Below are 72089 nucleotides of genomic sequence, written 5' to 3'. Positions count from 1 at the left end.
AATTCTTTGCAATCCTATGGACCATAGCTCCCAAGCTCCTCTCTCCATGGGATTTTCCCAGCAAGAATACTGGCGTAGGTTGTCACTTCCTCCTCCAGGGGATCTTTCTGACTGAGGAATTGAACTCCTGTCTTCTTCAACTCCTTCATTGCAGGCAGATTCTTTATTGCTGAGCCACCAGGGAAGCCACATATATGTACACATAAAGAAACTGAAAGAAAGAAAGGAAAGTCGCTCAGTCATGTCCTACTCTTTGTGACCCCATGTACTGTAGCCTGCCAGGCTTCTCTGTCCATGGGAATTTCCAGGCAAGAATACTGGAGTGGGCTGCCATTTCCTTCTCCAGGAGATTTTCCTGACCCAGGGATCGAACCCAGGTCTCTCTGCATTGTGCATATAAATATTTATATGCATATATATGTATGTACAAAATTATATATATAGGTTTGCTTGGGGCCATTATGAATAATGTTGCTATAATCATTGATGCCCACTTTAAATATTATGAGTATTATGTACATGTCTTTTCATTTATATATATGCATGCATGCATAGTTATATAAGTATATATATAATACTGTGTGTGTGAATATTTTTCTTGCCTGTACACCTGTGAATAGTTATTGTACAATAAGGTTAGTATATATTGAAGTTTAGCAAGCAGCCCAACAGAAAATAGCCTGACTATTTTCTGAAGCGCTGTAGCAGTTTGAGAATTCATAGTTCACATTAAAAAAAAAATCTTATTTACTTAAAAACTATTCACCATTTTTAAAAGAGTATTTAATATGCATTTCTCTGGCAACTTTTGAAGTTGAGCACTGTTTATGTTCATATGGTTATATGCTATTTGTATATCTTATTTAGCAAAAGGACAATTCTTTTTTTTTGCCTACTTATCTGGTGATATGTCTGCCTTTTAAACATGTGTGTATGAGAATTATATATATTCTGGATACCACTATTTTGTTTTATAAATATACATGCTGCTGCTGCTGCTGCTAAGTCACTTTAGTCGTGTCCGACTCTGTGTGACCCCATAGACCGAAGCCCACCAGGCTCCCCCGTCCCTGGGATTCTCCAGGCAAGAATACTGGAGTGGGTTGCCATTTCCTTCTCCAATGCATGAAAGTGAAAAGTGAAAGTGAAGTCGCTCAGTCGTGTCTGACTCTTCGCGGCCCCACCGACTGCAGCCTACCAGGCTCCTCCATCCATGGGATTTTCTAGGCAAGAGTACTGGAGTGGCTTGCCATTGCCTTCTCCGATATATGTACATATAATATATCAAAAAGTGATTAAGAAAATACCAGAATGTAGGCATGTGACTTGCTTTAGCCAATGGGACATTAGAAAACACGATGAAAAAACAGATATGAAAGCTGCTTGAACATTGTCTTCTCTTATTGCTGTGAAACTTTCTGCCTTCATGTGGACAAACCTTGCTTAGCCTTTAGATGAGGAAACACCACAAGGGATGAAGCCTCATTTGTTATAGTTTTCCCAGCACCTACACTGAGGTTCCAGACATGTGTAAGAGACATCATTTAATCATTCAGCTTCATTGAATCAGTCAAGTTTGGAGGAACTGTTCAGACAATTTACAGAATTAAAAGAGATAATAAATGTTTGTTATTCTAAATCATTAAATTTGGGGTGGTTTATTCCACACTTAAGGCAAATATATTGGTGACCAACCAGTCAGTGTCCCAAAGCACGTTATCAGAAAAACTGGTGAAACTCCAAAGATCATGAGCATCAAATTCAGCCCACTGGAACAATTGTGAATAAGCTGTTTGTTGTCCAGAAGGTAATTATATACAATTTTATATTGATTAGCAGAAAGTTCATTCTCCACTATGATCTTGGAGAGACTTTGGAAATTATCCTTTTCAAAATAATTTTATATAGAAAAACTAAAACAAATTAACCCCTCCCAACCTACAAAAACATAGAGTGGACGTTCTAAAACTGAAATGCATTAAAAGTGTTTTTATTTTCAAGATGCTGTCACAATCCTGCTTCAATTTCCCTTTGTCATTGTAGTTTCTGAAAAAGGGACTGATTTCATATGCAAATAATGTCTGCCTCCTCAGTTCAGTTCAGTTCAGTTCAGTCGCTCAGTCCTGTCCGACTCTTTGCAACCCCATGAATCACAGCACACCAGGCCTCCCTGTCCATCACCAACTCCTGGAGTTCACTCAAACTCATGTCCACAGAGTCGGTGATGCCATCCAGCCATCTCATTCTCTGTCATCCCCTTCTCCTCCCGCCCCCAATCCCTCCCAGCATCAGAGTCTTTTCCAGTGAGTCAACTCATTGCATGAGGTGGCCAAAGTATTGGAGTTTCAGCTTTAGCATCAGTCCTTCCAATGAACACCCAGGATTGATCTCCTTTAGAATGGACTGGTTGGATCTCCTTGCAGTCCAAGGGACTCTCAAGAGTCTTCTCCAGCACCACAGTTCAAAAGCATCGATTCTTCGGCGATCAGCTTTCTTCACAGTCCAACTCTCGCATCCATACATGACCACGGGTAAAACCATAGCCTTGACTAGATGGATCTTTGTTGGCAAAGTAATGTCTCTGCTTTTTAATATGCTATCTAGGTTGGGCATAACTTTCCTTCCAAGGACTAAGCGTCTTTTAATTTCATGGCTGCAGTCAGCATCCACAGTGATTTTGGAGCCCCAAAAAATAAAGTCTGACACTGTTTCCACTGTTTCCCCATCTATTTCCCATGAAGTGATGGGACCAGATGCCATGATCTTCGTTTTCTGAATGTTGAGCTTCAAGCCAACCTTTTCACTCTCCTCTTTCACTTTCATCTTGATTCCAGCTTGTGCTTCTTCCAGCCCAGCATTCCTCATGATGTACTCTGCATAGAAGTTAACTAAGCAGGGTGACAATATACAACCTCGACATACTCCTTTTCCTATTTGGAACCAGTCTGTTGTTCCATGTCCAGTTCTGACTGTTGCTTCCTGACCTGAATACAGGTTTCTCAAGAGGCAGGTCAGGTGGTCTGGGATTCCCATCTCTTTCAGAATGTTCCACAGTTTATTGTGATCCACACAGTCAAAGGCTTTGGCATAGTCAATGAAGCAGAAATAGATGTTTTTCCAGAACTCTCTTGCTTTCTCGTTTGCCTCCTAGGTTATTTTTATATTTGTACACATGATCTTTAATCCAACTGACTATTGTTATAAATACAGAATTACTATAGTTGAGTGATAAACTAGATTAATTAACTCAGAAGGCCAATACTTAGGCCAGGATTATAGAACTGTGCTTAAAAAAAGAAGATAGAAGACAGAGTGAGTATAAGGAAATTTATTAGAAGTGAGAAATAATAGCATAATCTGACTTTGAGGCTCAGAGAACTAGCCTTGTGTGACTGCTTTCAGTATAGGTTGGTACCAAGAGCCCCAGAGAGGGAACCTGCTGATTCTGCCTTCAGGAGCTTAAGGCTAAACTCTACAGTCTTGAGTTTAGTGAAGAGGAAGTGATAAGAAGAATCTATCTTCCTGAAAAATTCAAGCTAAAATTAACCTTGGGTAAGAAGGCCATGGCCTTAACCCTAGTTTTGAGCTTTCAAGTTAGCCCACTATACACAAATATATATTCACTGAGCCCAACAAATTAAGCCTAAAATAAAATCAATCTCCTAGGCAACTGAACAATTAACTAAAAATGTAAAAATTCCAATTGTTCCTCACTTGAGGAATGGGTAGGCAAACTTTGATGGGTCCACACATTGAATTCTACACAACAATAAAAAAGGATAAAGTGATACACACAACTGTATGAATCCTAAACACACTATACTGACAGAAGTCAGACAAAATGTCATACACACTTAAATTTCCACTGTAGAAAATGCTGGAAAAGTGAAAAGTTTAAGAAACTACACCAATGACTTCCAGAAGTTTGGAGTGGAAGAAGCATTGACAATGAAGGAGCATGGAAGAAATTCCCATTATGATCAAAGTGAAAGTGAAAATGTGAGTTGCTCAGTCGTGTCTGACTCTTTGCAACCCCTCGGACTGTAGCCCATTAGGCTCCTCTCTCCATCGAATTATCCAGGCAAGAATACTGGTGTGGTCAGCCTTTTCCTTTTTCAGGGGATCTTCCCAACCCAGGGATTGAATCCAGGTCTCCTGCATTGCAGGCAGATTCTTTATCATCTGATTCACCAGGAAAGTCCATAGTATAAGATTAACTGACACAGAATAAATGAGAACACCAAGTACCAATTATGTGATCAAGAAATACACTGTAGGGCAACTATATTCAGTATTCTATAATAAACCAAAATGGAAAAGAATATGAGAAAGTACATTTTTTTTTTGTATAGCTGAAACGCTTTTCTGTACAGCAGAAACAGTACATTATGATGTTACAAGATTGTATGTTAACCATACTTGAATAAAAACTACATTGTAAATTTCAGCATTAGCTATCTACTTTCTGCCATTACGATCTAAAGTAAATTAATTATTCTTCAGTGTTATTCTTTAGAGTTTGCCTAGTGCAAGTCTTTGCCTGGAGCAATTTCTTCATAAGACCACACATGTGAGGACCAGAAGTTTAGCCAGAGAACTACTAAACTGTCGGTATCTGAATAAATCAGTGGAACCAGTTATTTCACATCAGACATGGCTAGAATTAACATATACTAGCGACTTCATGAAAATCGCCAGAAGCTGCCTTCAGTTCAGTTCAATCGCTCAGTCGTGTCCGACTCTCCGCGACCCCATGAATCACAGCACGCCAGGCCTCCCTGTCCATCACCAACTCCCGGAGTACACTCAAACTCATGTCCACAGAGTTGGTGATGCCATCCAGCCATCTCATTCTCCGTCGTCCCCTTCTCCTCCCGCCCCCAACCTTTCCCAGCATCAGAGTCTTTTCCAGTGAGTCAACTCGTCGCATGAGGTGGCCAAAGTATTGCAGTTTCAGCTTTAGCATCAGTCCCTCCAATGAACATCCAGGATTGATCTCCCTTAGAATGGACTGGTTGGATCTCCTTGCAGTATAAGGGACTCTCAAGAGTCTTCTCCAACACCACAGTTCAAAAGCATCGATTCTTCGGCGATCAGCTTTCTTCACAGTCCAACTCTCACATCCATACATGACCATGGGAAAAACCATTGTCTTGACTAGACGGACCTTGGTCGGCAAAGTAATGTCTCTGCTTTTTAATATACTATCAAGGTTGGTCATAACTTTCCTTCCAAGGAGCAAGCGTCTTTTAATTTCATGGCTGCAATCAGCATCTGCAGTGATTTTGGAGCCCAAAAAAACAAAGTCTGACACTGTTTCCACTGTTTTTCCATCTATTTCCCATGAAGTGATGGGACCAGATGCCATGATCTTTGTTTTCTGAATGTTGAGCTTCAAGCCAACCTTTTCACTCTCCTCTTTCACTTTCATCAAGAGGCTTTTGAGTTCCTCTTCACTTTCTGCCATAAGGGTAGTGTCATCTGCATATCTGCCTTAGTTGGTACGCAAATAATGTCCCTCCAGGAAACCAATTCTGAAAAGACAGCATTGTTTTGGACTAAAGCAGCTCCACCATAGAACAAGGGTTGGCAACTGAAGCACAAACTGGATTTCAGCTGGTCTGCTGCCCTCCTCGGAGAAGGCACTGGCAACCCACTCCAGTACTCTTGCCTAGAAAATCCCATGGACGGAGGAGCCTGATAGGCTGCAGTCCATGGGGTCACTAAGAGTCGGACACGACTGAGCGACTTCACTTTCAATTTTCACTTTCATACCTTGGAAAAGGAAATAGCAACCCACACCAGTGTTCTTGCCTGGAGAATCCCAGGGACGGGGAAGCCTGGTGGGCTGCCGTCTATGGGGTCACACAAAGCCAGACATGACTGAAGTGACTTAGCAGCAGCAGCAGCTGCCCTCCTGGGTTTCTTTGAGTGGAGCACAGCTTGTTTAACCTATTCATTGTTTTTCTCCCTTTTTTTTTTTTTTTTATAAAAGACAATTTTATCTTCTTTAAACAACTCCACAGAAAAGGTGAGCACCATGGTCTAAATATGACTCATTTGATATCAATAGCATACATTATAAAAAACTTGGAATTTCAAAGGAATTAAACATTCCACTGACATTTTGCTTACATAAGTTCACCCAGCAAATGCTCTTCCTTCACCATGAAGTTAGACAGTGACTCAGTCCCAATGTTTGGTTTATTTTGACTCAGTCAAAATAGATGGAAATCTGGAAATGGGCTCCAGACTCTGTCCTGTTCCATCATGAGATAAACTGGAAGTGAGTATGAACACTGCCATCTACATCTACTTTGGAAATCTTCAACTTGTGTTAGCTTTATAAAGCACCAATTCTGTTGAAGCATTAATCTGTTCATTCTTGACCACAGTTATATCCTGGAAAGTTCATACCCAAAGTATAAATCTAAATATTGCTTGGGGCTTAGGTGTTCCTATATGATTTGAAAACCACAGGCTATTTATTTTTAGGCAACAAACCTATGAATTAGACTCCTAGGGAGGCACACATTTAAGGGAAAGCAAATGATGCTTAATTTTTCCAAATTATAAAAGTTACAGATTTAAAATATGGCAGTGAGATAATACAGAAAAGTATATTAAAAAAGAAAGTGAAAAGCATATTTCAAACATATGTATGTATATATATTTTCTGTACTTAAATTTATCACAATAAATACCAATATTAATGACATCCAGGTCTTATCCAAACATGGACATGAAAATAGAAGAACTTCTATATAGAAGACTTCTTTTTTTTTTTTTTTAAAGTTAAAGAACATTTTATTTATTTATTTTTTTTCCCAATTTTATTTATTTATTTTTTTCAAGTTGAACAGACTAGATTTCTTTAAACAAACTTACTTATACTCCAGAGTCCTTTAAAAACTTAATAGCATTTATACATTGAAGGTATTTGATTTTCTTGTAACTAGCACTTCAAATGCAACAAGCATTTGAAGCAACAAGCATTTGACCCAACAAGTAAAACTTTCTACAGTTCATAACTTTTATAAATAAATTAAATGTACAGTGAATAAGTTCTCTGAAATATTTCAATATTTCTGCAGGTTTAGTAACATCATAAAATACATTTCAACTAAAATTCACAAATCTAAAACCTGTTAGGCATTTTTAGGCGTTTTAAGTTGGAAATGAAGACCAATGTTACATCGTAATATGCCAATTACAAATAGTACTTCAAATAGCAAATACTACAGTTTGTCCCAAACTTTAAAAACTATTCATGAACTCAACACTGAACTATTGATGGCTATGAGAATTGTTTCCTAGCCTTTTTGAAAATTTCAACCCATTTACGTTTAAGGTAATTATTGATAAGTACAATCCCGTAGCCATTTTCTTTATTGTTTGGGTTCAAATTTATACACTCTTTCTGTGTTTCCTGTCTATAGAAGATCCTTTAGCATTTGTTGGAGAGCTGGTTTGGTGATGCTGAATTCCCTCAGCTTTTGCTTGTCTGTAAAGCTTTTGATTTCTCCTTCATATTTGAATGAGATCCTTGCTGGGTATAGTAATCTGGGCTGTAGGGTATTTTCTTTCATCACTTTAAGTATGTCTTGCCACTCCCTTCTGGCCTGAAGAGTTTCTGTTGAAAGATCAGCTGTTATCCTTATGGGAATCCCCTTATGTGTTATTTGCTGCTTTTCCCTTGCTGCTTTTAATATTTGTTCTTTGTGTTTGATCTTTGTTAATTTGATTAATATGTGTCTTGGAGTATTTCACCTTGGGTTTATCCTGTTGGGGACTCTCTGGGTTTCTTGGACTTGGGTGATTATTTCTTTCCCCATTTTAGGGAAGTTTTCAACTATTATCTCCTCAAGTATTCTCTCATGGTCTTTCTTTTTGTCTTCTTCTTCTGGGACTCCTATGATTCGAATGTTGGAGCGTTTAACATTGTCCCATAGGTCTCTAATATTGTCCTCATTTCTTTTAATTTGTTTTTCTTTTTTCCTCTCTGTTTCATTTATTTCTACAATTCTATCTTCTAGTTCGCTTATCCTGTCTTCTGCCTCTGTTATTCTACTGTTTGTTCCCTCCAGAGTGTTTCTGATCTCATCTATTGCATTATTCATTGTATATTGACTCTTTTTTATTTCTTCTAAGTCCTTATTAAATCTTTCTTCCATCTTCTCAATCCTTTTCTCCAGGTTATTTATCTGTAACTCCATTTTGCTTTCAAGATTTTGAATCATTTTCACCATCAAAATTTGAAATTCTTTATCAGGTAAATTCCCTATATCTTCTTCTTTTGTTTGTGTTGGTGGGCAATTATCTTGTTCCTTTACTTGCTGGGTATTTCTCTGACTCTTCATCTTGCTTATATTGCTTTGCTTGGGGTGGCCTTTCCCTCTTCTTGCAGTTTGTGGAGTTCTCTTTATTACGTAGTTTCTTCGCTGTGTGTGGGGTTGGACGGGTGACTTGTCCGGGTTCCCTGGTTAAGGAAGCATGTGTCGGTGTTCTGGTGGGTGGAGCTGGATTTCTTCTCTCCTTTAGAAGACAATGGGCTGCTTTTCTGGGAGCCTGATGTCCTCTGCCAGTATTCAGAAGTTGTTTTGTGGACTTTACTCCACGTTCAAATGTTCTTTTGATGAATTTGTGGGGGAGAAAGTGGTCTTGCCATCTTATCCCTCCGCCATCTTGTTCCTTCCTCCCCAGAACACTGGATTCTTATATTCCACTTGGTCGTGGAGTATCTCTTCCCAACTGCTCCAGCAAGGTGCAGCCGCTGTACCTTACCTTGGACGAGGGGTATCTCCTCAAGGCCGCGCCTCCTGCTTTGAATGTAGATCAGCTCCTCTCGGCCCTCCGGTGCCCAAGCAGCCACCGCCTCTTGGATGTGGTACAGCTCCTCTCGGCCACCGCCCTAACCCTGGGCGCGGGGTAGCTCATCTCAGCCACGATTCTGGACGTGGTCGGTTGCGCCGGACCCGGGCGTCTCCCGCGTCTGCGCCGCCGGAGCTGGGCATCTCCCGGGTCTGCGCCTGCGCCGCCAGAGCCGGGCGTCTCCCGCGTCTGCGCCTGCGCCGCCGGAGCCGGGCGTCTCCCGCGTCTGTGCCTGCGCCACCGGAGCCGGGCATCTATATATCAGTTCAGTTCAGTTCAGTTCAGTCGCTCAGTCGTGTCTGACTCTCCGCGACCCCATGAATCACAGCACGCCAGGCCTCCCTGTCCATCACCAACTCCCGGAGTTCACTCAAACTCATGTCCACAGAGTCGGTGATGCCATCCAGCCATCTCATTCTCCGTCGTCCCCTTCTCCTCCCGCCCCCAACCTTTCCCAGCATCAGAGACTTTTCCAGTGAGTCAACTCGTCGCATGAGGTGGCCAAAGTATTGCAGTTTCAGCTTTAGCATCAGTCCCTCCAATGAACACCCAGGATTTATCTCCTTTAGAATGGACTGGTTGGATCTTCTTGCAGTATAAGGGACTCTCAAGAGTCTTCTCCAACACCACAGTTCAAAAGCATCGATTCTTCGGCGATCAGCTTTCTTCACAGTCCAACTCTCACATCCATACATGACCACGGGAAAAACCATTGCCTTGACTAGACGGACCTTGGTTGGCAAAGTAATGTCTCTGCTTTTTAATATACTATCAAGGTTGGTCATAACTTTCCTTCCAAGGGGCAAGCGTCTTTTAATTTCATGGCTGCAATCAGCATCCGCAGTGATTTTGGAGCCCAAAAAAATAAAGTCTGACACTGTTTCCACTGTTTTTCCATCTATTTCCCATGAAGGGATGGGACCAGATGCCATGATCTTTGTTTTCTGAATGTTGAGCTTCAAGCCAACCTTTTCACTCTCCTCTTTCACTTTCATCAAGAGGCTTTTGAGTTCCTCTTCACTTTCTGCCATAAGGGTAGTGTCATCTGCATATCTGAGGTTATTGATATTTCTCCCAGCAATCTTGATTCCAGCTTGTGCTTCTTCCAGCCCAGCGTTCCTCATGATGTACTCTGCATATAAGTTAAATAAGCAGGGTGACAATATACAACCTTGACGTACACCTTTTCCTACTTGGAACCAGTCTGTTGTTCCATGTCCAGTTCTAACTGTTGCTTCCTGACCTGCATACAGGTTTCTCAAGAGGCAGGTCAGGTGGTCTGGGATTCCCATCTCTTTCAGAATGTTCCACAGTTTATTGTGATCCACACAGTCAAAGGCTTTGGCATAGTCAATGAAGCAGAAATAGATGTTTTTCTGAAACTCTCTTGCTGTCTCCATGATCCAGCGGATGTTGGCAATTTGATCTCTGGTGCCTCTGCCTTTTCTAAAACCTGCTTGAACATCTGGGAGTTCACGGTTTACATACTGCTGAAGCCTGGCTTGGAGAATTTTGAGCATGACTTTACTAGCGTGTGAGATGAGTGCAATTGTGCGGTAGTTTGAGCATTCTTTGGCATTGCCTTTCTTTGGGATTGGAATGAAGACTTCTAATCAAGTTTCCATATATGAATCAAGATTGAATGGTTGTTTCTTCCTTTCCTTTTACTTGGTGACCTTGAAGAAGAAAAAGATAAACAATGAGATGAATCTGATTATACATTTCTCCTTTCATTCACACTGTCACATCCCTTTTCCTCTTTCCACCTAAGAGGCTCTTCTCCGACTCTCACCTAGCTTATTTAGTGAATTCCTATCTTTTGAGCCACCACCCCCAATTGTTTGTTGGGACCCTCAAATGAGATCGGCACTCACATCCAGCATGAGTGTACAGGCAGGAGTTGTTGAACAAGAGAGAGAAAGAAGCAATTATATTCAAGGCAAAGAGTTGAAGGGAAAGTTCTTACTGGGAGGAAATGTGGAAGGAAGGGGCAAAAGGTATTCCTGGTGCCATGCTGTGAAGGAAGGATTGGGATATCTTATTGAGAGCCTGAGAACTGGCAAGATTAAAGAGCATGTGCATTTCTGAGTGCCTGGATATGTCAACCTTTGAGTCTGAACTGTTTGCATTCCAGTACAGGCATACCTCAGAGATATTATGGGCTCAGTTCCAGATCACTGTGATAAAACAAAAATTGCAAAAAAGTGACACCTAATTTTTTGCCTTCTCAGTGCATGAAAAAATTATGTTTTCACTATCCTGTAGCCTATTGTGTGCAAGAGTATTAATGTACATACTTTAATCAAAAAATACATTATTGCTAAAAACTGCTAACCCTCATCTGTCTTTCAGCCTTCATAGAATTGAAGAGTGTTAGGGCCTTACCCTGGTTTAATCTTCTATCCAGACCACTAAAGCTTTTTCTGTATCAACAATAAGACTGTTTTTCTTTCTTACCATTCATGTTTCACTGAGATAAATTTTTAATTTCCTTTAAAAATTTATTCTGAGCATTCACAACTTGTCTATTTGGTACAAGAGGCCTAGTTTTGGATCTCTTTTCTTCCTTCCTCACTAAGCTTAACCATTTCTAGTATTTGATATAATGTGTGCTGGAGAACACTCTTGAGAGTCCCTTGGACTGAGAGGAGATCCAACCAGTCCATTCTAAAGGAGATTAATCCTGGGTGTTCATTGGAAGGACTGATGCTGAAGCTGAAACTCCAATACTTTGGCCACCTAATGTGAAGAGTTGACTCACTGGAAAAGAGTCTGATGCTGGAAAGGATTGGGGGAGGGAGGAGACGGGGACGACAGAGAATGAGATGGCTGGATGGCATCACCGACTGGATGGACATGAGTTTGCGTGAATTCCAGGAGTTGGTGATGGACAGGGAGGCCTGGCGTGCTGTGATTCATGGGTTCACAAAGAGTCGGACACGACTGAGCGACTGAACTGAACTGACTGAACTGAAGAGACATGTAAGACATATTTTTCTGGGCTCCAAAATTACTGCAGATGGTGATTGCAGCCATGAAATTAAAAGACGCTTCCTCCTTGGAAGGAAAGTTATGAACAACCTAGATAGCATATTAAAAAGCAGAGACATTACTTTGCCAACCAAGGTCCGTCTAGTCAAGGCTATTGTTTTTCCAGTAGTCATGTGTGAATGTGAGTGTTGGACTATAAAGAAAGCTGAGCACAGAAGAACTGATGCTTTTGAACTGTGGTGCTGGAGAAGACTCTTGAGAGTTCCTTGGACTGCAAGGAGATCCAACCAGTTCATCCTAAAGGAGATCAGTCCTGGGAGTTCATTGGAGGGGCTGATATTGCAGCTGAAACTCCAACACTTTGGCCACGTGATGCGAAAAGCTGACTCATTTGAAAAGACCCTGATGCTGGAAAAGATTGAGGGCAGGAGGAGAAGGGGACAACAGAGGATGAGATGGTTGGATGGCATCACTGACACAATGGACAAAGGTTTGGGTGGACTCTTGGAATTGGCGATGGACAGGGAGGCCTGGTGTGCTGTGGTTCATGGGGTTGCAAAGAGATGGACACGACTGAGCGGCTGAACTGAACTGAACTAAAGAGATTTGTAACTCTTCCTTTCACTTGAACATTTAGAGGCCAATTTAACTCAGATGACCATTATATCTACTACTGTGGGCAGGAATCCCTTAGAAGAAATAGAGTAGCCATCATGGTCAACAAAAGAGCCCGAAATGCAGAACTTGGATGCAATCTCAAAAATGACAGAATGATCTCTGTTCATTTCCAAGGCAAACAATTCAATATTACAGTAATTCAAGCCTATGCCCCAACCAGTAACACTGAAGAAGCCGAAGTTGAACGGTTCTATGAAGATCTACAAGACCTTTTAGAACAAACACCCAAAAAAGATGTCCTTTTCCCTGGAGTAACTATCGGGGACCTGCCTTGATATGGACCCAGGGTATCCTCGGGATGAACGGCGTCAGCGTCAGCTGGGGGGAGGGGGTGGCTGATGATTCCTTGGTTTATGCAGGAAACCAATAAAGCCCCAACATGGGGTTTGCTCTGTTTACGTAGTCCACAGGCGCCCTCTTGAATCACTGGAGGCACCCCACCAGGGCACCCCCTCGAGTGAGTCTTAGAAGCCCAGGCAGATAAGTAAACACAGAGGGCCCTGCGCTCCAAGGATCTCAACCAGAAAAAGGAGAATAGAGAAAAGGACGGAAAAAGAGAAAGAACGACAAGGGGAGACCAAGCTTCAGTGAGCAAGGCCCAAAACTTTATTTTCCAGTGCTACTTTTATACCCTAAGTTGTGCACATAAAAAATAGAGAAAGGGAGGTACAGAGTCACGCCAGAATCACGCGGGGTCAACAATCTTGACCCTTATCAGGACCAGGGCTTATTTTTGTATGTCTCATGATACACAAAAGTTTTAGGTGGTTTACATCATCTTCTGGCCAGGAGGCCTGCTAACAGTTTATGGCCCTCTCTCCTAACAAAGGTTAGTTACCTAGAAAAAGGCTGATTCAAGGTGATTTTCCTAAAGTCAGGCGCTATTCTCCAAAGACACATGACAAAGTTACATTCCTATAAGGCAAGGGTGTAGTGAGCTACAAGAAAGGAATTTATTAAGTTAAGATCTGATGTGGTTAAATCAAAGGCTACTACTTATTTTCTCTATATGTGATTAATATATTTCCAAGGATATAATAGAAAATATGGAAACTTTGCAGCAAGCATTGATTCAACAAAGAAATCTTTTTTAGTACTATTCTAAAGATTTTAACTTCTTCAACAGATTCCTGTATTTTAGAATATTAGGCTTTCTGTCCTTGCATGGCTGGGAGGCTGTAAACAGTCACATTCATAGTTGTAAGAGCCCAGACAAACTTGTCAGGCAAGTTAGAAAGCTATCAGAGGGGCTTGGATTGGAACACTCCTATTAAGCCAAGGAGAACTTTTTAACTACAGCTCTGAATTAATGTTTTCAGAGAAAGGTGCTTGGGGGAAGCCCCCGTAAGTATTAGAGGACTTGGTAAGAGACGTAAGATGGTTTTCTTTGGGGTAGATGCTCGGGTAAGTCCAGGGGGTTCCTTGAGTCTTGATTAACCTTTGCCTGTCAGGCCTCTTCCCCAATTGACCTTTGCCATGGGTAGGATTTCCCTCGCTGGCTCCCGGCAAGTAACAGGCAAATTTGGCCTTGGAGCACAGAAAGAAGCAGGGCAAAGGCTAATAGAGTTTTGCCAAGACAATGGTCATAGCAAATACCCTCTTTCCACAACACAAGAGAAGACTCTACACATGGACATCACCAGAGGGTCAACACCGAAATCAGATTGATTATATTCTTTGCAGCCAAAGATGGAGAAGCTTTATACAGTTAGCAAAAACAAGACCAGGAGCTGACTGTGGCTCAGATCATGAACTCCTTATTGCCAAATTCAGACTGAAATTGAAGAAAGTAGGGAAAACCACTAGACCATTCATATATGACCTAAATCAGATCCCTTATAATGATATAGTGGAAGTGAGAAATAGATTTAAGGGACTAGATCTGATAGATAGAGTGTCTGATGAACTCTGGATGGAGGTTCGTGACATTGTACAGGAGACAGGGACCAAGACCATTACCATGGAAAAGAAATGCAAAAAAGCAAAATGGCTGTCTGAGGAGGCCTTACAAACAGCTGTGAAAAGAAGAGAAGCAAAAAGCAAAGGAGAAAAGGAAAGATATAAGCATCTGAATGCAGAGTTCCAAAGAATAGCAAGGAGAGATAAGAAAGCCTTCCTCAGCAATCACTGCAAAGAAAGAAAGGAAAACAACAGAATAGGAAAGACAGGAGATCTCTTCAAGAAAATCAGAGATACTAAGGGAAAATTTCATGCAATGATGGGCTCGATAAAGGACAGAAATGGTATGGACCTAACAGAAGCAGAAGATATTAAGAAGAGGTGGCAAGAATACACAGAAGAACTATACAAAAAAGATCTTCATGACCAAGATAATCACGATGGTGTTATCACTCACCTAGAGCCAGACATCTTGGAAGTGGGCCTTAGAAAACATCACTACGAACAAAGCTAGTGGAGGTGATGGAATTCCAGTTGAGCTATTTCAAATCCTGAACAATGATGCTGTGAAAGTGCTGCACTCAATATGTCAGCAAATTTGGAAAACTCAGCAGTGGCCACAGGACTGGAAAAGGTCAGTTCTCATTCCAATCCCCAAAATAGGCAATGCTAAATAATGCTCAAACTAACGCACAATTGCACTCATCTCACAGGTTAGCAAAGTAATGCTCAAAATTCTCCAAGCCAGGCTTCAGCAATATGTGAACTGTGAACTAACAGATGTTCAAGCTGGTTTTAGAAAAGGCAAAGCCACCAGAGATCAAATTGCCAACATCTCCTGGATCATGGAGAAAGCAAGATAGTTCCAGAAAAACATCTATTTCTGCTTTATTGACTACGCCAAAGCCCTTGACTGTGTGGATCACAACAAACTGTGGAAAATTCTTCGAGATGGGAATACCAGACCTCCTGACCTGCCTCTTGAGAAACCTGTATGCAGGTCAGGAAGCAACAGTTAGAACTGGACATAAAACAACGGACTGGTTCCTAATAGGAAAAGGAGTACGTCAAGGCTGTATATTGTCACCCTGCTTATTTAACTTATATGCAGAGTACATCATGAGGAACGACTGGCTGGAAGAAGCACAGGCTGGAATCAAGATTGAGGGAGAAATATCAATAACCTCAGATATGCAGATGACACCACCCTTATGGCAGAAATTGAAGAGGAACCAAAAAGCCTCTTGATGAAAGTGAAAGAGGAGAGTGAAAAAGTTGGCCTGAAGCTCAACATTCAGAAAACTAAGATCATGGCATCTGGTCCCACCACTTCATGGGAAATAGATGGGGAAACAGTGGAAACAGTGGCAGACTTTAGTTTTTTTTGGGCTCCAAAATCACTGCAGATGCTGATTGCACCCGTGAAAGTAAAAGACGCTTACTCCTTGGAAGGAAAGTTATGACCAACCTAGACAGCATATTAAAAAGCAGAGACGTTAATTTGCCAACCAAGGTACGTCTAGTCAAGGCTATATTTTTTACAGTGGTCATGTATGGATGTGAGAGATGGATTGTGAAGAAAGTTGATTGCCGAAGTATTGATGCTTTTGAACTGTGGTGTTGGAGAAGACTCTTGAGAGTCCCTTGGACTGCAAGGAGATCCAACCAGTCCATTCTAAAGGAGATCAGTCCTAGGTGTTCATTGAAAGCACTGATGCTAAAGCTGAAGCTCCAATAGTCTGGCCACCTCATGTGAAGAGTTGACTCACTGGAAAAGACTCTGATGCTGGGAGGGATTGGGGGCAGGTGGAGAAGGGTACGACAGAGAATGAGATGGCTTGATGGCATCACCGACTGGATGGACATGAGTTTGAGTGAACTCCGGGAGTTGGTGATGGACAGGGAGGCCTGGCGTGCTGTGATTCATGGGGTCGCAAAGAGTCGGATATGACTGAGTGACTGAACTGAATTGAACTGATCTGTCGGGTTGTTAATTGGCCTAAATTCAATATTCCTTTGTTTCAGGGAATAGGGAGTCCCAAGGAGAGAAAGGGAGATAGGGGAATGATCCATCAGTGGAGGAGTCAGAGCACCCACAACATTTATCAAAGAAATTATCCAACTTAGGAGGGTGTGATAGTTCACGGCACTGCAAAATGATTTCAGTAGTAACATCAAACTCACTGATCACAGATCACCATGACAAATATAACAGTAACGAAAAAGCTTGAAATATTATGAGAATTACCAAATATGAAAAGAAGACTCAAAGTGACAAATGTTTTGGAAAAATTGTGCCAATAGTTTTGCTCAACACATGATTGTTACAAATGCCCAACTGTAAAAACAACAGAGTATCTATGAAGCACAATAAAGTGCAGTAAAGCAAGGTATGCCTGTATTAGCCTTTGTTAGTGTTCCAGGAATCCATCCTACATGGATGTATGTATGTGAGTGTGACAGAGATCGTGGGATTTGTCCTGTAGGATCAACCACTTCTGTTGTAGACTAGTATGTGTATCTCATTAAAGGCAGGTTAACTTTGTGTTCTGAAATGCTCAGGGGCATCATTGGTCATTTAAGTCTGAAATGAGCTCTGGTAACTTTCCTCTGGGTAAAAGGTATTTCTTCCATTCTATAGATGATGAATCAGAGGTTCCTAGCATTTCAATTATTAGTCACCCAGCAAATCACACGGAGAAGGCAATGGCGAGCCACTCCAGTACTCTTGCCTAGAAAATCTCATGGATGGAGGAGCCTGGTAAGCTGCAGTCCATGGGGTCGCTAAGGGTCGGACATGACTGAGCGACTTCACTTTCAATTTTCACTTTCACACATTGGAGAAGAAAATGGCAACCCACTCCAGTGTTCTTGCCTGGAGAATCCCAGGGACGGGGGAGCCTGGTGGGCTTCCATCTATGGGGTCACACAAAGTCGGACATGACTGAAGTGACTTAGCAGCAACAGCAGCAGCAGCAGCAGCAGTAGCAGCAAATCACAGAGCAAATATTTGAACCAAATCTTGAAGCCTAGATTTAGGAAGTAATCTCCCTGGTCTGAAGATTCAAACAATTCTATAATATTTAGCTTTGATTTCATATCCTATAATAGCTTCTCTGAAATTTCTTTCTTCAATATGATTAAAAACATCCTTTATGAAAGCTATATGACACAGATGAAAGAAATCAAAGACAACACAAATAGATCAAAAGATACAACTTGTTCTTGGATTGGAAGAATCAATATTGTTAAGATAAATATATCACTCAAGGCTACAAGTAGATTTAATGCAATCCCTATCAAATTCCCAATGACATTTTTTGCAGAACTGGAAATAAAATTTTCAAATTTATATGGAAACACAAAAGACCCCAAATAGTTAAAATAATCTTAAAAAGTAAGAATGGAGCTGCAGGAATCATGGTCTCTGATTTCAGACCACTTCAAAACTACAGTAATCAAAACAGCATGTACTGCTACATAAACTCAAGGATTTATGGTCAATTAATTGGAAGGACTGATGCTAAAGCTGAAGCTCCAATACTTTGGCCACCTCATGCGAAGAGTTGACTCACTGGAAAAGACTCTGATGCTGGGAGGGATTGGGGGCGGGAGGAGAAGGGGACGACAGAGAATGAGATGGCTTGATGGCATCACCGACTTGATGGGCATAAGTTTGAGTAAACTCCAAGAGTTGGTGATGGACAGGGAGGCCTGGCATGCTGTAATTCATGGGGTCGCAGAGAGTCGTACACGACTGAGTGGCTGAACTGAACTGAACTGAACCTAAAAGCAAGGAAGCAGGAATGTACATTGGAGAAAAACAGTTCCTTCAATGAGTGGTATTGGGAAACTGGACAGCTTACATCTAAAAGAATGAAATTAGGTCATTCTCTAATGCCATATACAAAAATAAACAGAATGGATTAAGGACCTAAATGTAACACTGTATGCTCTAAAACTTTTAGAGGAAAGCAGAGGCAGAACACTCTTGGCATAAATTGCAACAATATTTTTAAAAATTGGTTTCCTAGAGTAATGTAAATGAAAACAAAAATAACTAAAGGTGACCTAATTAAACTTAAAGGCTTTTGCACAGCAAACTAAAAAAAAAAAAAAAATGAAGAGACAACCTACTGAATTGGAGAAAATACTTGCATATGATGCTACCAACAAAGGATTGATTTCCAAAATACAAAACTCACACAGCTTAATATCAAAAAAACAAACAAACAATTAAATAAAAAAATGGGGAGAGGACCTAAATGGACATTTCTTCAAAAAAGACATATAGATGACAAACATACCCATGAAAGATGCTCAATCGCTCTAATTATTGGAGAAACAAATATCAAAACTAAGATAAAGTGTCACCTCACACTAGTCAGGTTGGCAATCATTAAAAAGTCTACATACGGTTCACACTGCTTTCAACAAGACAAGAGAAGACTCTACACATGACGTCACCAGATGGTCAACACCGAAATCAGATTAATTATATTCTTTGTAGACAGAGATGGAGAAGCTCTGTACAGTCAGCAAAAACAAGACCAGGAAATGACTGTGGCTCAGATCATTGGCAAATTCAGACTTAAATTGAAGAAAGTGGAGAAAACTACTAGACCATTCAGGTATGACCTAAATCAAATCCCTTATGACTATACAGTGGAAGTGAAAAATATATTTAAGGGACTAGATTTGATAGACAGTGTTTAATGAACTATGGACAGAGGTTCATGACATTGTACAGGAGACAAGGATCAAAAAGAGTCCCAAGAAAACGAAATGCAAAAAAGCAAAATGGCTGTCTGAGGAGGCCTTACAAATAGGTGTGAAAAGAAGAGACATGAAAAGCAAAGGAGAAAAGGAAAGATACAGCCATTTGAATGCAGGGTTCCAAAGAATAGCAAGGAGAGATAAGAAAGACTTCCTCAGTGATCAGTGCAAAGAAGTAGAGGAAAACAACAGAATAGGAAAGACTAGATATCTCTTCAAGAAAATTAGAGATACCAAGGGAACATGTCATGCAAAGATGGGCTCGATAAAGGACAGAAATGGTATGGACCTAACAGAAGCAGAAGATATTAAGAAGAGGTGGCAAGAATACACAGAAGAACTGTACAAAAAAGATCTTCACGACCAAGATAATCACAATGGTGTGATCACTCACCTAGAGCCAGACAGCCAGGAATGTGAAGTCAAGTGGGCCTTAGAAAACATCACTAAGGACAAAGTGGAGGTGAAGTAATTCCAGTTGAGCTATTTCAAATCCTGAAAGATGATGCTGTGAAAGTGCTGCACTCAATATGTCAGCAAATTTGGAAAATTCAGCAGTGGCCACAGGACTGGAAAAGGTCAGTTTTCATTCCAATCCCAAAGAAAGACAGTGCCAAAGAATGCTCAAATTACCACACAAATGCACTCATCTCACGTGCTAGTAAAGTAATGTTCAAAATTCTCCAAGCCAGACTTCAGCAATACATGAACTTCCAGATATTCAAGCTGGTTTTAGAAAAAGCAGAGGATCCAGAGATTAAATTGCCAACATCTGCTGGATCATCAAAAAAGCAAGAGAGTTCCAGAAAAACATCTATTTCTGGTTTATTGATTATGCCAAAGCCTTTGACTGTGTGGATCACAAGGAACTGTGGAAAATTCTTCAAGAGATGGGAATACCAGACCACCTGACCAGTCTTTTGAGAAACCTGTATGCAGGTCAGGAAGCAACAGTTAGAACTGGACATGGAACAACAGACTGGTTCCAAATTGGAAAAGGAGTACGTCAAGGCTGTATATTGTCACCCTGTTTATTTATTTATATGCAGAGTACATCATGAGAAACATTGGGCTGGAAGAAGCACAAGTTGGAATCAAGATTGCTGGGAGAAATATCAATAACTTCAGATATGTAGATGACACCACCCTTATGGAAGAAGAACTAAAGAACCTCTTGATGAAAGTGAAAGAGGAGAGTGAAAAAGTTGGCTCGAAGCTCAACATTCAGAAAACAAAGATCATGGCATCCGGTCCCATCACTTCATGGGAAATAGATGGAAAAACAGTGGAAACAGTGTCAGACTTTATTTTTTGGGCTCCAAAATCACTGCAGATGCTGATTGCAGCCATGAAATTAAAAGACGCTTACTCCTTGGAAGGAAAGTTATGACCAACTTAGACAGCATATTAAAAAGCAGAGACATTACTTTGTCAACAAAGATCCATCTAGTCAAGGCTATGGTTTTTCCATTAGTCATGTATGAATGTGAGATTTGACTATAAAGAAAACTGAGGACTGAAGAATTGATGCTTTCGAACTGTGGTGTTGGAGAAGACTCTTGGGAGTCCCTTGGACTGCAAGTAGATCCAACCAGTCCATCCTAAAGGTGATCAGGCCTGGATGTTCATTGGAAGGACTGATGTTGAAGCTGAAACTCCAATACTTTGGCCACCTGATGTGAAGAGCTGACTCATTTGAAAAGACCCAGGTGCTGGGAAGGATTTAGGGCAGGAGTAACAGGGGACAACAGAGGATGAGATGGATGGAATCACCGATTCAATGGACATGGGTTTAGGTGGACTCCGGGAGTTGATGGATGGACAGGGAGGTCTGGTGTGCTGTGGTCCGGGGAGTCACCAAGAGTTGGACACAACTGAATGAATGAACTGAACTGAACTGAAAAATGTCTACATGTAATAAATGCTAGACAGGGTATGAAAAACAAACAAACAAAAAAACCTCCTACACTATGGGTGAGATTGTAAATCATTATATGATCCTACAATATGTAGGATCTGGAGAAAACTCTCATTTGAAAAAATACATGCACCACACTGTTCACAGCAGCACTATTTAGAATAGCCATGGTGTACAAGTAACTTATGACCTTTGACAGATGAATGGGCAAAGAAGACGTGGTATATATATACACGGGAACAGTGCTCAGCCATAAAAGTTATAAAACAATGCTATTTGCAGCAACATGGATGGACCTAGAGATTATTGTACAAAGTAAAATAGTCAGACAGAGAAAGAAATATCATATGATAGTACTTACATGTGGAATCTAAAAAAATAATACAAATGAACTTATTAATAAAACAGAGCTAGACTGATAGACATAGAAAACAAACTTATGGTTAACAAAGTGGGTAACAGTGGGGAGAAGGGAAATAAATTAGGAGTTTGGGATTAATATAACACATTATAATATATGATATAAGTGAACAACAAGGACCTACTGTATAGCACAGGCAACTATACACAATTCTTATAATACACTATAATGGAAACTAGTAAAGAAAGAATATGTGTGTGTGTGTCTGTGTGTGTGTCTCTGTCTGTGTAGCTGAATCCCTTTGTTGTGCACTTAAAACTAAGACAGTATTGTAAATTAACGATGTGCTGTGCTCAGTCATGTTCAATCCTTTGCGACCCTATGGACTGTAGTCCACCAGGCTTCTCTGTCCATGGGACTTTCTTGGCAAAAATACTTGAGTGGGTTGCCATTTCCTTCTCCATGGGATCTTTCCAAACCAGGGATAGAATCCAGGTCCTCCTCATTGTAGGTAGATTCTTTACCATCTGAACCATCACAGATGCCCAAGAATACTAGAGTGGGTAGCCTATCTCTTCTCCATGGGTCCTTCCCTGACCAAGGAATCAAACCAGGCTCTCCTGCATTGTAGGTGGATTCTTTACCAACTGAACTACCAGAGAAGCCCATAATTAGCAATACTTCAACATAAAAAATTAAATTTAAAAATATTCTTTTAAAAAAGAATGATTGAGAGTCCCTTATACTGCAAGGAGATCCAACCAGTCCATTCTAAAGGAGATCAATCCTGGGTATTCATTGGAAGGACTGATGCTAAAGCTGAAACTGCAATACTTTGGCCACCTCATGCGACGAGTTGACTCACTGGAAAAGACTCTGATGCTGGGAAAGGTTGGGGGCGGGAGGAGAAGGGGACAACAGAGAATGAGATGGCTGGATGGCATCACCGACTCTGTGGACATGAGTTTGAGTGAACTCCGGGAGTTGGTGATGGACAGGGAGGCCTGGCGTGCTGTGATTCATGGGGTCGCGGAGAGTCGGACACGACTGAGCGACTGAACTGAACTGAACTGAACTGAAGTGGCAAGGATTAGTTATTCCACCTGCTGGGCTCTCTGTGTATTAACAGCAGTCTAGTTTTTTAAAGACTTCTACTTTGGAGCAATGATAGCCCACCAGATGATCTTACCTTGAAGAAACTATGACTTATGGATCTCAGCTGCCTTTTATCCCTGCTGCTGCTGCTGCTAAGTCACTCCGACTCTGTGTGACTCTATAGACGGCAGCCCACCAGGATCCCCAGTCCCTGGGATTCTCCAGGCAAGAACACTGGAGTGGGTTGCCATTTCCTTCTCCAGTGCATGAAAGTGAAAAGTGAAAGTGAAGTCGCTCAGTCCTGTGTGACTCTTCGCGACCCCATGGACTGCAGCCTACCAGGCTCCTCCGCCCATGGGATTTTCCAGGCAAGAGTACTGGAGTGGTTGCCATTGCCTTCTCTGACCTCTTATCCTTAACTGATGCCAATTCAAAGCAGACGAGTGTAAGCCTATCATCTTCCTCACAGTTGATACTGGTCAGTTGCCATCCATAAATGAGGACTTCCATCACTTTTGTATTATCTTGTAAATCACAATATATGCTTTTATTACATATCTATTTCTGCAAAAGAAAATTAGCACCCATCCTCTGATAACTGGATCATAAATCTTCACAGCTTTGAAAATGTGATATTAGTGGAAACTTTTGTCTCATACCAGTTGCTATGAGCTGGAGGTCCAGAATTACACGTACCAAATAGTGTTAGATATCTTGTTCAGTTTATACTTCCATTAAAATTCTATCTTTCCTTCCTTTAGGTGTTTTTGTGCTGGGTTCTTCTAGAAAAAGGAATTACTTTCCTAACTTTTCCTGCTTCCATTTCAGAATAGCTGAGATTTCCCAAGGAAATTGGAAGTGGTGTGGTTTGACAAGCTTAACAGGTTTCTCTGGATCTCCCCTAGAACTGACTGGAAAGGCTATTCATGTCTTATTTTGGGTCTCAAAAGATTGTTGCAAATCTTCCTTAAGTGAATTGTTATTTCAACATTTGATCTATCTTTTCTATTTATTTGTTCTTCACTACTCTGTCCAAATTTTGAATCTAGATCATCTGATTTAATTTTTGTAGTTCCTATGTCACTTACTTTATTCATTAATTGTACAAATACACTTGTGTGCAGTTACTTAGCATGTACAGAAAACAGCAGTGGGTAAGTAGGGTCACACTAGATTGCATGCATAGTGGGATATGAAACATACTTCATGCAAAAGTTAGGTCAGCTGAGTTTAGTATTAATATGATGTGTTAGCACTGAAATACCTATCCTGATTCTAAGACTTTCACAAAATTTTGCATTTCATTGTCTATATTAATTCCTTAAGCAATGAAACAACTGATTTTTCTAATCTTTTTAATGCCCATATTTCTCTTTGAAGTTAATGCCAGAATTTGTTGCCCAACAATTTTTGATGAAAGAATATGAAAAGGTGAGAGACTTTAGAGTTTAAATGATCAGAATCTTAGTTAATTGTTAATAAGAGCTGATTCTAGGGGAAAGTAGTCGATTGATTTCTTACCTTTTTTTTTTTTTAAGCAGATTTTACATTTATTGTGTGTCAGCTATATAAAAGCATTATCTCTTTAGCATAGCAAACTAGATATGATTTTTCAAAATTTACAGATATAAGCATAGTGACCTGAAACAGACCAGTCTTTTTTAAAATTTTAATTGGAGGCTAATTACTTTACATTATTGTATTGGTTTTGCCATACATTGACATGAATCTTCCCCAGGTGTACATGTGTTCCCCATCTTGAACCCCTCCCACATCCCTCCCCATCCCATCCCTCTGGTTCATCCCAGTACACCAGCCCCGAGCATCCTGTATCATGCACTGAACCTGGACTGGCAATTCATTTCATATATGATAATATACATGTTTCAATGCCATTCTCCCAAATCATCCCACCCTCGCCCTCTCCCACAAAGTCCAAGAGACTGTTCTACTCATCTGTGTCTCTTTTGCTGTATCACATACAGGGTTACCATTATCATCTTTCTAAATGCCATATATATATACATTAGTATGCTGTATTGATATTTTTGTTTCTGGCTTACTTCACTCTGTATAATCTTTACGTTGCAACGGTGAATGGAATTGTTTCCTTAATTTCTCTTTCTATTTTCTCATTGTTAGTGTATAGGAATGCAAGGGATTTCTGTGTGTTGATTTTATATCCTGCAACTTTTCTATATTCATTGATTATCTCTAGTAACTTTCTGGCAGAGTCTTTAGGGTTTTCTTTGTAGAGGATCATGTCATCTGGAAACGGTGAGAGTTTTACTTCTTCTTTTCCAATTTGGATTACTTTTATGTCTTTTTCTGCTCTGATTGCAGTGGCCAAAATTCAAAAACTATGTTGAATGGTAGTGGTGAGAGTGGGCACTCTTGTCTTGTTCCTGAGTTTAGGGGAAACGCTTTCAATTTTTCACCCTTGAGGATAATGTTTGCTGTGGGTTTGTCAAATATAGCTTTTATTATGTTGAGGTATGTTCCTTCTATTCCCGCCTTCTGGAGAGTTTTTATCATAAATGGATGTTGAATTTTGTCAAAGAATTTCTCTGTATCTATTGAGATAATCATACAGTTTTTATTTTTCATTTTGTTAATGTGGTGTATTACATTAATTGATTTGCGGATATTGAAGAATCCTTGCATCCTTGGGATAAAGCCCACTTGGTCATGATGTATGATCTTTTTGATGTGTTGTTGGATTCTGATTGCTATAATTTTGTTAAGGATTTTTGCATCTATGTTCATCAGTGATATTGGCATGTAGTTTTCTTTTTTGGTGGCATCTTTGTCAGGTTTTGGTATTAGGGTGATTCTGGCCTCATAGAATGAGCTTGGAAGTTTACTTTCCTCTGCAATTTTCTGGAAGAGTTTGAGTAGGATAGGTGTTAGCTTTTCTCTAAATTTTTGGTAGAATTCAGCTGTGAAGGCATCTGGACCCGGGCTTTTGTTTGCTGTAAAATTTCTGGTTACAGCTTCTATTTCCGTGCTTGTGATGGGTCTGTTAAGATTTTCTATTTCTTCCTGGCTCAGTTTTGGAAAGTTGTACTTTTCTAAGAATTTGTCCATTTCTTCCAAGTTGTCCACTTTATTGGCATATTCGGACACTACTGAGCGACTGAACTGAACTGAACTGAACTGAATTGCTGATAGTAGTCTCTTATGATCCTTTGTATTTCTGTGTTGTCTGTTGTGATCTCTCCAATTTCATTTATAATTTTATTGATTTGGTTTTTCTCCCTTTGTTTCTTGATGAGTCTGGCTAGTGGTTTGTCAATTTTATTTACCCTCTCAAAGAACCAGCTTTTGGTTTTGTTGATTTTTGCTATGGTCTTTTCTGTTTCTTTTGCATTTATTTCTGCCCTAATTTTTAATATTTCTTTCCTTCTACTCACCCTGGGGTTCTTCATTTCTTCCTTTTCTAGTTGCTTCAGGTGTAGAGTTAGGTTATTTAGTTGACTTTTTTCTTGTTTCTTGAGGTAAGCCTTTATTGCTATGAACCTTCCCCTTATCACTGCTTTTACAGTGTCCCAGAGGTTTCGGGTTGTTGTGTTTTCATTTTCATTCATTTCTATGCATATTTTGATTTCTCTTTTGATTTCTTCTATGATTTGTTCGCTATTCAGCAGCATGTTGTTCAGCCTCCATATGTTGGAATTTTTAATAGTTTTTCTCCTGTAATTGAAATCTACTCTTACTGCATTTTGGTCAGAAAAGATGCTTGGAATGATTTCAATATTTTTTGAATTTACCAAGGCTAGATTTAAGGCCCAGGATGTGATCTATCCTGGAGAAGGCTCCGTGTGCGCTTGAAAAGAAGGTGAAATTCATTGTTTTGGGGTGAAATGTCCTATAGATATCAATTAGGTCTAACTGGTCTATTGTATCATTTAACGTTTGTGTTTCCTTGTTAATTTTCTGTTTAGTTGATCTATCCATAGGCATGAGTGGGGTGTTAAAGTCTCCCGCTATTATTGTGTTATTGTTAATTTGCCCCTTCATAGTTGTTAGTAATTGTCTTACATATTGTGGTGCACCTCTGTTGGGTGCATATATATTCATAATTGTTACATCTTTTTCTAGGATTGATCCTTTGATCATTACGTAGTGTCCTTCTTTGTCTCTTTTCACAGCCTTTGTTTTAAAGTCTATTTTATCTGATATGAGTATTGCTACTCCTGCTTTCTTTTGGTCTCTATTTGCATGGAATATCTTTTTCCAGCCTTTCACTTTCAATCTGTTTGTGTCCCTCGTTTTGAGGTGGATCTCTTGTAGACAACATATACGGGGGTCTTGTTTTTGTATCCATTCAGCCAGTCTTTGTCTTTTGGTTGGGGCATTCAACCCATTTACATTTAAGGTGATTATTGATAAGTATGATCCCGTTGTCACTTACTTTATTGTTTTGGGTTCGAGTTTATACACCCTTTCTGTGTTTCCTGTCTAGAGAAGGTCCTTTAGCATTTGTTGGAGAGCTGGTTTGGTGATGCTGAATTCTCTCAGCTTTTGCTTGTCTGTAAAGCTTTTGATTTCTTCTTCATATTTGAATGAGATCCTTGCTAGGTACAGTAATCTGGGCTTCAGGTTATTTTCTTTCATTACTTTAAGTATGCCCTGCCATTCCCTCCTGGCCTGAAGTGTTCCTATTGAAAGATTAGTTCTTATCCTCATCTGCCTCTTATCCTTAAGGGGATCCCCTTGTGTGTTATTTTTTGTTTTTCCCTTGCTGCTTTTAATATTTATTCTTGTGTTTGATCTTTGTTAATTTGACTAATATGTGTCTTGGGGTATTTTGCCTTGGGTTTATCCTGTTAGGGACTCTCTGGGTTCTTGGACTTGGGTGATTATTTCCTTCCTTCTAATAGTTTTCGACTATTATCTGAAGTATTTTCTCATGGTCTTTCCTTTTGTCTTCTTCTTCTGGGACTCCTATGATTTGAATGTTGGGGTGTTCCAGAAGAAGAAGTCTGGGAGGTCTTGTCCCAGAGGTCTCTGAGATGGTCCTCATTTCTTTTAATTCGTTTTTCTTTTTTCCTCTCTGTTTCATTTATTTCTACCATTCTATCTTCTAACTCACTTATCCTATCTTCTGCCTCCGTTATTCTACTGTTGGTTCCCTCCAGAGTGTTTTTGATCTCTCTATTGCATTATTCATTGTATATTGACTCTATTTTATTTCTTCTAGATCCTTATTAAACCTTTCTTGCATCTTCTCGATCCTTGTCTCCAGATTATTTATCTGTAACTCTAATTTGTTTTCAAGATTTTTGATCGTTTTCACTATCATCATTCGGAATTCTTTAACAGGTAGGTTCCCTGTCTCTTCCTCTTTTGTTTGTGTTGGTGGACATTTATCCTGTTCCTTTACGTGCTGGGTATTTCTCTGCCTCTACATCTTGCTTGTATTGCTGTGCTTGGGGTGGCCTTTCCGTCTTCTGGCAATTTGTGGAGTTCTCTTTATTGTGGAGTTTCCTCACAGTGGGTGAGGTTGGAAGGGTGGCTTGTCAAGGTTCCCTGGTTAGGGAAGCTTGTGTCAGTGTTCTGGTGGGTAGAGCTGGATTTCTTCTCTCTGGAGTGCAATGAAGTGTCCAGCAATAAGTTATGAGATGTCAGTGGGTTTGGAGTGACTTTGGGCAGCCTGTATATTGAAGCTCAGGGCTATGTTCCCGTGTTGCTGGAGAATTTGTGTGGTATGTCTTGCTCTGGAACTTGTTGACCCTTGGGTGGTGCTTGATTTCAGTGAAGGTATGGAGGCGTTTAATGAGCTCCTATTGATTAATGTTTCCTGGAGTCAGGAGTTCTCTGGTGTTCTCAGGATTTGGACTTAAGCCTCTGACTTTGGTTTTCAGTATTATTCTTGCAGTAGCCTCAAGACTTCTCCATCTGTCATTTCCAAGGCGGTTCCCTCTTTTTAGCTTCTGTTTGCTGGTCTCTTCAGTGTCTAATTTCCACCCTGACACTAGGGGGGTGGTGGTGGACACTTTATAATCCTCCCTTGTTTAGTCATGCTGTGGGGAGGGAGGAAGCTGTAGACAAATATCACTGGTGTCTGTGGGGAGTGCTCGCAGTGTCTCACCATACAGGGTTTGCCCCCGCTCATAGTGTGTGTGCTGTCCCATTCTGTCCTGCACAGTATCTAGGTTGCTCTGTTGGAAACTATCTAAGGCCAGCGCTGGGTTGCATGCACTTCCCGGGTCTAAGCCGCTCAGGTTCAGGTACTCAGGTACTCCACAGAAGCGCAGACTTGGTTGGGCCTGCGTTTTGTGCCCTTCCCCTGTCTGAGCAGCTCAGGTGACCAGCTGTTTGGCAATCGCGGTCGCTATGACTTATGGCCTCCCTGGTTCCTACAGCTTGGTTTTCTGGGTGTACAACTGGTGCACTCAGGTGGATGTCGACTGGCCAGAAACCCAAGAAGTCTTGGTTAGCAAAGAAGCCTGCTTGAAGTTTGGTATCAGATGCCTCTCTGGGGCCACGATTGCCCCCTTCCGGCTCTGGCTGCCCTCCCCTGCCTGTCTCAGCGGGGGATGGGGGATGGGCCGTCTGCAGCCGGCTAGCTGTAGTCCGCCCTTTGTTCTGTGAGCAGGTCTTTCCTTGGAAGGAAAGTTATGACCAACCTAGATAGTATATTAAAAAGCAGAGACATTACTTTGCCAACGAAGTTCCGTTTAGTCAAGGCTATGGTTTTTCCTGTGGTCATGTATGGATGTGAGAGTTGGACTGTGAAGTAAGCTGATCGCCGAAGAATTGATGCTTTTGAACTGTGGCGTTGGAGAAGACTCTTGAGAGTCACTTGGACTGTGAGGAGATCCAACCAGTCCATCCTAAAGGAAATTAGTCCTGGGTGTTCATTGGAAAGACTGATAGATACTAAAGCTGAAACTCCAATACTTTGGCCACCTCATGCAAAGAGTTGACTCACTGGAAAAGACTCTGATGCTGTGAAGGATTGGGGGCAGGAGGAGAAGGGGACGACAGAGAATGAGATGGCTGGATGGCATCACCGACTCTGTGGACATGAGTTTGAGTGAACTCCGGGAATTGGTAATGGACAGGGAGGCCTGGCATGCTGTGATTCACGGGGTCACAGAGAGTCGGACACTACTGAGGGACTGAACTGGACTGAAAATAGTATAGTGTTTAGCACGTAGATGCTCAACAAATATCGATGAATGAATTAATGAATGAATCAGTGGTCCCCTGTTATTCATGAGTAGGAGGAAATACTGGGAAATAATTTGAAAGGGAGAGAAGAGACTCATACATGGAGCAGGGATTCTGTTCCCAAGCAGACAACTTCCAATCAAATTCATCCTAAACAAGTCAACTTTTCAATACATAAACAGAAAGACCTCCATCTCTCCTACCATTCCGCTTACAACCACATTCTGATCTGCTTGCCCTTTATCAGAAGAGTTCAAATCCTCAAAAATTACTAAAACTGAGTAAGTTTACGAAGTGGTGCTGACTACTTTTAAGCAGCTTGGCCTATGAGTGGTAGAGGCTTCTGCAGGGACACTGTAACTCTACAGAACTAAGACTTTCAGGATTTCCCCCCTTTGGTGAATTCCTCTGGTGAATTTAAATCATCTCCTTGGTCCTATTAGGTATTAGACATGTAACTATAATGCTGATAATAATAACAATCAACAAAGTTTGATTTTATGTTTTAACACTTACTGCATTCCAACATAAATTATCTTAATTCTCCCAACAACCCAAAGGACACCTGAGATTAACATTTTAGTTTTGCAAATGAGGCCAAATGGGTTTAGCTAAGTTGTACTGTATTTTAGAACTGCTGCTTTGTGATTGTTATTTTACAACTGTTGATTCAAACCCAGGGTTTTCTTACTGTGTGTTCTTTATACGATTGCGTGCGTGCCTGCTGTCACTTCAGTCATGTTCGTCTCTGTGCAACCCTATGGACTCTAGCCTGCCAGGCTCCTCTGTCCATGGGATTATCCAGTCAAGAATACTGGAGTGGGTTGCCACGCCCTCCTCCAGGGGATCTTTCCAACCCAAGAGTCAAACCCGGGTCTCATGTCTCCTGCATTGGTAAGTAGGTACTTTATTACTAGCACCACCCGGGAAGCCCCTTTATATGATTACCAACACTGAAAATTGTACTTGTGGTTCTGATTTTTTTGGTGCTGTCTGAGAGTTATAGTGCCATATATGTGTCTATTGGTCTGTAGAAAAGCAGAGATGTGCAGACAGGCAGATGACTAGAACTGTTTCATCTTTTTCTGAAAGAAAATGATAGAATTTTTTTTTCCCCAAACAGGAAATGAGAATTTAAAAATTGTTCTGAAAGGGGCAAGTAAGTGTGGCAACACATTCCTTTGTTTGAACCTAGATTGTATACACCCCTCTTCTGTTGGGGCATGGTATCTCTTGGGGCTTATATTTATCTTACTCTTATATTCTCACTTTTCCCTTTGCTTCCTTTACACTCAATAAACTTTTTTTTTTTTTTTTAAAGCAGAAGTGAGGCTACTACACTCTTATTTCTTGATACTGTTACCCTGGGTATCAGAATGAAAACCACATCATTTATCATAATTCATAACATTATAGCTCAAAGAAACCAAGTAATTTGTGAAGTTCAATTTCCATATTTTAGTATAGGTCAGGAAAGGTGTGTGACCCACTTTGGGTCAGAGTTAGTTAGTGACAGAGCCGTGATTAAAGCTCAGGCCTCCTGACTCCCACTCTATGTCCACAGGGCCTCCTATGAGTGTAGGGAACACATGCCCTTCTGCACAGTTCAGACAAAGCTGGGAGGCAGGTGTCTCCCCGTAGGCCTGGAGAAAGGATTCCTAGGAGGACTGTTTTCTAGAGCTGCTTTTTTTCACTTCCTGCTCTGCATACTCACCTTCGCAATTAGTATTAATTGAGGAAGGCAAGAGGAGAAAACCGGGGCCTCCCCCAAAGCTCCCAGATCCTCCACTCAGGCAGGGAGAAGTCTCTGCAGAGAAAAATGCTGATAATCACTGAAGTTGAGGCTCAGCTTCATTAAGCAGGCACAGCCTCTCCTGGGAACAGTTTCCTAGCCTTACTCTCTGTTTTCCCCAGTTCAACTAAACTGCTCCTCATTTGTCTTCTCATTAAAAAACTAGTTAGCACATTGCTCTGTTCCCCTGAGTTGTTCAGAAGAAAAGTTTTGTGGGAGGATTTCCTTAGCTGCATAGATGTGGTTCTCATGCTTCCCCTAAGGGATATCTCAGTATCCAGGTCCTTCAAACAAGGGGTATGCAGCAGTAATAATTCAGCAATGGGCGAGTCTCCTTTGCTTGACCAAAGGGAAGTGGAAGGAAAGATCCGGACTAGCTAAGGATATGAAAGTTCAGTGAAGCTGCCTGAGATCTAACTCAGAAGGAGGGGAATGTGAGATTTGTTCGGACACACCGCTCAAAGATTTCCAGGCTCATCTTGTGCTATTGAGCCTCTGAGCAGGTGTCCATGCCATCTGGACTCCTCCCCACATACAGAATTTCTACAGACTGTGCACATTGGTACAGCTGTTCACGTTCACCACGCACTCTCACATTTCAGCAGTGCCCTCAAGGCAGGACAGGTTAAATATTATTATTCTCTGTTTTTTAAATAGATGCCTGAAACCTATCTGGTACAGAGACTGACCTCACTGTTAGAGGGCTTTCTAGACCTTATTGGGCTTCCCTTGTGGCTCAGCTAGTAAAGAATATGCCTGCAATGTGGGAGACCTGGGTTCAATCCCTAGATTGGGAAGATCCCCTGGAGGAGGGCATGGCAACCCACTCCAGTATTCTTGCCTGGAGAATCCCCATGTACAGAGGAGCCTGGCGGGCTACAGTCCATGGGGTCACAAAGAGTCGGAATGGATGAGTGACTAAGCACAGCACATATATTTACCACCAACACATTAGTAGTAATAGCAGTAATACTATTCAGTGAGTGCCCACTATAATGGATATATAACTTACACGACACGAAGACACTGAGGCTCAGAAAGGCTATGCAGCTCTTTAGGATCATATAGCAAAAATGATGGGTCTAATGATCACATCTAAGTGAGGGGCGAAAGGGGAGAACATTTTATATAAAGGATAGGTAGGGAGATGGGTTTAATAATTAGCAACAGATGGAAAGGCACACATATAAGGGGGAATAAATGGGAGATGCAATTAAAGAGAGACTCAGAGAATGTTAGAGGTCATTACTGCCTGGATTTTACTTTCCCTGAACTGTGGCATCTGGATCTACCAAAACACTCATCCGTAGTCTCTTGAAGTGTTCATTTTCTGTGTGAAACAGCAGAAACAGAAGATCCATTAGTATATCAGGGGTCTCAGATCCTCCTCCAGTTTCCACATCTGCTCTGCCTCTTGCCATTAACAGGAGCTTTTAGCTAAATTATACTGTCATCCAGTCCTTGATTCCCGGACCTCAATCCATATGCTGAAGCACTAGTCTTGTTGACTCTTTTGATAAAGAAAGTTATTCCACTTGTTCAGAATGCACCCTGGTCTGTGTCTTCCAAAGGTAGGCAAGTGTTCTGGAACGAGAAATTCTTTTTCATTCTTCACATTCGTTCAGCAGTTCCTGTGTGACCCTAGCCAAAAACAGACCTGGCACTCTTGAAACATCAAAGAAGACACCAGAAAGTCATCCAATTCCATACTTTCAAGCAAACAATATCAGAACTGTAATGCATAAAGCCAAAGAGTACCAAGTACAAGACAGACTGAAATGCTGCTGCTAAGTTGCTTCAGTCGTGTCCGACTCTGTGCGACCCCATAGACGGCAGCCTACCAGGCTCTTCCATCCATGGGATTTTCTAGGCAAGAGTACTGGAGTGGCTTGCCATTGCCTAGACTGAAATAGGAAGCAGAAATGGGGACCCAAAGCTCTGGTCACTCCCTGTCCCCTTTTCTATCCTGGCTCCTCAAACAATTACCCTGGTGAGATGATTAAGTTTATTCTCATTTTTTTCAGATGAGAGAGCTGAAGGCTGAGAAAGGGATGAGCTACCAAAAATTCACAGCTCATTAGGGGCTAAGATAAGACCAGAGCTTGGCAGAGACAGGTCACAGTATGGATCATGAATGTTCTTTATAAAAAACATCTCATCCTCTGTTGCCCCCTTCAGTCTTTGCCAGGGTCAGGATTTTTTCCAATGAGTCAGTTCTTTGCATCAGGTGGCCAAAGTATTGGAGCTTCAGCTTCAGCATCAGTCTTTCCAGTGAATATTCAGGACTGATTTCCTTTAGGGTTGACTGGCTTGATCTCCTTGCTGTCCAAGGGGCTCTAAGTCTTCTCCAGCATCACAGTTTAAAAGCATCAGTTCTTCAGTGCTCAGGTTTTTTTATGTCCAGTTCTCACATGGTACATTACTACTGGAAAAACCATAGCTTTGACTAGATGGACCTTTGTCAGCAAAGTAATATCTCTGCTTTTTAATATGCTGTCTAAGTTGGTCATAAATTTTTTTTCCAAAGAGCAAGCGTGTCTTAACTTTACTGCAGCAGTCACCATCTGCAGTAATTTTGGAGCCCAAGAAAATAAACTCTGTCACTGTTATGTCACTGACTGGGGAAACAGATTCTTGGAGGGCACAAACAAAACCTTGTGTGAACCTGGACCCAAAAGAAAGGAGCAGCATCCCCACAAGAGACAGAGCCAGACTTGCCTGTGAGTGTCTAGGAGTCTCTGGCGAAGGTGTGGGTTTTACAGTGGCCTGCTGTGGGATCAGGGGCACTGAGTACAACAGTAAGTCCTTTTGAAGGAGGTCCCCATTACCCTTACCCCTACTATAGTTTGGCCAGGGAAGGAACACAGCCCTTCCCATCAACAGAAAGTTGGATTAAAGATTTACTGAGCATGCCCCCCCCCCCAAAAAAAAACAATATCCAGATTCCCCCACAGTCAGTCTCTTCCATACAAGCCTCTTATCCTATCCATCAAAGGGCAGACAGAATGAAAACCACAATCACAGAAAACTAACCAAACTGATCACGTGGACCACAGCCTTGTCTAATTCAATGAAACTATGAGCCACACTGTGTAGGGCCGCCTAAGATGGATGGGTCATGGTAGAGAATTCTGACAAAACGTGGTCCACTGGAAAAGGCAATGGCAAACCATTCAGTATTCCCGCCTTGAGAACCCCATGAACAGTATGAAAAGGCAAACACACAGAACAGAGAGGAAAACGTGTTGGTCCAGATCCCTTTTAGGTTATATGTCTGCTGCCTTCTAAGTTGCTTCAATCATGTCCAACTCTTTGCAACCCATGGACTCTAGCCCACCAGGCTCCTCTATTCATGGGATTCTCTGGGCAAGAATACTAGAGTGGGTTGTCATGCCCTTTTCCAGGGGATCATCCCAAACTAGGGACCAAATCTGCACCTCCTGTGACTCCTGCATTGGCATTCAGGTTCTTTACCGCTAGCGCCACCTATATGATTCCAAATAAAAAAACTTAACCTCTGTCTGAACAACTGTTTCCTTGATTTTTAAATAAAAATATTTATAATGATCACCACACAGTTCTATAAAGATTAAAGAAAACAAAACCTTTAAAGTGATGCTTAAGTGTTCCTGAAACTTGATATATCAAGCTTTATTTATATTCATAATATATTTATATATATAAATATATAATATATTTATAATATAAAAAGCTTTATTATTTTAGGAGCAGGGCCAGGGGCTTTGAAGCTTGGTTCCTGAATTCAGTCATTATCTCTACCACTTTCTTTCTGCATGACCTTAAACAATTCACTTAACCTTCCTATTTTCCATATGTAAAAGTCTCCCTCATCTGTAAAATGAGGACAAGAGTAGACCCTCATTCAAATAATTCTTTTGAGGATTGTTGTTGTTGCTCAGCCACTGAGTCGTGTCTGACTCTTTGTGACCCCATGGACTGCAGAACGCCAGGCTTCCCTGTCCTTCACTATCTCCTGGAGTTTGCTCAAACTCATGTCCAATGAGTCAGTGATGCCATCTAACCATCTTATCCTCTGCGGCCCCCTTCTCAGCAAACAGAATAGAAAATATTACATATGCTGCTGCTGCTGCTGCTAAGTCACTTCAGTCGTGTCCGACTCTGTGTGACCCCACAGATGGAAGCCCACCAGGCTCCCCGTCCCTGGGATTCTCCAGGCAAGAACACTGGAGTGGGTTGCCATTTCCTTCTCCAATGTGTGAAAGTGAAAAGTGATATGAGATAGTTTTTATTACTATCACATAAATTATTCATCACATAAATTTCTGCAGTGGGAATTTCTTCCCTTAAGCATGCTTGATTTTACATATATCTCACATTTTTGTCACATGTGTGGGTTAATAGAACTGATAATAATTCAAACTGAGCATTGTCCTTGGGCTTAGGTATCCAAAATCACCCTGGAACATCCTGTGTGTTTCTCCCTGCCCTTGTGGAATTTATACTATCCCTCAATACATGGCTTTGGGGACCCTTATCCTCTTCCTACTCTTTCTTTTCTCCTATCCCATGGTTATCTCAACTTGTCTTTATTGGGGTGGTCGTGGGTTGCAGCAAAATACTATTTGGTCAGCACATTACCAAGCTGCAGTTGAAATGACTCACTAGCAATGGGGACTCCGTGGAGGCTCAGTGGTAAAGAATCAGCCTGTCAATGTAGGAGACACAGGTTTGATTTCTGGCCTGGGAAGATCATACATGCCACAGAGCAACTAAGCCCATGTGCCACAACTATTGAGCCTGTGCTCTAGAGCCCAGGAGCTGCAACTACTGAGTCCATGCTCCCTAAAGTCTGTGCTCCACAGCAAGAAAAGCCACTGCAATGAGTCCATGCACCCCAACTAGAGAGTAGCTCCTGCTTGCTTCAACCTGAGAAAAGCGTGAGCAGCAATGAACACCCAGCACAACCAAAAATAAATAAATAAAATTAAAAAAAAGAAAAAGTATCACTAGCAATTTCTTGGGTCACATTAATCTATACTGTGTAATGAGCTTGAGGGCTTACAATCATATTGTAGATACATCTTATAGTTCAAAGAAGCATATATTTCACCAGTGATTTCTGATATGGTACCTGGTATATTCTTTCATTTATGAATAAATGAAGAAAAGAATGAGTGGATGAGTGAATAAATGGACTCTTAAGGAGCAAATAAGACGGTAGAGATTGTTTCTTTCTATAAGCTTACCAGGGGTCATTCCTCTTTTTTAGATCAGTTCCTTGCTTCAAAATCATCTCTTTTACTGCACAATCTTATATGCTCTCAAACCTTCTGAGGTCCTTCTTTTCAGATTGTCCTTCAGTTCAGTTCAGTTCAGTCGCTCAGTCGTGTCCGACTCTTTGTGACCCCATGAATCACAGCACGCCAGGCCTCCCTGTCCATCACCAACTCCTGGAGTTCACTCAAACTCATGTCCATCGAGTCGCTGATGCCATCCAGCCATCTCATTCTCGGTCGTCCCCGTCTCCTCCTGCCCCCAATCCTTCCCAGCATCAGAGTCTTTTCCAGTGAGTCAACTCTTCTCAAGTTTCCCACAAACACAGGTAATAGGTGGGTTGAACTGCCCATCTCCCTCCACCTCACACTTTGAATGATAAGATACAACCTGAGGAAATTACAGACTTTGGACAGTTTGCATTTAAGCAGACTTATTCAGTTAAGTTCAGTTCAGTCGCTCAGTCGTGTCCGACTCTGTGTGACCCCATAGACGGCAGCCCACCATTCTCCTCCGTCCCAGGGATTCTCCAGGCAAGAACACTGGAGTGGGTTGCCATTTCTTTCTCCAATGCATGAAAGTGAAAAGTGAAAGTGAAGTCGCTTAGTCTGTCTGACCCTTAGCGACCCCAGGGACTGCAGGCTACCAGGCTCCTCCATCCTTGGGAGTTTTCAGGTGAGAGTACTGGAGTGGGTTGCCATTGCCTTCTCTGCAGACTTATTAACACTTCTTAAAATTTGCTAAGATGTGAAAAGAAGTAGGAAGCAACGCATGAATATGACACACTGGGGTGAATGCCTCAGGGCCAACTCTTTGCCTCCTTTTTTCCATGTTCATAGCAGTTTATTACTCTAGAAGGAGTGAAATTATATGTGTAATAACTCTGATTGCAAACTTTGAAGGAGTATCAAAGTTAGCATTCTATCACATAGGATGTATGTATAGTTTATCATGAAAGTAAAGCCCACATGTTTTTAAGAATAAAGCAGGGCATTTTTAATAATTATCCTGAACAACAGGCATTAACCACAACTCACTTGAGCAAATCAGGATGTATGATTGCACTATGTCACTGTATTCACATTTATTTTAAGAATATACCTACATTATTAAAAACCAAAATAACTCATAAAAAGGTATATAAATCAATAGAAGAATATTTCTCCAATCCAGGTCCATCTGTCCCATGCTATCCCCACTCCCCACAATAGAAAACAACTTTCATCTGTGTTTCCTAAAACTGTGCAGTGTTTCCTTACATAAAAACAAGTAAATATGAGTATTCTCATAAACTCCCTGGAGACCATTTCCGATCACTGTAGAAAGTCCTTTCTCAGTTTGATAAATACTTCATTGTGTGCTTAAACAGTCCAGTGCTGAAGGGCTCATGGGTTCCAGTCTTGCTATTACAATCAGAACTACAAAGAATAACCTTGTGTATATATCATTTCATATACATATATGCAAGATGAATTCCTAGAAGTGCAATTTTGCTAGGCACAAGTGACTATGTAGTTTACATAAAGACTGATCAATTTTTCTCCATATTTATTTCACTATTTTGTTCTCTTATGAGTGAAGTATGAAAATGTCTATTTCTTTGCAGTTGGCCCAATAAAGTATGCTTAAAACATCTGGATTTTTGTCAGTCTGAAGGTGATAAAAAAATATCTCAGTGTAGGTTTTATTTATTTTTTATTGGAGGCTAATTGCTTTACAATATTATATTGGTTGGTTTTGCCATACATTGACATGAGTCTGCCCCGGATGTACATGTGTTCCCCCTCCTGAACCCCCTCCCACCTCCCTCTTCCCCATACCCCCGCTCTGGGTCATCCCCGTGCACCGGCCCCTAGCATCCTGTATCATGCGTGGAACCTGGACTGGTGATTCGTTTCACATATGATAATATACATGTTTCAATGCCATTCTCCCAAATCATCCCACCCTCACCCTCTCCCACAGAGTCCCAAAGACTGTTCTATAAACCTGTGTCTCTTGAATGCATCATTATGAGTTAAGATGAATATCTTTTCATGTATTTAAGTGTCCTTATTCTTTTATAAATACCTATTTGGGGATGGATTGCCCACACTCCAAATTAAGCATCTTGAGGAAAGGGATTTTGTTTTATTCATTTCATAACTTTGCCCAGTAAGAGGTATGGAAAATAAGAAGTATTTACTAAACATATTTTATGGATAACAGAATCACTGATTTCCCCTCTCCATACACTATTGCTGCTTTTTGTTAACACTTTAACCTTTGGACCATATTTTTTCCTTGGAAAACAATCTTTCATGTAAATGTATGCATAATATAGAATCCATAGACTAAATTTGAATTACTTATAAAATTATTTTTAAAACAATTTTAATCTATTCCTTTCTAATGATTTCTTGTAACACAAGCTTTTTTCAAATATTAATAATCATTGTACAGTGTTGAAACTTGAAATACTGTTTTCTTCACTTAACACTCTAACAGATATTCTTCATTGTCTCCTTTGCTAAATCACGGATCTCTTGATGGAGGTATCACACCTTATTCTTTTCTTTTGCTCCATTTCTAATACAGGATATGTATTAGTTAAGAGAGCATGTTTTGCTGGTGGGGGATGATGAGAGGAAAATAAACAATTTCCTAAACTTGGAATGCCCCAACTTCTATTTTCCCTCTTTTTACTACTTTTAAGACATATTTCACTCATTTATCTACAATGCTAAATATTTTGCATATGTATTTTCTATTGATTTGTGTTTGTGTTTGAACTCAGATCCATTGAATCAGTGATGCCATTCAACCATCTTATCCTCTGTCATCCCCTTCTTCTCCTGCCTTCAATCTTTCCCAGCATCAGGGTCTTTTCTAATGAGACAGCTCTTTGCACCAGGTAGCCAAAGTATTGGAGTTTCAGCTTCAGGATCAGTCCTTCCAATGAATATTCAGGACTGATTTCCTTTAGGATTGACAGGTTTGATCTCCTTGCAGTCCAAGGTACCCTCAAGAGTCTTCTCCAATATCACAGTTCAAAAGCATCAATTCTTTGGTGCTCAGCTTTCTTTATGGACCAACTCTCAGGTCTATACATGACTATTGGAAAAAACAGCATGTAAATGTTCCATATATTTATAATGGTGGTAGTGGTTTAAATGATGACAGCAATGCTGGTGGTTTTGGTGGTTTAGAATGGTGTTTGGTACATAGTAAATATTCAATAATAATCAAATCAATAGATAAATTGATTTCCTACTCCAGGGGATTTCCTGACCCAGGGATTGAACCTGCATCTCCTGCACCACAGGCAGATTCTTTATCACTGAGCCAAAAGGGGAGGCCGTGGTTTAGATACTAAGTTGTATCCGACTCTTGTGACCCCATGGACTGTATCCTGCCAGGCTCCTTTGTCCATGGGATTCTCCAGGCAAGAATACTGGAGTGGGTTGCCATTTCCTTCTCCAGGGAATCTTCCTGACACAGGGATAAAACCCAGGTCTCCTGCGTCTCAGGCAGATTCCTTAACAACTGAGTTACAAGTGAAACTTGTGGCAAAATTAGCAGTGAGCAACTGGATGATTTAATCTTCTTAGATCACCTAGCTCTTATTATTGGAGTTGCATGGAAATGAAACTGAGAAATCTCCTTGCAATGCAGTTTTTCAGAAGATGAAACTCACTCTGGGGCACTCAGTGTGCTACTCTGTATGTGTGCCTAAAATTATGCAAGATGGGTTGTCTCTTTCCATAGAAAGGTATATGGAATTTTTGCAAAGTTTTCAAAGTGGCCTAGAAAAGGCAGTTTCCCTGAGACTTGATCCCAGAGCTCAACAGTCAGGGTTGCAAGGTTGAGAAAAGTCATTTGAGAAATAGTGCTACTCTGCATCATTTTTCTGTGCCCAACAACCTTCCCCCAGAGGAACCTCTATTGAGAGCTCATCATACCTAACAACACCAGTGAACACACATTATACATCCCCTGGGAAGCCAGCATTTCCAGGAACATGAGATATAGGTACAGAAGTGTCTTGGGGTAAAAGAATAATGAGGAAGCTGCTACAAGTCCTAATTTAATCCAGACAGATAGTAATTTGGGATGGTGTATCAGAGATGAGTGGAGCTGAAGAAGAGGATTAGGGGATGAGAAAAAAATGCTAGGAACCATGGTGCTGATGTTCCCCACAGCCCAGAAACATTTTCAGTGGTTTTTGGGAACCATAAATTATCTGTGTTGTAAGAGTTTTAGAAAACATCATTTCAAACTTTTTCATGTTACAGAAAAAGAAGTTGCTTAGCCCAAAGTGTACTGCCTGTTAGCAACAGAGTAAGTTCTCAAAGCAGAATCCCTGACTTAGAGGAAGGCCTTTTTTTTTTAAATGTAATAGGATTTGTTGCTGGGTGTTCTGTCTTCATGGTTTTCCTCTTTGAAATTTCCTGGCACATTTCTTCTTTGTGGATCATCTTTCAAAGTGAGTTATTATCAGGCACTATGGAACTGAGATTTTGGGTACAGTTCACAGAAATTTTGCATTTCCTTTACTTCCCATCCTTTTTATTTTTTACTCCTTAGAAAAATGTATATAAACTCTAGAGGGTATTTCTGAACGAGGCTTCAACAGTCATTTTTAGAGGATGAGTTTTCTCTCTTCTCCACAGTCCTATACGGCTGTTTTTTAATCATTAGAAACTATAGGAAAGATGGTGGTAAAGGGTTTCTTCTCTCTCTTATTTTCCTATACACACACATACACTTGAAGTCTAGTTGATTTATAATATTGTATTAGTTTCATCACACAAAGAATGTACTGTACAGCAAAGTAATTATATATATATATATATATTCATTTTTAGATTTATATAAAGATGTATTTACCTTCCATAAATGTATGTTTCTTAAACTTTGCAATCTTAAGGTACTAAGAGAATTGAACCTCTGCTGTATGTATGTGTGCTTCTCTATTTCCTCTTACTATCTGCAGATCTTACTAAATGACAGTTTAACTTTGAAGACTGTTGTCTATTTCCTCTGCTGTCCCTACCATCCTTTCAGTTCAGTTCAGTTCAGTTGCTCAGTCATGTTCGACCAGCCTTTAGTTTCACTATTTTCAACCAGTAGTTAGGTGCTTCCTGATGGTGAGGCAGGAAAGAAATTAAGTTTCTGGAGTCATAAGAGCACAATATTATGGTGTAGAAAAGAATAGAACTGGCACAAGGAGCCTTGATTTCTAGTTCCAGTTCTGGAAATGACAGTTTCTGTTGGGTTCCACCATGTTATCCTTTAGGGCTGCAACTCTTCTATTGCAAAGTGAGGAGTATTGCTTAGATAATATCAAGTTCCTTTCAGTCAATTCAGTTCAGTTCAGTCGCTCAGTCGTGTCCAACTCTGCGCGACCCCATGAATCACAGCACACCAGGCCTCCCTGTCCATAAGGTGCTAAAATTCAGGATTCTTGACACTAGGGAAATTTTCTGACTAGAGGAAAAATCTGGATGTTTATTAATCTTCTGTTTTTACTCCTTGCTCTTAGGAACCATGGGCCTTGTCAATCACACATGGACCCAGAGTTTTCTCCTTGCTGGTTTCACTACCACTGGAAGCCTGCGACCTCTTGCTTTCTTGGGGACACTGTGCATCTATCTCCTCACCCTGGCAGGGAACTTATTCATCATTTTCTTGGTTCAGGCAGATTCTAGACTCTCCACACCCATGTACTTCTTCATCAGTGTCCTCTCCTTCTTGGAACTCTGGTATGTCAGCACCACAGTGCCCACTCTGCTGCACACCTTGCTCCATGGGCGTTCACCCATCTCATCAACCGTGTGCTTTGTCCAGCTCTATGTCTTCCATTCACTGGGCATGACTGAGTGCTACCTGTTGGGTGTCATGGCACTGGACCGCTACCTTGCCATCTGTCGCCCACTCCACTACCATGCTCTCATGAGCAGACAGGTACAGTTATGGCTAGCAGGGGCCACTTGGGCAGCTGGCTTCTCAGCTGCACTTGTGCCAGCAAGCCTCACAGCCACTCTGCCCTTCTGTTTAAAAGAGGTGGCTCATTACTTCTGTGACCTGGCACCACTAATGAGGTTGGCGTGTGTGGACACAAGGTGGCATAATGGGGTCCATGGGGCAGTGATTGGTGTGGCCATAGGGTGCAATCTTGTGCTCATTTTAGGACTGTATGGGGGTATCCTGAGAGCTGTGCTGAAGCTGCCCTCAGCTGCTAGCCGTGCCAAGGCCTTTTCCACCTGTTCCTCCCATATAACTGTAGTGGTGCTTTTTTATGCTTCTGCCTTCACAGTTTATGTGGGCTCACCTGGGAGTCGCCCTGAGGGCACAGACAAGCATATTGCCTTAGTGTATGCTCTTCTTACTCCCTTTCTCAATCCTATCATCTACACCCTTCGAAACAAGGAGGTGAAGGAGGCTATGAAAAGGGTCTGGGTCAGGATATGGACCATTTTGAAGGAAGTATGACAATCTCTTATAATTTTAGGTTTCTTGGTAACTGTAGGAATGAATCACCCAGTTGGTTAGTCAATCATCTTCCCAGAGTTAAAGTAAATGCCAGGGAAGTAAAATCAGTCTTATCATTTATCACATCCATTGTAGACACTCACTGAAGAAGACATAAACCTGGATTAATCAGGAACATATAGAGAGAAAGAAGGTATGTCTTTGGTTCTATTACAAACAAATGGGAGAGATATGCCACAAAGGAAGAAAAATAAAACAGAAAACATGCAAATGTTTTTGAACTTATGGCTTAAGGAGAGAGTAAGATACTGAGAGAAAGAAAGCAAACTAAAGCTGAGAGGTGGCACTTTTGTTGAGGTAAGATTCCCAGAATAAGATCGAAAAGGTGGAAAACAAGACTGGCCAAAAATTATAACCAGTGTAAGTTTCAGATGTGAAGCCATGAACCATAGGCAGAAAACTTATCAAGAACCCAGTGATCTGGGGATCATGTGATCAAAGGTAGCTCACTGCAGAAGACAATGACCCTATTGGGTAGGAGGCTAGAAACTTTAGATAGTAATTAACTGTCTAATGGGGAGAGGCAAAAGTGTTGGAGATGAGAGTGTTCTCTGAATCCCCTTCAAATACTGTGGAATATGCCTTAGAGTGATCTGGAGCCATATTTCATAAATAAATCAATAAATAAAATAAAAACCAAGCAACAAAGAGACAAACAAAAGCTTTGTGAGTACACATGTACAATGTAGAAAGCATACTGAAATTAAAAATAGACACGGTGACCTGTAGCTATGAACTCATTCTCTCCCTTCTCTTTTCCCCCAGCTCCCTTACCACTTTTTCTGCCTAGCAAAGCTTGAAAATTATTGCTCAGGCTTAATTTCTGTACTTTGGCAATATGTGAACTGTAGATCTAGCCCCTGCCAAAAAAATGTCAGGGTTTTGAGAAAGATAGGACCAGGATCTTGGTAGAGACTGGGTCACTGTGTGGGATTTAAATACTCTCTCTAGTTTTCATTCTTAAGTAACTGCTAAAAAATCAAATCAATTATTTTTGGTATGTCTGTCCTATGCCAGAACGGTGACAGCTGCTTCCAAATGTATTTTTAATTTAATCTTCACAAGATCTTTTGAAGAAGAAAGAATCATTTCATTATCTACATGATGACACTAGAAAGATTATCGCACTTGCTGTCAAGAGACATGGATTTAACCCCAGATCCACTTCAGTGGGCTGGCTGAACTTAGCAAGACTTCCTCAGTTGCACTCTTTGCCAGATGACAGTAAGGAGCTAATGACTGCTTACATTCCTTCCTGCTTAGGAAGTTTTGATTCTGTGATTGCAACAAATCTTAAAGAAAGCAGGATCTGGACCAGACTCAGATGGTAAGATCTGAAAATCCAGGATAGAGAGAGGAAAGTAATGGTCCAAATCCAAGTTTTACTGTTTTTGATTATGTCATCCTGATCTCAGGTGGCCTCCAGCTACAATGGTTGAAGCAGGATTTCAGTTTCCTGCCAGAGATTGAGGCTTATGGAAGTGGCAGTGTTGAATCCTAGCCACCAGGCCACCAGGGATGAGTGAGTGGCCAGTGACAAAGCCCTGGCCCATCAGCTGTATAGAAATGAATTTCCACATAGAGATGAAAAGTTGTGAAACAAAGTGTTTCTTAGGAAGAAAAAAACATATGTGTGGATGGACACACGGGCGGGCTCAGAGAGTCTCACTCTTTTAGTAGTTTAAATCACTTCACATGGGGTACGTATTTCAGGTTTCCTCTGGCCAGTCATCTTGCTTTGTCTGGTTCTGAGCTTATATTTGGTTTATGTCAGGGTACTCCCATGTGTTCACGTGCATCTGTTAGCTAAGATAGATTCTATCAAAGATGTCTATGGGGAGATTAACATCACCTCCTATGGAGTTGTTCCTCTCTTCCTTTTTGACCTTAAAGGAGATTTTCTGCTAGTGTGTAGTAAGAAGGTTTCCTTAACTTCAAAAATGAGGAATATGTGGCCTTTTATCTCTTATCATAGCTGGTTTAACTTCTTCTATCCACTGCTATTTTGAGTATCTGTCCATAGGCTGCAAACTTCAGCTGTCCACCCTGAGGTCCATCTATCTTGCCTCAACCCTGTACAGAAAAGAAAGTAAATTCTCTCTGATCTTAATTTTTTCTTCCTTAAAAAATTCTGCAAGAGTCCTAAAGTTTAAGTAAAATAACACATGCTAAGTTTTCAATACATGTTAGCTTTATTATCCCAGAGGCAGAGCAATGTAGTAGTTAGAACATGAACTTTGATGCCTGCCTCCTTGGGTTGGAACACTAATTCTACCACTTAATTGCTTTGTGACCTTAAGCAATGCATGCAACTTTTCCTGTGTCTCGATTTCCTGATCGGTAAAGTGAGGACATAGTAGAATCTTAAATACCATATTAAAAAAAAAGATCTTCACGACCAAGATAGTCACGATAATGTGATCACTGACCTAGAGCCAGACATCTTGGAATGTGAAGTCAAGTGGGCCTTAGGAAGCATCACTACGAACAAAGCTAGTGGAGGTGATGGAATTCCAGTTGAGCTATTTCAAATCTTGACAGATGATGCTGTGAAAGTGCTGCACTCAATATGCCAGCAAATTTGGAAAACTCAGCAGTGGCCACAGGACTGGAAAAGGTCAGTCTTCATTCCAATCCCAAAGAAAGGCAATGCCAAAGAATGCTCAAACTACCGCACAATTGCACTCATCTCACACGCTAGTAAAGTCATGCTCAAAATTCTCCAAGCCAGGCTTCAGCAATATGTGAACCGTGAACTCCCAGATGTTCAAGCAGGTTTTAGAAAAGGCAGAGGCACCAGAGATCAAATTGCCAACATCCTCTGGATCATGGAGAAAGCAAGAGTGTTCCAGAAGTTCATCTATTTCTGCTTCATTGACTATGCCAAAGTCTTTGACTGTGTGGATCACAATAAACTGTGGAACATTCTGAAAGAGATGGGAATACCTCACCACCTGACCTGCCTCTTGAGAAACCTGTATGCAGGTCAGGAAGCAACAGTTAGAACTGGACATGGAACAACAGACTGGTTCCAAATAGAAAAAGGAGTGCGTCAAGGCTGTATATTGTCACCTTGCTTATTTAACTTATATGCAGAGTACATCATGAGGAACGCTGGGCTGGAAGAAGCACAAGCTGGAATCAAGATTGCTGGGAGAAATATCAATAACCTCAGATATGCAGATGACACTACCCTTATGGCAGAAAGTGAAGAGGAACTCAAAAGCCTCTTGATGAAAGTGAAAGAGGAGAGTGAAAAGGTTGGCTTGAAGCTCAACATTCAGAAAACAAAGATCATGGCATCTGGTCCCATCCCTTCATGGGAAATAGATGGAAAAACAGTGGAAACAGTGTCAGACTTTATTTTTTTGGGCTCCAAAATCATTGCAGATGCTGATTGCAGCCATGAAATTAAAAGACGCTTGCTCCTTGGAAGGAAAGTTATGACCAACCTTGATAGTATATTGAAAAGCAGAGACATTACTTTGCCAACCAAGGTCCGTCTAGTCAAGGCTATGGTTTTTCCCATGGTCATGTGTGGATGTGAGGGTTGGACTGTGAAGAAAGCTGATCGCCGAAGAATTGATGCTTTTGAACTGTGGTGCTGGAGAAGACTCTTGAGAGTCACTTGTACCGCAAGGAGATCCAACCAGTCCATTCTAAGGGAGATCGATTCTGGGTATTCATTGGAAGGACTGATGCTGAAGCTGAAACTGCAATACTTTGGCCACCTCATGGGACGAGTTGACTCACTGGAAAAGACTCTGATGCTGGGAAAGTTTGGGGGCGGGAGGAGAAGGGGACGACCAAGCATGAGATGGTTGGATGGCATCACCTACTCTGTGGACATGAGTTTGAGTGAACTCCGGGAGTTGGTGATGGACAGGGAGGCCTGGCGTGCTGTGATTCATGGGGTCGCAGAGAATCGGACACGACTGAGCGACTGAACTGAACTGAACTGAACTGAATGTTAATTATTACTACTTCAAAGATTTTCCACTTTCATTTCTGCAGTGGGAATTTCATTCCTTGAGAATGCATAGTTTAACACATATCTCACATTTTCATTATGTGTAGAATCATTAGAATTGATAATTCCCCATGTGAAGCGTTTCCTTTTGAAGTGTCCAAAGTCAACTTTTTATAGCCTCAGGAGTCCTGGCTTTCATGAAGTCTATGCTCTTCCCCCAAATACAAAATGCAGTGCTCCATTCTGCTGAGCTTTGAAGTGAAGTCTGCTTCTTTTGAATTCTGATCTTTTCTCTCCTCTCATACCTTGTTTCATTTAGAAGCTCGTAATGCAGGAATGGTTGTGGGCACTCCCTGTGGGGGCAGCACCAACAATGGCTGGAAACTGCTTTCCCAGCAATGACTTGGGTCATGTTAATTACCAATGAATCTATATTGTGTGGTGGGCCTAGGGGTTTATAACCCTGTTTCAGAGGCATCAGTTATCAATTAACAACTCAATGCAGCACCATTGATTTCTATCACAGTGCTTGGTATTCATTCTTTTAATGAATGAACTCTCAAGTGTCAAATGAGTGTGACAGAAATTTAAATGCCCTTTTACAACTCTGGGACTCCCTGGTGGCTCAGATGCTAAAGAATCTGCCTGGAATGCAGGACAGCCAGGTTTGATCACTGGGTCAAGAAGAAACCATGCGGAAGGGAATGGCCACCCACTGCAGAAGTCTTGCCTGGAGAATTTCATAAACAGAGGATCCTGGCAAATTACAGTCCATGGTGATGCAAAGAGTGAGACATGACTGAGTGAGTAACTTTACAAGTCTAGCAGGAGATAGTCTCAGATTTTTCATAGCTTCAAACTCCCTTAGTCCTCAGTTTATAATCTTTCTGCTCTTGTAACCTCCTCAGGTCTCTCTCTTTAGAATATAAAGTTTAGATAATCTTTAGTGCAGAGCTTCCCAAATGGTTTAAATAAGTGTGTTGCGTAACTAACTCCCTACCCCTCACACATGACTTTCAAATATTTATGTAGGGCCTGAGGGAACTAGAGTCCCTGGACTAGATGCCTCTATGGAAAAAAGCCTTTCTATTCACCTGAGTGTTCCTTGAACAGCAAGGAGACCACACTGTTGCAGGAAGGGGGAACTCTTCCAGGGCCCAAAACTGGGCTCTTGTCTAACACTTGGAAATGAATTGTCTGAGGAGACACATGTGCTGACAAAGCAAGACATTTTATTGGGAAAGGGAACCTGGCTGGAGAGCAGTAGGGTAATGGAACCCAGGAGAACAGCTCTATCACATGGCTTGCAGTTTTGGATTTTATGGTCATGGGATTAGTTTCCCAGTTGTCCTTAGCCAATCATTCTAACTCAGAGTCCTTCCTGGCGGTGCATGCCTTGTTCAGCCAAAATGGATGCCGGATGGAAGGATTCTGGGAGGTGGTCAGACATGCGGTGTCTCCTTTTGACCTGTCCTGAACTCTTCCAGTTGGTGGCGGCTTATTAGCTCTTTGTTCCTTACCAGGACTTCCTGTCATAAAACAACTCATGCAAATAGTTACTATGGTGCCACCCAGTATGGTTGGCGGTTTCAGTCAGTGTGCTTCCCTTAACAAAACCAGTCAATCCTAAAGGAAACTAACCCTAAATATTCATTGGAAGGACTAATGCTGAAGATGAGGCTCCAACATTTTGGCTACCTGATGAGAAGAGTTGACTCATTGGAAAAGATCCTGATGCTGGGAAAGATTGAGGGCAAAAAGAGAAGGGGAAGACAGAGGATGAGATGGTTTGATGGTATCACTGACTCAATGGATATGTTTGAGCAAACTCAGGGAAATAGTGAAGGACAGAGAAGCCTGGCGTGCTGCAGATCATGGGGTTGCAAAGAGTTGGACACGACTTAGGGACTGAACAACAACAACAACGAAGTGTTCTCTGCAAGTGTTATCACTTTTTATATATGCTAATATCCAAAAAGGAGAAGGCACTGGCGAACCATTCCAGTACTCTTGCCTGCAAAATCCCATGATGAAGGAGCCTGGTGGGCTGCAGTCCATGGGGTCGCGAAGAGTTGGACACAACTGAGCAACTTCACTTTCACTTTTCACTTTCATGTACTGGAGAAGGAAATGGCAACTCACTCCAGTGTTCTTGCCTGGAGAATCCCAGGGACAGGGGAGCCTGGTGGGCTGCCGTCTACGGGGTCACACAGAGTTGGACACGACTGATGTGACTTAGCAGCAGCAGCAGCAAGATCCAAAAAAGATGTCCTTTTCATTAAAGGGGACTGGAATGCAAACATAGGAAGTCAAGAAACACCTGGAGTAATAGGTAAATTTGGCTTTGGAGTACAGAATGAAGCAAGGAAAGGGCTAACAGAGTTTTACCAGGAGAACACACTGGTCATTGCAAACACCCTCTTCCAACAACACAAGAGAAGACTCTACACGTGGACATCATCAGATGGTCAACACCAAAATCAGATTGATTATATTCTTTGCAACCAAAGATAGAGAAGCTCTATACAGTTAGCAAAAACAAGACCGGGTGCTGACTGTGGCTCAGATCATGAACTCCTTATTGCCAAATTCAGACTTAAATTGAAAAAAGTGGGGAAAACCACTAGACCATTCAGGAATGACCTAAATCAAATCCATTATGATTACACAGTGGAAGTGAGAAATAGATTTAAGGGACTAGATCTTATAGAGAGAGTTCCTGATGAACTATGGATGGAGGTTCATGAAATTGTACAGGAGACAGGGATCAAGACCATCCCAAGAAAAAGAAATGCAAAAAAGCAAAACGGCTTTCTGAGGAGGCCTTACAAATAGCTGTGAAAAGAAGAGAAGCAAAAAGCAAAGGAGAAAAGGAAAGATATAAGCATCTGAATGCAGAGTTCCAAAGAATAGCAAGGAGAGATAAGAAAGCCTTCCTCAGTGATCAATGCAAAGAAATAGAGGGAAACAATAGAATGGAAAATATTGGAGATCTCTTCAAGAAAATTAAAGATACCAAGGAAACATTTCAGGCAAAAATAGGCTCGATAATGGACAGAAATGGTATAGACCTAACAGGAGCAGAAGCTATTAAGAAGAGGTGACAAGGTTATTTGTATACACAGAAGAACTATACAAAAAAGATCTTCATAACCCAGATAATCATGATGGTGTGATCACTCACACTCACCTAGGGTCAGACGTCCTGGAATATGAAATCAAGTGGGCCTTAGGAAACATCACTACGAACAAAGCTAGTGGACATCATGGAATTCCAGTTGAGCTATTTCAAATTCTGAAAGATAATGCTGTGAAAGTGCTGCACTCAATATGCCAGCAAATTTGGAAAACTCAGCAGTGGCCAGAGGACTAGAAAATGTCAGTTTTCATTCCAATCCCAAAGAAAGGCAATGCCAAAGAATGCTCAAACTACCGCACAATTGCACTCATCTCACACGCTAGTAAAGTCATGCTCAAAATTCTCCAAGCCAGGCTTCAGCAATATGTGAACCGTGAACTCCCAGATGTTCAAGCAGGTTTTAGAAAAGTCAGAGGCACCAGAGATCAAATTGCCAACATCCTCTGGATCATGGAGAAAGCAAGAGTGTTCCAGAAGATCATCTATTTCTGCTTCATTGACTATGCCAAAGCCTTTGACTGTGTGGATCACAATAAACTGTGGAACATTCTGAAAGAGATGGGAATACCTGACCACCTGACCTGCCTCTTGAGAAACCTGTATGTAGGTCAGGAAGCAACAGTTAGAACTGGACATGGAACAACAGACTGGTTCCAAATAGGAAAAGGAGTGCGTCAAGGCTGTATATTGTCACCTTGCTTATTTAACTTATATGCAGTGTACATCATGCAGAACACTGTGCTGGAAGAAGCACAAGCTGGAATCAAGATTGCTGGGAGAAATATCAATAACCTCAGATATGCAGATGACACTACCCTTATGGCAGAAAGTGAAGAGGAACTCAAAAGCCTCTTGATGAAAGTGAAAGAGGAGAGTGAAAAGGTTGGCTTGAAGCTCAACATTCAGAAAACAAAGATCATAGCATCTGGTCCCATCCCTTCATGGGAAATAGATGGAAAAATAGTGGAAACAGTGTCAGACTTCATTTTTTTGGGCTCCAAAATCACTGCGGATGCTGATTGCAGCCATGAAATTAAAAGATGCTTACTCCTTGGAAGGGAAGTTATGACCAACCTTGATAATATATTAAAAAGCAGAGACATTACTTTGCCAACCAAGGTCCGTCTAGTCGAGGCTATGGGTTTTCCAGTGGTCATGTATGGATGTAAAAGTTGGACTGTGAAGAAAGCTGATCGCCGAAGTATTGATGCTTTTGAACTGTGGTGTTGGAGAAGACTCTTGAAGAGTCCCTTGTACCGCAAGGAGATCCAACCAGTCGATCCTAAAGGAGACAGTCCTGGGGTGTTCATTGGAAGGACTGATGTTGAAGCTGAAGCTCCAATATTTTGGCCACCTGATGCTAAGAGTTGATTCATTTGAAAAGATCCTGATTCTGGGAAACAGTGAGGGCTGGAGGGGAAGGGGATGACAGAGGATGAGATGATTGGATGGCATCACTGACTCAATGGACATGAGTTTGGGTAAACTCTGTGAGTTGGTGATGGACAGGGAGGCCTGGCCTGCTGCAGTTCATGGGGTTGCAAAGACTCAGAGAAACTGAGTGACTGAACTGAACTGAAGATGTGAAAAATATGTTAGAGAAGCACCTTATTTGTGTGACATATTGGGGTAAGTGCTCAGGTTAAGGTATTTCTAGGTGGCTCTGTCGTAAAGAATCTGTCCACCAATGTAGAAGACGTAGGAGATCTAGGAGACTCAGTTTCGATCCCTATTTTGAGAAGATCCTCTGGAGCAGGAAGTAGCAATCCTCTCCATTATTCTTGCCAGGAAAAACCCATGCATGGAAGGATGGGCCACAGTCCATGGAGCCACAAAGAGTCTGACACGACTGAGCAAGCACACATGCACGCTCAAGTTAAGGCTCAATTTTGGCCACTTCTCCCCTGGTAACATGTGGATAATGACTAGCAGGAGAGACAATGAGAACAAGCCAGTACTGAAATATATTATAAACAGACCATTCACTCTGTCTTTCATTGAGGCTAACACTCTACACTGCAGAGTGTTATACAGTTCATCATCCAAGTGCAAATGCATTAGGAGTGCGTCAATAATAAGACATTGGGCTTAATAAACCAGGGTTGTCTGTGGCAAACAAGGATAAAAGCCCACAGTACACCACTGAACTGACATTTCTTTTTTCTTAAATGTAATTTCTATTTTATAACGCAGTTTCTTTGCTTCAACAAGTAATACACCAAAAGGATTCAAAATCAAAGCCATCTAAAAGTATTTACATAGAGAAATCTTGCTACTCCAATTTCAAAACCTATCTGCTCCTTCCTGGTCTTCAGCCAACCCTGATAGAAGATGACTTTTAATAATGTTTCCTGATTGGTTACAATGCTTCTATTTGGAAAGCTCAGAAGATAAGAATATTTTATAATCCACCTTTCTTAAGCATAAGGCCCCATACTATATTTGTTCTATCTTTGCTTTTATCTTTTTTCCATCACCTTGTAAAGAGTGCTTAAAAAAAAAAGTTCCATAGTATTTCATTGTGATTTTAATTTGACTAATCCTGTATTGAAGGACTCTTGGGTTGCTCCAGTCTTCGGCTATTAAATACACAACTGGAATAAATAACCCTGTGAATGAATTATCTCCTATATGTGCATACAAATTCCTAGGAATGGGATTCTTGGGTCATAGTGCAAATGCACATATTATTTGAGTAAATATTTTTCAATTTTGCTCTAAAGGGATTATGTCATTTAGTTTTCCCAATCAACAGTGGATGAAAGCATGTTTTCACATAGCACCTTTTATAAAGTACATATTCAAACTTTTGGACACTTGTAAAAATAATAATTGAGAAACAGTTATTTTTTTTTTAGTTTTAAGTTTCAAATTTATCTCATTGTGTATGAGGTTGAATTTTTTTCCTTGTGTTTGAAAAACCTGTTTTTTTTTTTTTTTAAATATATATATATATATTAGTAAGTGACCAATTTGAGGGTCTGTCTCTGGTGGCGCTTGTAGTGAAGAACTCACCTGCCATTGCAGGAGACTTAAGAGATGTGGGTTAGATCGTTGGGTCAAGAAGATCCCCTGGAGGAGGGCATGGCAACCCACTTCAGTATTCCTGCCTGGAGAATCCCATGGGCAGAGGAGCCTGGTGGGCTATGGTCCATAGGATCATGAAGAGTCGGACACAACTGAAGTGACTTAGCACTCATGCATTCCCAAATGAAAAGAAAAAGTGGAAGTGTTAGTTGCTCAGTTTTGTCTGACTCTTTGCAACCACACGAAATGTAGCCAGCCAGGCTCCTTTGTCCGTGGAATTCTCCATCTCCTTCTCCAGGATATCTTCCCAAGTCAGGGCTTGACCCTGGGTGTCCTGCATTGCAGGTGGTTTCTTTATCATCTGAGCCACCACAAAAACTCTGCAGTAAGCATTTTAAGGGAAAGGACTGTGTTTTATGCATCTCATTTTCCCAGTTCCTAGCATAAGGCCAGTTCACAAAATGTGTTTGAAAGATGTACTAAATAAATAAACAAATGAGTGACTGTGATTTCCCATATTTCTCCCATTATTTTAGCTATACTTGATATGTTTCTAACCTCTAAATTATGCTTTTTAAAATGTTTTACATAGAAATATAGCACATAAAATGTTTAGATGAATTTTAAAATCACTTATAATAACATTGCTTTAAAAATTATCTATTCATTTTAAACTTCTAATAAGTAAACACTTTTTCAAATATTATCAATGATACTGTGAAATTTCTAACACACTAAAGCTTACTTTTTTCCATTTTTTTACTTAAGTCTTAAGTTTATATAATTTTAAATATCATCTTCCCCCTGCCCCATATTATGAATTAGCTGATGGAGGTGTGAGGTATCGTTTTTTCTCTTGTTCCATTTCTTATTTTATTTATTTAGCCAATACAGCATGTCTGGATCTTAGGTTTCTAACCAGGAATGAAACCCACACCCCCTGCATTGGAAGTGCACAGTCTTAACTACTGGACCACCAGGAAAGTCCCTCTTGTTCCATTTCTGATGTAGAATAATTGTTAGGTGTGTGCATGCATGCTAAGTTGCTTCAGTTGTGTCCAATTCTTTGTAACCCTATGGACCATAGGCCACCAGGCTCCTCTGTCCATGGGATTCTTTGGGCATGAAGAAAACTAGGGTGGGTTGCCATGCCATCCTCCAGGGGATCTTTCTGATCCAGAGATCAAACCCATGTCTCCTGCAATGGCTGGTAGGGTTCTTTACCACTAGTGTAACCTGGGATCCCAACTGTTAGGTAAGCACTTTCTACTAAGAAGTGACGATGCGAAAGAAGAAGAAACAACTTTCTTAGTTAGGCAAGGCCTATATTTGAAAACTTCTAATTCTTTAGCATATATCTCTCATTTCTGTACTACTGACCCTAGATAGTCTCTATGATTCCTATGCTCCAGTATTTATATCACATTCAGTTGAGTTCAGTCACTCAGTTGTGTCCGACTCTTCGCAACCCCATGAACCGCAGCACGCCGGGCCTCCCTTTCCATCACCAACTCCCGGAGTTCACTTAAACTCATGTCCATAGAGTTGGTGACGCCATCCAGCCATCTCATCCTCTGTCGTTCCCTTCTCCTCCTGCCCTCAATCTTTCCCAGCATCAGGGTCTTTTCAAATGAGTCAGCTCTTCGCATCAGGTGGCCAAACTATTGGAGCTTCGGCTTTAGCATTGGTCCCTCCAATGAACACCCAGGATTGATCTCCTTTAGAATGGACTGTTGGATCTCTCAAGAGTCTTCTCCAGCACCACAGTTCAAAAGCATTCTTCTGCGCTCAGCTTTCTTTATAGTCCAACTCTCACATCCATACATGACCACTGGAAAAACCATAGCCTTGACTAGACAGACCTTTGTTGACAAAGTAATGTCTCTGCTTTTTAATATGCTATCTAGGTTGGTCATAACTTTCCTCCCAAGGAGTAAGCGTCTTTTAATTTCATGGCTGCAATCAGCATCTGCAGTGATTTTGGAGTCCCAAAAAATAAAGTCAGCCAGTTTCCACTGTTTCTCCATCTATTTGCCATGAAGTGGTGGGACCAGATGCCATGATCTTAGTTTTCTGAATGTTGAGCTTTAAGCCAACTTTTTCACTCTACTCTTTCACTTTGATTGACTTCTAATATAGTCAGTCAATGCCACGGCATACAGATATGCATCTGGACACTACAAATGAATAAAGAAGTCTATTTTGAGGACTTTATAAAAGTCTTACAAAGAGAGAATATAAGAATATCAATGTGATGTGAATATATAGAGAACTAAAAATAAGTAATAAAGTGACTACTCTAAGTATAGCATAATCATGTGTTTGAGGATTCTATATAGTTGGCCAATTTCTACAGCTCAATGAAATAAGAATGGAAACAAAGAGCCTTTGGTGTTTAGTCCTGGGGAGGTTGCAGTAATTTGGTGAAAGGGAAGTGGCAACTATCCATCCTGGAGAAATGGCAGGTATTTCAGGTCAAGTGGGATGTAGACTCAGTGGTGGTTAAGATTGAAGGAAGCCCTCTAATTGCCAAATACTTGAGGTTTTTTTTTTTTTTTTCTCAGAGAGACTCTGTGAATCCTGCAGGTACATTAGTAATCTTAGAAACAAATATTTTATTTTTCTTTGGCTAAAAAATCTCCAGCTCCCACAGAAGTTTCTGGATCTCAGAAAATTCAGTGATTTCCTTCATTTTAGTGTTGATACACTATTTCATCTTTTATTGTTACCTCTCTATCTTAAATTAGGAAGTGAATTATCCTTAAATTTGATTCTGAAAAAAAAATACATTTAGATGTATGAATGATTCAAATGTATTCTTTTCAGAAGCTTTTATTCTATTATTTTTTGTATTCCACATCCACCCAAGTACATGCACCACACGTAGTGCTCACCTGAGGTTACATCTCCAATGTTAATCTCAGGGTTTTTGGTGAAAATATTGAGGATGTGGCTATAGATAAAATGGATTCTAGCAAAATGAACAAGCATCAAGAGGATAAAGGTGTGATAAAAGTAACACTAATAACACCAGTAATGGAAACTTTGAGCAGTGCAGTTAGAACAGAATTTTAGATATTTAATAAACAATGGTTGAATCAATGAATAAACAGTAGAGGACTTGATGAAGGTAGAGATGGTGGTGGGATCAATGGAAGTGGAGATGTTCAGTGCGGAAGTGATGGTGGTGCCCACCCTGACTGTGTTTATATGGTGATGAAGGTAGTGGTAATCAAAAAAAGAGATGGATGAGAAATCTTGCAAGGAATTAAAAAAAAAGAAGGCCTCACTTCTTTTAAGATGCTCAAAGTGTGACTCTTAACGTGTGTACATGTTCATTCAAGATGAATGTTTCTTCTTAGAGAAAGCTATATGGAAGTTGCAGAAAGTTCTAGTGGTCAAGAGGACACAAGGTCCTTGAGACTGGATTCCAGAGCCCTGTGGTTAGGGTTGTAAAGTTGAGAAAAGTCATTTGAAAAGTAGAGCTACTCTGCATTGCTTTCCTGCACCCAACATTCTGCCCCAGAGGGACCCCTACTAAGAGCTAGTCAAACCCAGCAACCCCAGGGATCACAGCAAGAAGTCCCTGGGAATCCAGAATTTCCAGAAACACAAGACATAAATAGGGAAGTGTTTGGAGGTAAAAAGGGCACTGAAAAAGAAGCTATAAGACTTAATGCCATCAGGTAATTGTCAGGGACAGTGTAGAAGAGATGAGAGGTACTCAAGAAGAGGACTGAGAGGGGGCTTTGACCTTTCCTAGGTGAAGCTTGTTATATGTGGGGGAAGCAAACATTGGAGAAGGAAATGGCAACCCACTCCAGTATTCTTGCCTGGAGAATCCCAGGGACAGAGGAGCCTAGTGGGCTGCCATCTATGGGGTCACACAGAGTTGGACACGACTGAAGCGACTTAGCAGCAGCAGCAGTAGCAATCTTTGATAATTTAAAAAAGAAAATAATAGAGAGGAGAAATGACCAGGCTCAATATTCATTTAGCAGCAAAGCACATTTAGAAAACCAATTCCAAGAGAGTGTGTTTTATCTTATACTACAGCCCCTCTACACCAACATCATAGGGTCTGGACTTAATCAATTTACACACACACCTCTTAGAGACTTCCCAGTACATAATTCTATTTGAGAATCCTTCCCGAAAATGGACTTCGTATACTCATTGTTTGCTCATCTGGCCTTATAGCTCTTAGGGTTGAGGAACTCTCTGGAGCATTTACATTTCTTTCTTCTTCCACTTCTTCCTCATTTGGTACATATTGAGAACATTCTTGAATTCCAGAAAGGCTCCCTGAAGGAAATTAGTGGTCACATTTTAGAAAGTATTTGTCACCTCTTCCCACAGTTAAGAACAACTGAGTTTTGGATACAGAGGAAATGGTACAAGTGGATGTCTTAAAGAATTGTGAGACCTTTTATTTGGACTAAAAGCAGATGGGCATGAAAATTTCTTATCTCTTCTATTTCTTGAACAGATATGCAGGAGAATATCCTGGGGCCCCTGACTCTGGTATCACAGTCTATACAAACAAAGACGTCCTGGATTGAGATTCAGGAAACCTGGACTCCACCCCAGTTCTGTCAACAACAGACTGAGATATTGTGCAAATCACTTCTGGCTTCAACTGTCTTTTAAAAAGTAAGGCTTGATAATGCGTAAGTTATTTTCAGGGTTATATGTTCAGTATTTTTGGTTCTGGAAAGATTTCTCAAGAAGACTCCTGAAGTAGTTAATCTTCTGTCTTTACTTCTTGCTCTTAGGAACCATGGGCCTTGTCAATCACACATGGACCCAGAGTTTTCTCCTTGCTGGTTTCACTACCACTGGAAGCCTGCGACCTCTTGCTTTCTTGGGGACACTGTGCATCTATCTCCTCACCCTGGCAGGGAACTTGTTCATCATTGTCCTGGTTCAGGCAGATTCTAGACTGTCCACACCCATGTACTTCTTCATCAGTGTCCTCTCCTTCTTGGAACTCTGGTATGTCAGCACCACGGTGCCCACGCTGCTGCACACCTTGCTCCATGGGCGTTCACCCATCTCATCAACCGTGTGCTTTGTCCAGCTCTATATCTTCCATTCACTGGGCATGACTGAGTGCTACCTGTTGGGTGTCATGGCACTGGACCGCTACCTTGCCATCTGTCGCCCACTCCACTACCATGCTCTCATGAGCAGACAGGTACAGTTATGGCTAGCAGGGGCCACTTGGGCAGCTGGCTTCTTAGCTGCACTTGTGCCAGCAAGCCTCACAGCCACTCTGCCCTTCTGTTTAAAAGAGGTGGCTCATTACTTCTGTGACCTGGCACCACTAATGAGGTTGGCATGTGTGGACACAGGTTGGCATGCTCAAGTCCACATTGCAGTGATTGGCATTATCAATGCTTGCAATCTTGTGCTCATTTTAGGACTTTATGGAGGTATTCTGAGAGCTGTGCTGAAGCTGCCCTCAGCTGCCAGCCGTGCCAAGGCCTTTTCCACCTGTTCCTCCCACATAACTGTAGTGGTGCTATTCTTTGCCTCTGCTTTCATTGTCTATGTGGGGCCACCTGAGAGTCACCCTGAAGGCACTGACAAACTTATTGCCTTGGTGTATACTTTTCTTACCCCTTTTCTCAATCCCATTATTTACACTTTTCGTAACAAGGAAGTGAGAGAAGCTGTCAGGAGAGTCACCCAAAGCATCAGGGCTATGATCAAGAGGCCCTGAGGATCAAGCCATAGGCCCTTCATTTGGTAAGGATAGTCAATCAACTAATTAATTTGTCAAATACACTGCATATATCAATTTAAATGTATTGAGTATTATATCAGGATAAATTGGGAAATTTGTAAACGTGGAGAAATATGGCATCTGAACCCATATCTATCTAGTATGGGTGAAAGATCACATAAATTAAAAACAATCAAATAATAAGGATGCAAATTCCAGGGTAGACTTAAAACTTAGAGAGATAAATGTGGTTTTAGGAATTTGGAGAACAAACTAACTGTGAGATTTTGCTTAAGGTGGAATTTTTGGAGAGCCACTGAGAAAGTAGTAAGGAGGTTTTGTGCTCAGTCACATTTGACTTTTTGCAATCCCATGGATCAAGTTTATTCTGAGATTTTCCCCAAGTCTCAGATTTTGGGATCCTAATACCCTGGACACTCATTTCACAGTTTTCTGAAAGTTTTCTTCAAATCAGACATGAAACTGTAGCATCTCCCTTGGAGATTCCTTGTATCTGGATAACATGGTAATAGATATACTGAAAATACAAGAAGAAAGTTCATTTAAAAAATAATTCTTCTGGGCAGCATTCTTTGAAATGACTGAGTATACAGTTTAAGAGCTTCCTGTATTTGCCTAATGATGTTGAAATACTTTATTTCTATCTCAAGGTTAACTTGATGTTTATTTTAACTTCTTTTACTGGGAGAAGATGTGTGTACAGTGACATACACACTATTTTTCCCATGGAATAATTCTCCTATGTCTATAGAACATGACTGCCATGGGCTTTAGTAAGGATTTCTCTGGTCAGCCTTTCTCCTAGAGGCCTCTTGCTAACCTCTTCTCTCTTCTTTCCAAAAGTGGGTACAGATACAGTTCAGCTTCCCAGAACCATCCCATGCTCTTGCCCAGTTCCACAACCTCTTCCACAAATATACCATTTATACTTGAATATTTGGCATTCATTTTCTCATCAAATCTCTCATAGCAGCAAAAGGGATGAATGTCCTTCCAAAGTCATTTAGTAAGTCAATTAAAAAAAAAAAGTTAGCTTTACTGACTAAGAAGAATAAATAGCATCTTTTAAAAAAGAGAGTCTGATTCTGATGGCTGAGCCTTCACCTTACCTATCATTCCTTTCAGCTATGGATTTTTCAGAGTCTGTATGAACCTAGGAATCAGACTGTGTATGACTGTCACTTAAATGTAGGCTAACTAAAGAAAATCCTTTCACGCATGATTTATATGAGCTAGCAGAGTCAGTTTTGGAAAGGTCTTTTGTTCCCTACAGTCATAAAGTTTTAAAAATAAGAAATTATAGGTAAATTACTTTAGTTCTTTGACTCAGTGAACAAGACAGTAAACTTTTTTGAGCTTCCCCAAACACAGGATTATTGATTAATTGTGAGAGAAATGAAGCTTGACGCATCACCTGGACTCTTCTTGAGTAAAACCTTAGCCATAGATTCGGAGTTTTTATTTTAATGAGAATGTGCGTCAGAGAACTTTTAGAAACTTTGAGTCTGGGATGTAACAATTTGTATTTTAGCAAGCCTCAAGGCAATGTGAAGCAAATTCAAGTCTGAGAGCCATTTGTCTAATCTGAGACTGACAGAGGAACTAGGCATGTGTACTCCAGTCATCTGTTCCTCTTCTTGGGAACCAACCTGCCCAGTTTGTCTGTTATGCTCTCTGCCACGGAGGAGGGCTGTGGCTTTCAGTGTTTGTGGTAATCAGGAGGGGAAACTGTAAGGAAAGCTAACACACGCACTATCATAGTAAAATGTTTGAAAACCCACTCCTGAGTAAATATTTACCAGGTGAAGAAACAGAATACAGAGTCAGAATATAGAATAAGCGCAAGACAAATTAAACAAATGCTAATATAAGGTCCACTGAAAATGTGTATTTTTTGTTCTGGAGATTGAGTGTGCAGCATGGTGACCATCAATGATACTGTAGTGTGTGCTTGAAATTTACTAAGAGGGAAGGGTAGTTCTTAAGAGTTTTATTAATAAAAGAAAGGAAGGGAGGAAAGAGGGAAGGAAGAAAGAAAGAAAAATCATTAGTGTGTGAGGTAATGAATATTTTAATTAGTTTGATTATGGCGATCATTTCACAATGGATACCTATAGCAAATCATCAAGCTGTATACCTTAAAATATAGTTTCTACTTCTCAGTTGTATGTCAACAAAACTAACAAATAAGTGAAAATAAGCCTCAACACAGTTAAGAGAATTAACATTATATTGATTAGTTTCTAAATCATGATGTAATCAAATTAGTAATAAATAAATGACAAATTTAAAATATCCTTATGCTTGATAGTAAAAAACACTTCTAAACAATTTATAAATCTAAGTGTATACTATAAGGGAAAGTAGAAAACATTTAGCCTTGAACAATAATAAAAATTATAATTTTGAAACTAATGGGATAAAGCTAAATTATTTCTTAGAGAGAAATTCATAGTTGTAAATGTTTACATTATAAAACAAAAATTGTGCAAAATTTATTAGTGAAGCAAGCATCCAAAGTTTAGGCACTTGGATAAATAATATTAGGAAGAGAAAACAAAGAAAGTAGAAGGTATAAAAATATAAATACGGAACAGAAATTAACAATAAAAATTAGTATATTGCAAAAGAGATATATAAATCAAAGAGTTGATTCTAAAACAAAAGTAAACCCTTGACAAGACTGCTACTGCTAAATCACTTCAGTCGTGTCCAACTCTGTGTGACCCCATAGACGGAAGCCCACCAGGCTCCCCCGTCCCTGGGATTCTCCAGGTAAGAACACTGGAGTGGGTTGCCATTTCCTTCTTCAATGTGTGAAAGTGAAAAGTGAAAGTGAAGTCACTCAGTTGTGTCCGACCCATAGCGACCCCACGGACTGCAGCCTACCAGGCTCCTCCATCCACGGGATTTTCTAGGCAAGAGTACTGGAGTGGCTTGCCATTGCCTTCTCTGTTGACAAGACTAGCAAAGAATAAAAGTGGAAAGGAGTAAAAATAAGAAATATTAAAAAATAAAAATTTGTTACAAATACAGGCTTAAACTACAAAATTTAAAGTGATAATAAGATGATGGTGTTAGTGGTAAAGAAGCCACCCACCAATGCAAAAGACATAAGAGATGTGGGTTCTATCCCTGGGTTGGGAAGTTCCACTGAAAGAGTGCACGACAGCCCACTTCAGTATTCTTGCTTAGAGAATCTCATATTCAGAGGATCCCGGCAGGCTACAGTCCATGGAACTCACAGAGTCAGACACAACTGAAGCACCTGAGCACAGCACAGCACATTAACAACATACAGTAAACAATTAAATTTTACTTAGCTAGATTCATGTTCCGAAAATTGAAATTGCTTCTTATCTTCAGAAGAGCTTCCTTGGACTCAGTGGTAAAGAATCTGCTTGCAATGCAGGAGATGCAGGAGACACAGTAGATGTGGATTATCCTTGGGTCTGGAAGATTCCCTGGAGAAGGGCGTGTCAACCCACTCCCATATTCTAGCCTGGAGAATTCCATGGACAGAGAAGCCTGGCAGGCTACAGTCCATAGGGTCGTAGACAGTCAGACATGACTAAAAGTGACTGAGCACACACAACTTCAGAAGCAGTAGAAAATCTTAGTACTATTGAATTAGAACTTAAAAATATTGCTGGAAAGAAAACATTGGGCCAAGACGGCTTAACAGGCAAGTTCCTCCAAATATTGAAGAGAAAGGTAATTTCTTTTTTGTATAAAAGTTATTCAGAGAACAGATACATTGGAAGTACAATTTAACAAATTTTAGAAATCTTGGTGGATGCTAATACTGAAATAAATAAAACCACTATATGAAGAAAAGAATCAGAGGCCAGTCCCACTCATTAACATCAATGCAAAATTCACCATCTAAAAAGTCTTAAGCCACATTTCAATAATCGTTATCAAGTAATGATGACTGAATTTGGTTTAATCTCAGAAATGAAAGATTAATCTAACATTTGAAAAATGCATAATATAACTGATAATATTAACTGTTTAAAAAAGAAAAACCATGATGATTATCTCTTGATCAAGAACAAAAATCATTAAATAATGATTCATAATTTAAAATAATAAACAATAATAAAATTACAAATGAAAATAGCTTCCTTATTAATATAAAGGGCACTTTAAAAAATCATACAGCAGAATTAATAGTGATGTATGAAAACATTTCTTTTAAGATCAAGGACAAAACAAGATTAATGAGTAATACAACTTCTCAGTTCAATTCAGTTCAGTTGCTCAGTCGTGTCCGACTCTTTGTGACCTCATGAACCGCAGCATGCCAAGCCTCCCTGTCCATCACCAGCTCCCAGAGTCCAACCAAACACATGTTCATTGAGTTGGTGATGCCATCCAACCATCTCATCCTCTGTTGTGCCCTTCTCCTCCTGCTTTCAATCTTTCCCAGCATCAGGAACTTTTCAAATGAATCAGCTCTTTGCATCAGGTGGCCAAAATATTGGAGTTTCAGCTTCAACATCTGTCCTACCAGTGAATACCCAGGACTGATCTCCTTTAGGATGGACTGGTTGGGTCTCCTTGCATTCCAAGGGACTCTCAAGAGTCTTCTCCAGCACCGCAGTTCAAAAACATCGATTCTTCAGCACTCAGCTTTCTTTATAGTCCAACTCTCACATCCATACATGACCACTGGAAAAACCATAATCTTGACTAGATGGACCTGTGTTGACAAATTAACGCCTCTACATTTTAATATGCTGTCTAGGTTGGTCATAACTTTTCTTTCAATGAGCAAGTGTCTTTTAATTTCATAGCTGCAATCACCATCTTCAGTGATTTTTGAGCCCAGAAAAATAAAGTCAGCCACTGTTTCCACTGTTTCCCCATCTATTTCCCATGAAGTGATGGGACTGGATGCCATGATCTTAGTTATCTGAATGTTGAGCTTTAAGCCAGCTTTTTCACTCTCCTCTTTCACTTTCATCAAGAAGTTCTTTAGTTCTTCTTCACTTTCTGCCATAAGGGTGGTGTCATCTGCATATCTGAGGTTACTGATATTTCTCCCAGCAATTTTTATTCCAACTTGTGCTTCATCCAGCTCAGTGTTTCTCATGATGTACTCTGTATATAACTTCTAATCTACCTTTTATAGGTAGTCCTGGCTACTATAGCAAATAAGGAAAAAGAATAAATAAATTAAAAGTACAAGCACTGGATAAAACTTGAATTATTTTTAGATGATATTTACACTGAAGCATAGATAACCATGGGCTTCCCTGGTAGATTAACTGGTAAAGAATCCTCCTGCAATGCGGGTGACCTGGGTTTGATCCTTGGGTTGGGAAGATCCCCTTGAGGAGCGCATGGCAACCTACTCCAGTATTCTTGCCTGGAGAATCCCCATGGACAGAAGAGTCTGGCTGGCTACAGTCCATGGGATCACAAAGAGTTGGACACAACTGAGCATTTACACATTTATAGATATAGGTACCATCTAAGCACATAGTTAACCATCAGGCTTCCCTGGTGGTACTAGTGGTAAAGAATCTACCTGTCAATGCAGGAGATGCAAGAGATGCAGTTTTGATCCCCGAGTCCAGAAGATCCCATGGAATAGGAAATGGCAAACAACTCCAGGACTCTTAGCTGGAAAATTCCACAGACAGAGGAGCCTGGTGGGCTACAGTCCATGGGGTTGCAAAGAGCTGGACACAACTGGGCACTCATGCATTTATAGATAACTATGGATAAATTATTAGCATTAATATGATTGACAAGCTTGCTAGATGCCTCTCAATGAAAAAAAACAATATTGTATTATTGTATAATATCAACAATAATAAATATAATTAAAGAAATAATTTGTAATGAAAATAAAATGCATATAAAATACTTAAGAGATATTCAAGACTTCTTTGAAAATGCCTATGAACTTACATTTTAACTTATTATATAGAATTTTTATATAAATGTTGATATAGAACACATTCATGGATGGGGTATCAATATTAGAAAAATATTTCTTACTCTGAATTGATCTATTAACAAAACAAAATCTCAAACAAAATTCCAAAAGTGGTGTCCATGGAATTTGATAATCTTTCCCAAGGACAACATGATCATGCCATTCAAGAAGAATAAAAAGAAGAGGTGGCATTTCAGTGTGATGGGGATTTCCACCAGGCATCCAGGGAGTCAGATTTACAAGATAATTTAGCTATACTCAGAGGCCTAAGGAGGTGATGATATTAGAAAAAAATTATAATTTAAGTTTTGATTTATATTAAAGAATTCTTTTAAACGTGATGCTTTTCTCTAATGGCCTTTTAGAAGCAGAACTATAAAGGGCCATGGGGGAATGTATTATCCATATGAGAAGGTGAAAAATATTCAGAGATTGAAAAACCCTGAACAGGAGGTTATAAGGGTGCGTGTCACAGTTTATAAAATGTTCCACATAATACTCAGCTTAAAAATGCCAAAATAATTAAATGTTTTAGATTCCTACAAACTGAAACAGAAGGAAGTTAATGTGATTATTGCTTTAGAAATTGAAAGCTGCTCTGAATTTTTATAATGGTTCCTCTTGAAGAAACTAAAGTTAGACTCATTTTGTGCGGGGGGAAATCAGATATATCTGAAATGACTAACTACAAAAACGAATTATGACCACTCTTAATCTTTCATACTGGACATGCTTTATGATATCAAGTCTATGGTTTTTCCAGTGGTCATGTATGGATGTGAGAGTTGGACTGTGAAGAAAGCTGATCACCGAAGAATTGATGCTTTTGAACTGTGGTGGTGGAAAAGACTCTTGAGAGTCCCTTGGACTGCAAGGAGATCCAACCAGTCCATTCTAAAGGAGATCTGTCCTGGGTGTTCATTGGAGGGACTGATGCTAAAGCTGAAACTCCAATACTTTGGCCACCTCATGTGAAGAGTTGACTCACTGGAAAAGACTCTGATGCTGGGAGGGATTGGGGGTGGGAGGAGAAGGGGATGACAGAGAATGAGATGGCTCGATGGCATCACAGACGCGATGGACATGGGTTTGAGTGAACTCCAGGAGTTGGTGATGGACAGGGAGGCCTGGTGTGCTGTGATTCATGGGATCTCAAAGAGTCAGATACGACTGAGCCACTGAAATGAACTGAACTGAACTGAAAATCTACCAAATAATATTTTATGAAGTGAAAGGACTCAGTTGTGTCCTTTGCAACAGTTGGACTCTTTGCAACCCCATGGACTACGGTTCATTGAATTCTCTAGGCCAGAATACTGGAGTGGGTAACCTTTTCCTTCTCTGAAGGACCTTCCCAACTCAGGGATCAAACTCAGATCTCCTGCATTGCAGGCAGATTCTTTACCAGCTGAGCCATCATGACAAAAAAAAAATGAAAGCTTATCTTTTATGCTCGTAATGGAAATTAACAGTGATATAGTCCAATTTCTTTTCCTAAATTCATAGAATCAAAGCAGATGTGGTCACTGCCAAGCAGAGTAGACGCCAAGCAGAGTCAACATCAATCTTATTGAGCAACTTTGCCTCATTTTGATTAATATGCACAATTGTCTAGTTTCTGGGGAAATTATATAATCATATTCTTATGCTTCTCCTATTAACAATAATCAAGATATTTAGAAAAGACTTTCTAAACAAACATTGAAGTCCAAGTGATGATTTTATAGATTCCTTTCAATTATAGCTTATTTCCTTCTTTACAGCTTATTTCCTTCCTTTCCTCCTTATGGTTTATTCCTTTCTGAAACCCTCATCACCTTAACATGCCAGTTTTTTCTTCCTCAAAGGGACTTAGATGACATTCCACTGTGATCACTGCTCCCACCAGAGTTTGCCATCAATAAATTATATAAAGGGCACTGCCTTCCAGTTCTGATGTACAAGGTATGGCTCTCTAAAATTCTGCATTTGTCAATTTCATCTAAGCCTAAGTAAGAAAAATCTTGTAGAAGAATGTCTATTGGCTCTACATTCACTTGAGACATTTTTTGCTGAATGAATACTTTCTGGGCAGGGAAAGTTTCTCAGGTATAATGACAGATAAATATAGTCTCAAAACACTAAAGTCAGAGAAAAGTCATTCGAAATAGTGTGTGTATGTCTGTGTGTGTGTGTGTGTGTGTGTGTGTGTGTGTATTTAAAAAGATTCCTAAGTTACAGCCTTGGGTCTAACTATGGCCCATGGACCAAATTGGGTACATAGACTGTTTTTGAAAACAAACTTTGTGGAACACAGCCACATCCATTAATTTATATATTGTCAATGGCTACTTTTGTGCTTTGGCTGAAGGGTTGTGAAAGAGACATAGGATTTGAAAAGCGTAAAATATTTTCTCTCTGGTTCTAATAAAAAGTTTGCCCATCCATGCCAACAGTCACAAAGAGTTGGACACAATTCTTGTCCGACTCATGTCCAACTCTTTGTGACCCCATGGACTGTAGCCTGCCAGGTTCCTTAGTCCATGAGATTCTCCTGGCAAGAGTACTGTAGTGGATTGCCATTTCCTCCTCCAAGATATCTTCCCAATCTATGTCTCCTGCATTTCCTGCATTGGCAGGTGTATTCTTTACCACTAGCACCACCTGGGAAGCTCCAGTATTTATATATTATCTAATAATGTATAGACTGGTAAACATAGAGTTGAGTAAATTATAATCTTAGGGAAAATTACATTCTTATGACAAACTAATAAGTGGTCACTTACCATTTTCAAGTTGGTTTTTAATTAGGCATCTCCCCATTGCTGATTCAGACTTTGCGATACCATTTTTTGATGTTTCACAGAATACTTTCTTTTAGCTCTACTCAGTTATTACCGAGGCTTCTTATCTTCTATTTCTCCCTGCCTGTATGATTCCAGTCATATGAATATGCCTGGATATACCTGGGGAGAAAAGGGAAAATGTGCATTGGTTAAGAGTATTGTTAGGACAGCTTAGAGCTTGAAAAATAACTTTTCCTTATCACTGTTGTTGTTCAGTCGCTCAGTCTTGTCTGACTCTTTGTGACTGCATGGGCTGTAGCACACCAGGCTTCCCTGTCCTTCAACATCTCCTAGAGCTTGCTCAAACTCACATCCATTGAGTTGGTGATGCCATTCAGCCATCTCATCCTCTGTCGTCCCCTTCTCCTCCTGCCTTTTATCTTTCCCAGCATTAGGGTCTTTTCCAGTGAGTCAGTTCTTATCAGATGGCCGAAGTATTGGAGTTTCAGATTCTGTATCAGTCCTTCCAATGAATATTGAGGACTGATTTCCTTTAGGATGGACTGCTTTGATCTCCTTGCAGTCCAAGGGACTCTCAAGAATCTTCTCCAACACCACAGTTCAAAAGCATTAATTCCTTGGTGCTCAACCTTCTTTATGGTCCAGCTCTCACATCCATGCATGACTATTGGAAAAACCATAGCTTTGACTAGATAGACCTTTGTTGGCAAAGTAATGTCTCTGCTTTTTAATATGCTGTCTAGGTTGTCATAACTTTTCTTCCAAGGAGCAAGTGTCTTTTAATTTCATGGCTGCAATCACCATCTGCAGTGATTTTGGAGCACAAGAAAATAAAGTCTGTCACTGTTTAAATTGTTTCCCAATCTATTTGTCATGAAGTGATGGGACTGGATGCCATGATCTTAGTTTTTTGAGTGCTGAGTTTCAAGCCAGCTTTTTCATTCCTCTATCTTTCTTCTTTTCCTAAGAAATGTTTATTTCAAAATGACTTTCATAAAAAGGATATGGGGTCTGGCACAGTGGTCTCTACTCAATCAGCAGTGGCACTCAAAAGTTTCACTAATAACCTGGTGCACTTAATCTCATTTGACTTTCTGATCCCATGGACTATAGCTTGCCAGCCTCCTCTGTCCATGGAATTCTCCAAGCAAGAATACTGGAATGGGTTTCCATCTCCTCCTCCAGGTGATCTTTCTGACCAAGGGATCAAACCCGTGTCTTCTGTGTCTCCTGCATTGCAGGTGGATTCTTTACCCACTCAGGCATCAGAGAATCTAAATTATATACTTGTCAGATCTGTGGGTAAAGTTGGGAGGAATACACAAAAGGGCCGGTGGCAGAATCAGAATCTAAAAGTATCTGAAAGCTCTTGGAAAATAGATTGAATCTCATAAGATGAACTTTGATGTAGTTAAGAAAGGGTCTTGTGCTTGGTTTTCAAAACAAACAAACAAACAAAAAAATGGACCATAACCATAATAAAACTTTCCAAACAAATATTGGCAGGAAAAAATATTTATATCCAGTTTTAAAATTACACTAAATGCTTTTTCTAATTCAGACACTGTATTAGGCAATAAAAAATATGGCATTGAATGAGAGTTTCCTGGTGACCTAGTGATTAGGATTCCTGGCTTTCGCTGCTTGGCTTGCATTCAATCCCTTGTCAGAGAACTGAGATTCCACAAGCTGAAAGGCATGGCCCCCAAAAACCCAAAAAATAGCATTGAATGGACAAATACAGAGCAAAACACAATCTCTACTTTCATGAAGCTTACATTCAGTTTGGGAATAGATAATAAGTTATTAGAAATGGGAGGAATGAGGAAATGCATAGTTCTCTGCAAACATCTAATAGGAGAATCTGGCCTATCCTGGTTATAAATATTGTGTAGATTTATGTGTGTGATGGAGGGTATCAGAAAAGCCTTTTCTTAATTTATTCATTCAGTGTATAGTTCTTGAATATCTACTTTGTGCAAGAAAAAATACTTGGCACTGAATGATGTATCAAGCACAGTTGGCCTTTCTCTTCACCAACTTTATCATATATTGATAGAAAAGTAAACATATGAATAAGTAATTAAAATGTGTTCTGTGAAAGGAATGGCCAGGATGCAATGGACAGAAAAAGCGGTGGAAGATAGGGCATATATATAGATAGGGCATTCATATAGTGTGATCAGATCAGACCTCTTTGAGGAAGAGTTGTTACTGTAAGAATGGGGTGGTACTACCTTGGTGAAAGGGGTCAGGGTAAAGGGATACAACAACAGAATTCTTTTCTAGGACTGTCCCAAGCAGAGGGAGGTGTGATTCAAAAACATAATAGATTTAGGTGATTTCTATTTTTGTGTGAAATCTTGGTGGCCTTGTTGCTCTTTTCAGGAGGTGAGGCTGTTGAGTTACTAGCACCAACTATTTGCTTATCAACTGCAAGTTTAGTTTACCTTCTAAATAAAATTCATTAAGATACACAGTCACAGAATTATCTCCAGTTACTGACAGGATCCAATTCGGACCAATTCCTGTTCTTTGGACCTTCCCCTGAATCACCTAACATGAAACCATACCCTATAATAAATTATTTTCTAACAACCCTTTACTGATATGCTCCATAGTCCATATGATGTGTAATCTCTCTTGTTGCAATAAACCAAATGTTGTTAAACTCTCAGGTGTGTTCCTGTCCACTGCATGGAAGGCATTGCTATGTTCTCTAATTCTAAAAGCAACCTACATATACACACTTTAATGGTGAAGAAAATAAGGTTATGAGTGGTTGAGTAATTTAGATGCCTTCACAGAGTTATTTGGAGGAATTTAATGAACAAACATCTACTCTACATGTACTAAATGAAACAGGAATATGTGCAGACACATTTTAGAACCAATATAGTTACCTTTCCTATTAATTTTCACATAACCCTCACAACACAGATTTATACATGAGATAATATAGATTCACAGAGATGAATGACTACTTCAGGGCACATAGATAATGAGTGGTGGTTTAGTAATTCCATCAACCACTGAAGGCAGTGAGCTTAGAAGTCATGAGCACAGGTTCTGGGGTCAGAATACTTTGCTTCATAATCCTGACAAGGATTCATACTAGCTGTGTGATCTTGGATATATTTTTAAACTCTCTGTGCTTCAGAGAGTTTACATGAGAATAACAGTTGTACCAAACTCATAGCAGAGAAGGCAATGGCACCCCACTCCAGTACTCCTGCCTGGAAAATCGCATGGACAGAGGAGCCTGGTGGGCTGCAGTCCAAGGGGTCGCTAAGAGTTGGACACCACTGAGCGACTTCACTTTCACTTTTCACTTTCATGCATTGGAGAAGGAAATGGCAACCCACTCCAGTATTCTTGCCTGGAGAATCCCAGGGATGGGGGAACCTGGTGGGCTGCCGTCTATGGGGTTGCACAGAGTCGGACACGACTGAAGTGACTTAGCAGCAACAGCAGCAACCTCATAGAGAAATTGTAACTATCATATCAGTTGATACATGCATTCTACTTAGAACAACATTACTCAGCAAAGGATCAGTAAATGGGTATTTTATGAGAGTCAGACTGAAATTTAGATTTCTGAGGCTCTAAGCCCCCCCTTTTTTTTTTTCCAGAACAAGCAACTCCTATCAGAAAGTTTTCTCAGAGAAAGAACAATGTTTGGCTGGATTGGGCAAATAATTAGGAAAAGTCATTATTTGAAAAGATGATGGGATATACAAGTTTTTTTAGACTTGTGAGGCAAGACAAGGAAATATGAATGTATGTTTATGGGAAGAATTGTAGGGTTGGGGTCATTTCTGCAGAGCCAGAGTCCAAGAGTCTGTTGAGATGTCACTAGAGATGGGGAGAGGAATAGGGGTTGAAGAACCAGTGAAAAGATGGCAAGCATTTGGGGGAAAGGCTTCTTTGAGTCCACCTGGTAAATGATAGACGTGGCCTCTATCCAAATGCCCTCCCAGGAACCTCGCCTAAGCCTGATTTTCATCTGCATCTGAGACTGAAGGTGTCCCCCTTGCCTGTGTCCCTCGTGGCCTGAGACAGTCAAGGTTAGCTCTGGGGACTCTGCCCCATGGGGATGGAATTTCTTAAAGAGGAGA

General features: G+C 40.6%; 2 protein-coding genes across 2 annotated transcripts; both read left to right on the top strand.

Moving 5' to 3' along the window:
- The first annotated feature begins 42345 nt into the window (after positions 1-42345).
- LOC129540470 (olfactory receptor 6N1-like) lies at positions 42346-43290 on the top strand. The gene has a single exon (XM_055401476.2). It carries the CDS (start codon positions 42346-42348, stop codon positions 43288-43290), a length of 945 nt encoding a protein of 314 aa, XP_055257451.2.
- Positions 43291-58266: 14976 nt separating this feature from the next.
- Positions 58267-59211, top strand: LOC129540471 (olfactory receptor 6N2-like). The gene has a single exon (XM_055401477.2). It carries the CDS (start codon positions 58267-58269, stop codon positions 59209-59211), a length of 945 nt encoding a protein of 314 aa, XP_055257452.2.
- Positions 59212-72089: the final 12878 nt, after the last annotated feature.

Source organism: Moschus berezovskii, chromosome 4 (genome assembly GCF_049115385.1).
Source record: "Moschus berezovskii isolate FMDL1 chromosome 4, NW_MosBer_1.0, whole genome shotgun sequence".
In the NCBI taxonomy this organism is placed as follows: Eukaryota; Metazoa; Chordata; class Mammalia; order Artiodactyla; family Moschidae; genus Moschus; species Moschus berezovskii.
Note: the sequence above shows the minus strand (reverse complement) of the source record. Positions and strands in the feature narration are given on the sequence as shown.

What these genes read in the sequence shown, in the direction of transcription:
- LOC129540470 (XM_055401476.2), top strand. Translation starts at nt 42,346, where the DNA reads ATGGGCCTTGTCAATCACACATGGACCCAGAGTTTTCTCCTTGCTGGT.
- LOC129540471 (XM_055401477.2), top strand. Translation starts at nt 58,267, where the DNA reads ATGGGCCTTGTCAATCACACATGGACCCAGAGTTTTCTCCTTGCTGGT.